Consider the following 72,089-nt stretch of genomic DNA (forward strand, 5'->3'; position numbering starts at 1 on the left):
CTGGAATGCACAATCAATCAAAATGCAATGTAAAGAAAATAATAAAAAGAGGAATCACAACTGCCCGCGCTTCGCAGTTCAGCTTCCTCAGGGCCAACCTGTCTGAATGCCCGAGGGTTTTTTATACCTGTATGTGAATAGTATACTCCAATCATGGCGGTGGATCAGGGCGCGCCTCCGGGAAGACGCCCGGAAGGTCGTTCCTCCTATCAGCCGCTGATTCTCAAGTGTTAGCGTCTGGGTTGTCATAGTTACCCCTTACGCTCTCAGCGTGTCCAGTACGGAAGCCTGATGTGTGCTTCCTCAACTGGTAAGGTCCGTCTGGTATCCATAGTTACCCGCGTCATGCTGACGCTCAAAGGACGGAAGCCTATCTGGTACAGTTAGCAAAAGTCGCATCCGTAACATCAGTCAGAATCGTAGTTACGTACTGTGTGGATTTCATCTTAAAGACAGGGGTGAGCTTGTCAGTTCTTTCCCGGATATAGGTCTGATGCATGGTAACTGACGGGCATATGTCCAGTCCAGGTAATGTGTTAAAAATGAGATCCGCCGGGACCCTCCAGAGAGCAGTGATGCTAGATGTCATGTCTTATCTGTTATCTACACTGGAATCCTTACATGCTACCCATGGATTTTTGGCTCCTAGGATGCTCCCAGCATATCTCCCACCTGTCAGAGGTCTTTAAAGTGGCTGTGACAGTTATGTGGTTGGGATGATTTCACATTTCTCTCGGGGACAGTAGTAGATCCATCTCCTGTGCACTTATAGTGACACCCCGCAATGCACAGATAATGGATGTGTCAGAAATGTTGCGAGAGTAAATGTAGCTGTGTGCAATAATTTTTTTTATATCTGTGCATATTGTAGCGATGTAAAATATATAGCTGGTCCCATCATTGTTGCAAGAAAACCACAAATGCGCCTATAAAAGATCCTCTGTATCCAGAATCAATATCTGGAAAACAGGACAAGCACTAATAATGTGAAAGGTCTGTCAAAGATACAGAAGAGTCCGTGAAGTCGACCTGTCATATGTGACATCTACGACTGAATATCCGTATAGTGTTGGGTTCCTAGTTATAAAGTATTCCTCTTTATGTATTGGTGAGGGGTAACATGAAGCTCATGTCTTGTCCTTAACCCCATGAGGCATATTTTTATGAATAACATACTATTGGGAATTTGTTCCCTAGTGATTCTGTATGTTTTTAAAATATATTACGTGTCTGCATTATCTGACACGCAAGTATACAATATAGTCAGTCTGTGGCGTTTCAGAGAAGCTCAAAGCTCCTTTGTGTGTAGTAACTACCAGTGTAGTGAAGTGTAAAACAATTTATATATAAAAATATAAATTGAACTTATCTTAGCTAACGCAAAGTGAAATAATTATATACGTGATGTCACAAAGAACCATATTTATATAATCTATGAATGATGTGACGTGTTGGGTGCTTAGATGAACGCCCGTGAGGTGTCCTTATATCGTCTCATAGAATACTACAGAGACGCTACAAGAGGAAGTGATGCTTAGACTAATGTCTTATTCGTAGGCTTATATTATAAGTAAGCCATATGTTGGGAGTGAAAAAGATGGCAAGAAAGGGTGGGATCTATTCATAAAGTGACAACTTGGAAAATCAAAACCAAAACACAGTGGGTAAGCAACTTATAAACTTAGAATAGGGTGAGCCCCCCTTAAAAACTGTAGAAGAAAAATTGTGAAGGTGAAGACTGTGTGAATATTGTATACTACATGGACCAATAGCGGAGGATACTGTAGATAGCGGAACAGGTATACATATACTCATCTGCACCTCGGACAGCCCTCTTAGTGAATGGTTGTTTACTGTGGTGGCAGGACCATATATATGAGGAGGTTGTAGGTATAACCCCCCAAAAAAGGAGGAAAGAAGAAGGGGGGGGGGGGGGAAGTAGAGGAACACAGTAAGAATAGATTGATCTTGTAATAAATATTGTATGGACCTTGTTTTATAAAAAAGCAGAATAGCTGTTCTCTTCGTTAAGGCCCTGGTGTCATTGTGTTCATCAGGAAGATGAGACGGGTTTCATGTTTGAGTAGTTCTGTGTCTACATCTCCCCTTCTGATCCCCAAGTCGATCTTGTGCATACCATATGCTTTTAGGCCGGTGGTCTTGCTCTGGTGGTATCTGTAGAAATGTCGGGCGACTGGAGTGAGGATTTTCATTGCTTTTTTATCCTTCTCTGCATTTTTGATGCTGGACAAATGCTCCAGGATCCTTTTTTTGAGTGGTCTGATCGTCTTCCCTATGTAGCTCTTTTTACAGGGGCATTCCAGATGATAGACAACTCCTGTTGTATTACAGTTAATGTAATGGTTGATCTTCCATGTGTGCTGGAATTTATCTGTGTACTCTTGTTTCTGAATCATGACTGTGCAGGCTTTACATGAGCCACATTTATAGGAACCTGTCCTTAATTGAGTGGATTTGTTAATTTTGTCCAGATGGCTCTGTACTAGGATGTCTCTAAGGTTTTTACTCCTGCGCCAACTGAGTTGGATTCAATCATCCAGAATTTTGGCCAGATCTTGATCAGTCTTTAAGATATGCATATGTTTATTCAGGATGCCCTGGATTTGTTTCTATTCCTGGCAGAAGGATCCAATGAAGCGTACAGATTCTTCGTTCTTGTTTGTATCTTTGTAGTTATTGGGTATCAATAATCTGTCCCTCTTGTATACATTGGCTTCATTGTATGCTCATTTTATTCCTCTCTTACTGTAACCTCTATCTTCGAGGCGAGAGCTGAGTTCTTTCGCTCTCTTTTTGTAAGTGATGTCACTGGAACAGTTCCTTTTGGTCCTCAGAAATTCTCCTTTGGGGAGCCCCTTAATCACAGGTGGAAAATGTGAACTGGTATGATGGAGTAAAGAGTTTGTCGCTGTCTCCTTCCTAAAGAGATCAGTGGATATTGAGCCGTCGCCTTCAATTGTAATGTGTAGGTCCAGATAGTTAACCGCCTCTTTGCTGATGTCAAAGGTAAGGCGTAGATTCAGATGGTTCTTGTTGAGAACATCCATCATTTCTATAAATAGATATTTGTCTCCTTCCCAAAGGATAAGGTGATCATCTATATAGCGTACCCAGAGAAGGATGTGATCTGTGTACTTCTCGTTCTCCTCACAGAAGACAACCTCACGCTCCCACCACCCCAGGTACAGGTTAGCATACGTGGGGGCACAAGTGCTCCCCATCGCAGTCCCCCGCACCTGGAGGTAGAAGTTCTCATTGCAAACAAAGTAGTTTTTAGTTAAAACAAAGCGTAACAGTTGAATTATGAGTTCGTGAAAATTGTCTTCTTTGTCCATCTTAAGGAAGTACCTGACTGCTTCGAGGCCATACTGGTGGTAGATGCTAGTATACAAACTCTCCACATCGCAGGTTATAATCCATGTATTCTGATTTACAGTAATGTCCTGGAGCTTGTTGAGCACCTCCATTGTGTCTCTCACATAAGATGGTAGAGTGAAGACATATTCACGGAGGTATGCATCAACAAACTGGCTAGCTTTTTCGGTCAAGCTGCCTATGCCAGATACTATGGGCCGGCTAGGTGGTATCTTGTCATTCTTATGGACCTTAGGGAGAAGATACAAAGGCAAGGCAAGCTAAAATCCGGGAGGATCCTATACATTCCCGGGAGACCGGGAGACAGAATCAAAAAGCGGGATACTCCCACGAAATGCGGGAGGGTCGGCAACCCTGGGGTTATGGCGCGACTAGACAGTGAGGTGTTCATGTGTCAGCAGGTGGGGGAACGTGTACATTCATATAGAAAGTTATTCGGAGGGGACACCGTGTTAGATTATGTGCAAAGGGATATGGCGTGACAGTGAGGTGTTCATGAGTTCACTTGTCAACAGGTGAACCGCTTGAGGGAAGAAACTTTTTAGGCTTCTGGTGGACCTGGTGGGAATAGCCCTGTAGCGTCTGCCTGATGACAGCAGGTTAAACAAGCCATGACAAGGATGTAGTTGGTCCTTTACTATCTTCATTGCCCGCTTTTTTTTGCTCTGGACAGGTACAAGTCCTGGACAGAGGGAAGGTCCATCTCAATGATCTTCTTCACAGTTCTGACTACCTTTTGGAGTCTGCATTTGTCTCTCACACTGGTGGAGCCGTACCGGACCAGTATTGAGGAGCACAGTAGAGACTCCACAATTACGGAGTAAAAGAGGAGCAGAAGATTCTGTAGGATGTTGAACTTCCTCCGTTGCCTAAGGAAGAATAGCCTCTGCTGCGCTTTTCCAACAATAGTATCTGTATTTGGCCCCCATTTAAGGTCCCAGGAGATTGTGGCTCCTAGGAACTTGAAGGAGTCCACTAGCAACACCAGTCAGCAATTGTTAGCGGAGGAACACCAACAGCCTTCTTCCTAAAGTCCACTACCATCTCAACGGTTTTGAGTGGGTTGATCTCTAGATAGCTGCTGCTGCACCACCGGGCCAATCGTTCCACTTCTTGTCTGTAGGCCAATTCGCCCCTGCCCTTGATAAGGCCAATGACGGTAGTCTCATCAGCGAATTTGATTATCTTTACTGATTGCTCCTCAGAGGTGCAGTCAATAGTGTACAGGGAGAAGAGCAGGGGTGAGAGTACACAGCCCTGGGGGAAACCCCCCTGCAGATCAGTTGTTTTATGGGGAGGGGGCTTTGGCAGAGTCAGGTTTTATCATCTCCTGCCGGGCAGTAGCAGCGGCTGCCCCACCTGCAGTGCACATGGTTTTGCCCATTTTCGGGTGATTTTGACAGCTCTCCTGCCGCAGCCACTGGATTTCCGAGGGTAAGTATTACAAAAATGCACCCATTATAAATACGCCACTGAAAATCACCCAAATGTTGGCATAGGGCACGTTTCAATCCCCCTGCAGGATAAGCTCTGTTGTGTGTATTTTAATACAGAAAATGATGTACATGTGTATTTTTTTCTAATACTGATTCTATTTGTAAGAGTATAGGCTAAAGGGAGTATAGGCTAAAGGGAGTAGTCTATGCAAGGAACCAGATGCTGACTGGAGGTGGGCCTGTGCGATTTAAATGCTAGGGCCTATTTTTATTCCCAGTCTGGCCCTACAGTACATAATGGATGGAAACAAACTCATACAAAAACATCCATGCAGTCATAGGCTGGTTTCACACACTCCGGCTCCTGCCGGACGGTGAAATCCCGCACGGCCAGGGAGCCGTGCCGCACACATTAGTTGTGAATGGACACTATTGTGTCCATTCACACGGGACGGCCACGGCGCGGCCGCACGGCTGCAGCCGGATCCCGCCACCGGAAGGGACGGCTGCCGGGCTGTGGCCATCCCCTCCATGATAAACTACTGTGTGCGGCATGGCTTCCTGGCCGTGCGGGATTTCGCCGTCCGGCAGGAACCGGAATGTGTGAAACCGGCCTTAGGCTTTATCTGAGGCCATTTGTTTCTGCTAAACTATAAAATGCTACAGATTTCAATTTACAGAAATAATGCCATTATCCTAGGCATCGGCACCAATCCCAAACTTGTTTCCAAATGTTATCACCGTACATCTTGAAGAGTTGGCATTGAATTGCAGGTGCTGAAATGCTCTTCAGACACAGAAGTTTGACCATGCTTCTGCCAGCCCCACCACCTTACAACAGATGTTGGGACAGTATGACTGATAGGAGGGGAAGTTTAATGGCCGTGAGGGGAAGCAGTGGTCTACCTGCTCTGGCCTGGTGGGAATTCGAAATGAAATAGAGCAGTGGTCGCCAACCCGTCGCTCGCGAGCAACTGGTAGCTCGCGGTAGCGATCCGGGTGGCTCGACCACTCTGCGCCCGCCTGCCCATCCCTCCATCACGCGCCGCCTTCCCCAATCCCCTAAGACAGACGCTAGAGGTAATATCACCTCTAGCGCCTGACAGGGTGCACAGCGCTAGGCGCTCCCAGCACTTCCGGGTAGCGCTGCAGCGCTATGCTCACTATCAGATGCTAGAGGTGAAATATTACCTCTTGCATCTGTCCCCCCCCCCTCAGCCGCCCGTCCAGTCATCTCTGCTCCCGGACACTCCGCTTCCCCACAGCTATTCTGCTCCCCCCACAGGCTACGGTGCCCGGACACTCCGCTCCCCCGCAGCAAGAGGTTTAAAGGTTAAAACAGCCGCTGCCCAGACCAGCAGACAGGCATCAATGACAGCTGCTGGGCATCCTCCCTCTGTCACTGTAAGTGTGTGCACTACATGTTTGGTGTCACATGTGTATGTCTGTGTTTTCTATATATGTGTGTGCATTTATGCATGTATATATGTATGTATTCTATGTGTGTGTATGCATGTGCTGTGTGTGTATATATGTATGTGTGTAGTACCATAAAAGTTAAATACGTTTTGAGGAGCATTTTTTTAATGTTTTTAGAATTTAGATAATGAAAGGTGCAAGGTTGGTGAGGGGGACGGAAAGGTACAGGGGGGACAGAGAGATGCAGGGGGTACAAAGAGGTAAAGGAGTAATGGGGGGACAGAGACATGCAAGGGTTACTAGGGGATGGAGAGGTGATGGAGAAGTGCAGGGGGGGAAAGAGAGGTGCAAGGGGGACGGGGGCTGAAGGGGTGCAGGGGGGACGGAGATGTGCAAGGGTGATGGGGTGACAGTCGTCCAACCTCGACATGCCGTAATCTGATCAATACTGTATCGTGTTGAAAAATGTCTCTATGGTCCATAGAGAAATATTTCAACACAATGAAGTATTGATTTGGTTACACCAGACTCCAGAGATATATATCCCCCATAGTGGAAAATATGGGGGACATGGCCTCGCAGGAGTACCACGGTAGTAGGTCATGCCTCCTAATTTCGGGCAGATGTCCCTTCTCTAACTCCAGTGTTGGGAGGTATGTATGCGGCATATTGGACATTGCAGTGTGTGGCATATTGTGTCGGGGGCATGTGGTATGTGGCATACTGTGTCGGGCATTACAATGGGTGGCATAATGTGTAAAGGGCATATTTTGTTTATTAGGCAGATTTCTTTTATTTATTTTTTTTACTTTAGTAGCTCTTCAGGTGGTTTATGTTGTCTCGAGTAGCTCAGGCCCCAAAAAAGGTTGGAGACCACTGAAATAGAGAACATTACACACATAAGAGGTCTTGTTACCTTACTTTTTGAATCACCCATGTGTGTATTTATACATATATATATATATATATACAGTGGACTCTGATTTCACTAAGGACTATTGTGCTGGGTAGCATTGTTTTATATATATATATATACATATACAAAAGAATAGGAATGGCACTCACCAGGGCTTTTTTATAATCCAATCAGGATATTTATTCCATCACTTCAGTAGAAACATATAGATCAGGTCGACGTTTCGGCCACAGAACGTGGCCTTACTTATGACCACATCACACAAACAAGTCCCTATCCACAGGACCACCTTATTCCCACCTGGGCACCACCCATCAGTCAACCGACCAATCAGGACTCAAAATCTAAATATTCACTGCAATCTCATAGTCACTTAACGACATACAAGTAACTGGTGTGGCATCGCTACCGCGATGTAACTTACAAGCCCACCGCCATATCACATCCACGAGGCCCGGGCGTCTCTTCCGGGTTCCTCGCTTCCTGGATGCGGTCCACGGGGCGGAAACGAGTCATCCTGCGTTCCACCCGCCGGCGCTATCATACACACAGACCTGGCTTGCTCAGCAAGCTCTGGTCATATGACCACGGAAACACACACTTCCTGGAGCACGTCATATGCGCTCCATCTATCGTTGAGGAGGTGTGTCAATGCGTTCCACATAGTTAACAGGACATATTATTCAAAGAATTATTTATCTACATATTGACTGATCGTTCAGGTAACTTTATGGTGGTCTCCCATCGGGGACAAGAGGGGGCTCCTGTTAACATTAAAAACACAAAACATACATATAAAAACCCACAAAAAAGATATATACAGTGTCACCATCGATGGCCAACCGATAGTGCAACCATCGGGGCCGCACTGTAAATCGTACTTAAACCACATACAGAAATAGCCATTAGACCTCCAGCATTTGTATCTCATCTCATCATAGGGACTTAGGGAAAATACAAGCAGTCAAATTCCTTGTAAAAAATATACAAGGATAAAAAATGTGAAAAAGTGAAAAAAAATGCGAATTTTTTTTCCGAAACAATATATATATCTCTTAAGGAAAAACCTTTTGAAAACACGATCCTGAAGATATTAAATTTGTGCGTCCAGCAGCCATCAATGGCACAGTCCACCTGTATTATGCTCAATTTCTTTTCAGAGGAATATGTTAAGATGGTTATATTCGTTCAACCCCTTGGGGGCCACACTGTCCAACATGTGGATCCAGCGGGACTCCTTCTTTAGGAGCAACAGATCCCTGTTGCCCCCTCTTCGTAGTGGGGGGACCCAATCTATAATCATATATTTGAGCATGGAGAGTTGATGTCCTCGAGCAGTAAAATGTGCAGCCACCGGTTTTATCCGTTGTCCCCCTCTCAAAGGCCAACCGGATATCCGAGCGGTGCTGGGTCATCCTCTCGCGGAAAGTCCTTTTAGTCTTCCCTACATATATAAGACTGCAGGGACATTGTAGAATATAGACGACAAAGTCCAATTGGCAGTGAAGTCTGTGTGATGTGGTCATGAGTAAGGCCACGTTCTGTGGCCGAAACGTCGACCTGATCTATATGTTTCTACTGAAGTGATGGAATAAATATCCTGATTGGATTATAAAAAAGCCCTGGTGAGTGCCATTCCTATTCTTTTGTCTGTTTATGTGACCTCCATGTGGGACCACTGAAAGGTGACCCCAGGCACTGGATTGTTTGTAAGTGTGTGCCAACCTGCTCCAAAAAATATATATATATATATATATATATATATATATATATATATATATAGCCGAGTTTGTTTGGCACTCTCGGATAATAAATCACTGTGCCAGGGTGCCTTCACAGAAATGTGGAATGTAGAACGCAACTACCCCAGGTCTCCCTGGGAATAATGAGCGGCACTCTCCAGGCTTATAAGAAATTCTGTAGTGATATTCAGAAAAATCGTTGTCATATTACGTCAACGTTTCAAGGCTAGGTAGCCTTTTCATCAGGACGGACAGATAAAGTGCATCAGTGATTGTGCAGAAAAGAGAAAGCAGAAATGATTTCCGCTTTCTCTTTTCTGCACAATCACTGATGCACTTTATCTGTTCGTCCTACCTACGTAATGGCTACCTACGTAATGTGACAACGATTTTGCATTATATATATATATATATATATATATATATACATACATATATATGGAAAGGGTCCGCACTCAAGGTTAATTGTTGTCACAGGGGGTGCTCCAACAGATGAATAAACATCAAAAAGGTATAGAGGTACATGAAATGAGCACTCACCAAGGTCTTAATTTCAGCAGAGAAATTTTATTGAAGAAACAAGAATACATCCGACGTGACGTTTCGATCTGGTATAGATCGTCATCAGGAATATGAACAACAGAAATAACTGGTATCATGTCCAACAACAGGCAACCTGGTATCCATCCACGGGGGATACTTATTATATAAAGGTCCCGCGACCAAAGCATTAACCCTACCGACCCGTCAGCCTGGCCTGGGGACCTGGGGGAGTGGGGTCCCCCCCTCCAGGACTTACCTGGCCAGGCTGAAGCTTGGTGCTGTCCCCGGTGACCCTGAGCTGTGGTCACCGGGCTGATTAAAGTGTAAAAAAATAGAATAAACTATTGTTTAATACTGTGGAACAATGAATCCCAGCAAGCCCTCAACGCATGCTGGGACTTGGAGAACCACAAGTCCCAGCATGCAGGGCATTAAAAGGCCTGCTGGCACTTGTAGTTCCACACTATTAAAAATAGTAAAATAAACACACTGACACACATTGAAAATAAAACTTTTTTTCATCCAAAGCCCACACATACTGATAAATATCACGGTGGTCCAGGTATTACTTATCTAGTACTTCTCAACCATGGAGACCTGCAACCTGCCATACAGCCAAATAGACGCCCGACAGCCTGTTTCGGTGGGTGCTCCACCTTCCTCAAGGGCATGGGGGGTTGTTTGCGGGCAGACTCGCTCTGGGGAGGGGGGGTGCGGTTTAGACACGCTGCTCACCTCTACCAGTTGGCTGTGGTGTATAATGGTGGATGGTGGACGTGTGCTGTAGCCCTGGCTGGGTGGGGTGTTTTCAAAGGGGGTGGTGTGTATAACGCTGGTCTATCCCTAGGGTGGGCAGGTTTGTGTATAATGCTGGGCGGGGGGGGGGGGTGTCCTAAGGCAGACACTTTGTGTGTATAACGCTGTCAATCACTCTTGTAACCCCGCCCAGCGTTATACACACAGGGTGCACATACATGCAAGCATTGCGTGTAACTCCAGCCGAGGTTGCCCCACTCCCCAGCACTGCAGGACTCCATAATACAAATAGACTTGTACAACATATCGGGGTCCATAACTCCGTTGTCTTTGGTTCCTGACGACGAGGTTATGAGCTCCGAAATGTTGTACAATAAAGTCTAGGTACTTGTTTCCTAGCAGGGCGCCCAGTTTTCTTACGTACGCTATCGTAGCACAACCGCATTGCATCTCATGGGCCATTATAGTGCCATGCGATGCGATTTTTTTATGTAAAATATTCACTGCTCTGTTGGCCCTAGGGGATTGCATTGCATCTCCTGCAAAATCGCATGCGATTTTATAGGGTGCGATGCCATGCCATTAGTTATACATTTGTATGACATACAATGAGGTTTCACTGATTCCCCACTATCCACGCCACCCCAAAGTGTGCCAAGCTCCACGAGTGGCGGCGGAACGCGTCCTCCCGACCTTTTTATACCCCCACGAGTTGATTTTATATAGTGTGGTGAGCGCAGCAAGCCTGAAGCGTGGGGACGCGCAATACATGTAAAGTAATCCGCGTCCCCTCGCGGGGCTCACCACGCTTCAGGCTCGGTGGCTTGCCACACGATATAAAATGAACTCCACGCTGACGTTGAGAGTGGTGGTATGAAAAGGTCGGGAGGACGCGTTCCGCCGCCGCCGCTCGCCATGCTTCGGGGTGGCGTGGATAATGGGGGAGGGGGCAGTGAAACGTCATTGTATGTCATACAAGTGTATGGCCAGGTATACTTGCGTATACTAGGAATTTGTTTTCGGTTTGCCTTGCAGCAGCCAGGAAGGTAACAAGTAAACAGCATACAATATAAACAATATAAACATGTACAGTCATACAGAAAGTTATTTTTGGAGTCTGCATTTGTCTCTCTCACTGGTGGAGCCGTACCAGACCAGTATTGAGGAGCACAGTACAGACTCCACAATTGCGGAGTAAAAGAGGAGCAAAAGCTTCTGTGGGATGTTGAACTTCCTCAGTTGCCTAAGGAAGAATAGCCTCTGCTGCGCTTTTCCAACAGTAGTATCAGTATTTGGCCCCCATTTAAGGTCCCAGGAGATTGTGGCTCCTAGGAACTTGAAGGAGTCCACTAGCGACACCACACTGTCAGCAATTGTTAGGAACACCAACAGCCTTCTTCCTAAAGCCCACTACCATCTCAACGGTTTTGAGTGGGTCGAGCTCTAGATGGTTGCTGCTGCACCACCGGGCCAATCGGTCCACTTCTTGTCTGTAGGCCAATTCGTCCTTGCCCTTGATAAGGCCAATGACGGTAGTGTCATCGGCGAATTTGTTTATCTTTACTGATTGCTCTTCAAAAGGTGCAGTCATTGGTGTACAGGGAGAAGAGCAGGGGTGAGAGTACACAGCCCTGGGGTGCTCCTGTGCCGATGGACCGCACTTGGGATGTGAATTTCCCCTCTTTCACAACTTGTTTTCGATCAGTCAGAAAGTCCACAATTCAAGAACACGTAGCTTCAAGGACTCCTAGGCGGAGTAGTTTGGGGTTGGGGATGATTGTGTTGAAAGCCGAGCTGAAGTCGACAAACAGGACCCTTGCATAGGTACCAGACATATCCAGGTGCTGCGGAATGTAGTGCAAGCCCAGGTTGACAGTGTCCTCAATGCATCGGTTAGATCGGTAGACGAACTGGAGGGGGTCTAGACACTTTTTTTGAGGTTACAGGGACTCCGCAAAAAAATCCAGGCAGGAACTTTAAAACGAAAAAAGCTCCCAACAGGGAAAAAAAAAAGGATAGTGTGATATTTCTTTAACCCCTTGAGTGGTGGGTTTTGCTAGGGCAGGACAAACCTATCAGGGCAGATTTGTCCTGCCCCGGGAAAACCCATCACAGAACATAGGGCCCAATTTCCCTATCGCTCCTCCACCCCTCATCTCCGCTTCGGCGATCGTACACTGGAGCTCCCCTGCCGCCATTCACAGCAGACAGTGACCAGGATCTGGGATGTTCGGGGTGGCTCAGGAGGACTCGGGCGTCCGAGCTCCCAAGCCACGCTAAACATCCCCGAGACCCAAGAGGGGAGCTCTGGTGTACAATCGCCGGAGCGGAGGGGCGACGGGCAGTGACAGGAGTGGAGCGACCACTGTGGGGGGTGCCCAGAGAGGAGATGCGCCAGTGGTGCACAGCTGCAGGTACCACTGGCGCACACCTTCATATTGGTGGTATGCCCGGAACTTTTCCAGGAAAGCCCGCTGCAGCAGTGTTGTCCACAATGGAGGATTTGTTTGAGGATGACCCACGGAAGTGTATCTTTCAGCAGGATGGAGCACCATGCTACACAGTCAAGAGTTCAAAGCCATGGTGGCGTGGGGTGGCCCCATTAGCATATGGGAACGCCCGGGATTCCATGGGCATTTCCATGAGAACGCTGGGCGTTCCCATGCTAACGAGACCCTGACACGGGTGCAGGAAGCGGACATCACCGGATGTCAGCTGCCCGCCCATTTCCTTCCAAGCGCGCACGCATCTGTAAGGTTGCTCAGAGCAACCTTACATATGCGAGCACCTTCCACATCTTTCGATGGTCGTCGACCACCGAAAGATGTGCGTGGATCCTCTGAACTGCGAATGGATGTTTTGGTGTAATATCCATTTGCAGGGCCTGCGTGCGAATCACCCTTGTGTCGGGGTTTGGTGGACTCGCAAAGCTACGAATTTGCAGCCTTACGAATCAACCAGATTAACCCCCTGTGACACAAACCATAATGCCTATTACATATTATATCACATAACGGCCATATAGCATGTTACAGTACATCTGCCCCACCTGCAGTGCAGCATGGTTTTGTCCATTTCCTAACAAAATGTGCCCTGCGATACATGTGCCCTTAATACAGAATTAATTAACATTTCCCATTAGTCTAGTGATTGAAGCATTTGTTTTACAGTTTGTGCAGAAAACATGAACAAAAACAGAGGATTCATTTTTGCTGACGCACAAGTCAGAATACTAACGAACATCAGCTGGATATAAACATGAATAACCATTGTCTGATCACCTTTTATTGAAATGTAATTGTTCGCATACACTGTGCTTAAACAAACAGAAAAAAAAAAACATTCCGAGCAGGTAAGCAGTATCCCAACCATAGGACGTGTGTCACTAATAGATTGTGTTCGTTTTAAGTCTTCTTAACACACAACTGGAATGCACTGGATCACTTTATGCGTTTACTTCAATTTTCATGATTCATGATTGGATCTGCGGTCTAAAGGCCCCCATACATTAGGCCGACTTGTCCGAAGGACAAGTCGGACCTAATCTACTGACAACTCCCCGAGGGGGTCACACACAATTTGGCACTTGATGTGCCAAGTTTTGCATGTGATTCATCACATGCAGTCCCCGGGGAGCTGCTGTCCGAGGGAGCCGGGAGCAGAGCGGGCGGCGGGGGGGCTGCAAGCACAGAGCCAGGACACAAAGAGGTAGTGAGTTTACTTACTGGGCGGCGAGGGGACCAGATTGCCGGGTAGCGTAGGGGAAGCCGGGCAGCAGCGGGCGCACATAGTAAAAAAAGCACACAGAAATGAATGGACAGCCAGTGATTGGCTGAGACACCTCTCAGCCAATCACTGACTGACCATTCATTTCTATGTGCCCCCGCTGCTGTCTGGCTTCCCCCATGCTACAGGGTGCCCATCACTGCGTTCACCGCCCCGGACCACCAGCTTCCTGCTTGCGGCGATCACCGCCCAGGTCAGTGCGCCTCCCCTGCCCGGCTCCTTGCATGAGCCCGGCCCGCTCCCCATACACCGCAACCCCTGCCCGCCTCCAGGCTGCACATAAGATTTACCAAATCGTATGTGCAGCCCGTCCGACCTCCCGACGCAATGCGCACGGGACCGCGCATCGGGTCGGATGGCATATCTGCACATACGATTTGTGTCGATCTTACTCCCGATCCATCCGAATCGGGTGAATTCGGGCCCAAATCTCAGTGTATGGGGGCCTTAAAGGGACCTATAAACCAGCGTAGGCAGTCCTCCAACAGGATGCGCAGATTAGCGGCCATCGATGATTGATGATCCATTAACAAATCAGGAAAATTAGGCATGAAAAAAAAAAGTCCTGACTGCAATCCCCGCCAAGGATTTTTAACGCATGTTTTATATTCCCGATCCGCCTCCGTCGCAACCACCAGGAGATTGGAGGTTTTCCCCAATACACCGCAGGTGTACAAGTCCCTTCACTCACACATGAACACGTTTTCTGCAGGATGCTGCAATCCCTGAGAAACAATAATGCAACAATTATGCAATTACACCACAACCTAAAAACATCTAAAAACAGAGGTATGCACATGTTCATAGAACAGTGGGGCAGATGTATTAAGCCTGGCGAAGAGATAAACTGGAGATAAAGTGGAGAAAAAGTGGAAGGAGATAATGCACCAGCCAATCAGCAGTGTTTGAAATATGACAGTTGGAAGTTGATTGGCTGGTGCATTACCTCCTTCCACTTTTTCTCCACTTTATCTCTTCGCCAGGCTTAATACATCTGCCCCAGTGATCCTAAAACAAATATCTACAAACTGCACAGTAGTTTGGAAATTAAAGGTAAACTAATCCTGTGCAGAGCCATCAACTAGTGGACTTCTGCACATCTCTGGTCCTAGTACTTATCTAGCTTAAATTAGCCTGGTTTCCAGACATCTGAAATGGAAAACATGCCCTTCTCGAACAAAAAAATATTTACAGATTATGAGGACTATGCTTTAACAAGAAAATAATGCTGAATCCGCAATTTGCATAAGGCAACAATAAAAACATTTGGAAGTACATTTAAATACCGTAAGCAGTTGACATAAAACAAGGATGACATTAAACACAAACAAGTCATTTTGATAAAAGGAAAGGCTTGGCTACAAACTTCTCAATAGTTATACCCCTTTCACACCGCACAAATAACCCTCGTCCGACCCGGGATGTTCTGGGTCACTGTGAAAGAAGCTTTTGAAAAATCCTGGGTCCGGCAATGGGTTGGGATCATTTGGTCTACAGCAAGTTGGTCGACATGGTTCTAGGTCAACATGGAACAAGGTCGACATGTGTCTAGGTCAACATGGGTTCAGATCAATAGGTCGAAACAAGCATTAGGTCGACAATGTCTAGGTCAACAGTCAAAAGGTCGACATGGGGTTTTTCAATGTTTTTTTTACCCGAGTGTCGACACAGCCGACATGGACACAGTTTCCAGTGCACTGCATACCCTCACATTGTTCGGGCACACTATTTTTTTCTTCCACCACGCCCTAGTTGATAGTAGGGCATGAAATACCGCCTGTCGGCACAAAACAGTGAAAAACCCATGTCAACCTTTTGACTGTCAACCTAGACACTGTCGACCTAATTCTTGTGTCAACCCAATGACCTGTCTACCTAAACCCATGTCGACCTGACGGTGTCGACCCAATGCTTGTCGACCAACTTGCTGTAGACCCAATGACCTTATCCCCTGGCAACAAGGAAATCTGACCCGGGTCAAAATAAGGGTTTTACCCAGGTTGCTGGGCAGTGTGAATGGGTAACCCCGTTCACACTATATGGAGTAGGCAGGGTCAGCTCTAAGCGCTGCTCCCTTCCCCACCCCCGATGAGGTCAGCAACCCGGCTTATTGCTGGGTCGCTGCGGTGAGCTTCATCTCGCAAACGCCAGGTCGCTCCCGGGATGGACTCGTGTCCACATCCCGGGTGTGACCTGGCATTTGCAATGTGAAAGGTGTATTGGTGCACAAGCTTGAAAGTAATCTGAGATATCTTCATAGGCGGACTTAAAAATAAAAACATTTATGTTATATTTAATTCTACGGTTCAATGGTGAGCCAGTTTAGTCTGAATCACACGTGGTTAATACAGACAAGTTGTCCTTGGAAAGTTCGGTTACAGGAGAGGAAAATTCAGGCAGGTCATCAGTTACTGGTTTTGAACAACCCTTACTAACAAATGATTTTCCATGTGACAAATGCATAGGGGACTTGGTCATGGCCAAAGAGACTTGTGATGATGCATGATGCGGCGACACAAAGCTCTGACCAATAGGTTTGTGTTTTGAGGTATCGATAGCACTCAAAGGAACTTCACATGCCGTATCAGAGTCATCCAGATCTTCACAAGACTCAACTGATGCAACAACAGGCATAACTGGCGTATTTGTGTGAGGCTCCGCCTTCTCTTGTTCTATGGGCTGAATTGGATTTTCCATTGGTGGAGATTCCATTTCTTGATCTTCAGAAGTTGTCAATACATCAGTATCGTCTTCTGTCACTATTAGCTTGTAGTAGGAGTCCAGGTCATTTGCCAGATCTTTAGCAGGACTCATTTTAGCAGACAAATTGGCATCCACCTTTTTCTGCTCAATGGGCTGCTGACCTGCTACAAAATTCTCCACTTGATTAGTGGAGTTCTGGGCTCTGGCAGATGATATTTTAATATCTTTATAGTCTAGATCCGGTACATGGCCAAACAAAGAAGACGGCAAAGACAGAGGAGCACTTTTAAATTTTTGGTTCAGTTTAGTAGTAGCATGGTAAGCGAGATTTGGCTTCGCAGCGGGAGCGGAGGGTGGCTTCGCAGCGGGAGCGGAGGGTGGCTTCGCAGCGGGAGCGGAGGGTGGCTTCGCAGCGGGAGCGGAGGGTGGCTTCGCAGCGGGAGCGGAGGGTGGCTTCGCAGCGGGAGCGGAGGGTGGCTTCGCAGCGGGAGCTGAGGGTGGCTTCGCAGCAGGAGCTGAAGGTGGCTTCGCAGCAGGAGCTGAAGGTGGCTTCGCAGCAGGAGCTGAAGGTGGCTTCGCAGCAGGAGCTGAAGGTGGCTTCGCAGCAGGAGCTGAAGGTGGCTTCGCAGCAGGAGCTGAAGGTGAAATCACAGCACGAGCTGAAGGTGAAATCACAGCAGGAGCAGTATTTACAACAGGTTTGTTTCCTGGTGGTTTTAGGGCAACGATTTGGTCATTGGTCTTCATTTCCTGCAAAGGTATATATTCCAGTTCACTAGCCACTGGGTTCATTAAAATAGAGGTTAACTGGGTAGTAATCAGTTTTGGTTCAGAAGGTGCCTTGGTTTCTGCAGGTTTTTGGACACTGGTCTTTTTATCTTTGTCTTGTGAATGGATGTACCCAGGCTTACTAGCCAATGTAGTATTGGAAACTTTGCTAGGTTCACTGGTACCTTTAGGTGAAGGGCTGGAGGAAGAGGCAGCATTACTCGGGCTGGATGTGACGCTACTCTTCTGAGAGCTGGATCCCATCGGTTTTGTAGGTGCTGCAGTTTCTTTTCCTTTGTTAGCCCCAGAATTACGTGCAACAGTAACTACCTTTTTATTGAACAGCATGTCATATACCTCTTTTTTTGTAGAATTTGGCAATGCCAAATTCTTATTTTTCTCCAATTCTTTCTTTTTCTTCAACTCCTTGACGGTTTTGGAGACTGTATTATCTTGGACAGATTTCACACTGCTAGAGGTCGGTTTGACCGTGGAAACCGGTGGTGAAGATTTTATAGACAAGAAAGTATCGAGAGGAGCCGGCTTGCTTACTGCAACCACGTAGGGAGTTTTTCGTTGGGTAGTAGGGAGATTGGGTCGAACTTTAGATTGCATTGTGATAGTTGTAGAAGTAGTAGTAGTAGTAGTAGATAAACTGGTGGTTGATGTGGAGTTTGTTGAAGTGGTAGACCTAATGGAGGAGGAAGAGGACTGTGTGGAGGAGGTTGAATTTTGAGGGCTACCTTGTGTATTGCTGGGCTTACCCAATAATTTGGGTTCAATTCCCTTTACAGAATGCACCTTAGCATTATCGTCTTTATCCTTGTTCGTAACACACTCTACTTTCGATGTGCTACTAACTGTTTGACTTATACACTCTGGGGTCTTCCAGCGAAACTTCCCGACCGTAGAAGTTTGAACGGGCTCCTTACTAGGAGTAGTATATTGTTTTTTAGCAGACGTGACTGGTGGAAGAGATGATTTGCGTTTGACATTTTTTTCCTCCTCCTTTTCCTCTCTTTTCACCTTCTTAGATTTACTCTCACCAGGGGGCTCATTTTTGTGCTCAGTAACTTTGCGTTTTGTCTCCATCCGATTGCCATGTGCAGCTACAAAGCTCACTCTCTTCCGCTCATAAAGCCACTTTTCGTAACTTCTGTTCAGATGAATGTGTTTCTGGAGAACATAATAAAAATATATATATTTCAATGTAATAAACAGATGGGGAAAAAATGAACGGGGCAAGTTTTATATTTATCAGAAATGAGTTTGTTAGCCTTAATAGCAAACAGTATTTAATAATGTTTGTTGTATGAAGACTTCACAATGCTTAACGCTTTGAGTGCTAAGGGAATTTGTTAAAATAGGTGTGAAAATTGCCAGGCAAACCTTTATTAACCCTTTGAGTATCGCTGTGAGAGATCCTCAAAATATCTGTTAAAAATGCCAGCGTCTCTCACAGCGACTGTTCTTTTTTGTGGCTGCAATATTCAACTAAGCTTCAATGAATTGACTTAGCTGTATTTGTATTTATTTATACTAAAAAAACAGTCGCTGTGAGCGATGCTGGCATTTTTAGTGGATATTTTGAGGATCACTCATGTCGACGTTGGCACTCAATGGGTTCAGGCAAGAACATCTTCAAGCCTGTAGGAATCATCCAAGGTAAACCATTTGGCGTTCAAAAACGGGAAATGGGCAGTAATGCAATTCTATTTGAAAGTACAGAACATCTTTATGTGGGAAGAACCTGAGAGACCTATAAACTGTAAGAGGTAGATCATCACAGCAAAGACATTGACTACATACATACATACCCAGGTGCACCTTAGGCACCTACTTCTCTCAACCTCGACGAAAAAGACTGGAAAGACAAACCTTGTACTTTTCATTGTGTGCATGAGATTTCAGATGCTCTCCAGCAGCACTGTGATCTGGAAACAGTTCTTCACATAGTTTACAGTAGTATCCACAAACCGGGGCCATGAACTCAGGACCTGCAATATGTGACAGTAGCAAAGCAAAGTAATTACAGTCAAAGAAGCCTCTATGACTCCCTATCCAGCCTCAATAAGGAACAAAGGGTCTGATTCTGGTTCACTCGCACAAGCAAATTATTTCTCTAGTGGACAAAACCACATGCACTGCAGGTGGGGCAGATGTAACATGTGCAGAGAGAGCGTTCGATTTGGGTGTTATTTTGTTTCTGTGCAGGGTAAATACTGACTGCATTTTTTTAACACTGCAATATAGAAGTACAAACCCCACCCAAATCTAAATCGCTCATCTAACATCTGCCCCACCTGCAGTGCACATGGTTTTGTTCATAAGAGAGAGCGAGAGAAAAAGAGAACTTGTTTTTGCAAGTGAACCAGAATCATGCCCAAAGTCTCACCTCTCAGGGGAATGTTCACTTTTTTTTCCCGAACATTATTTGAAGCTTTCTTTTTAGCCCAAAGAATTTTCTTCTCTTTCATGTTCTATTTAAAAAGAAAGGGGATACGATATTTCATATTTATGGTCACATGTATATTTATAAGTAGAGGCAATACAATTATTAAACTACTGGTTATAAATAAAGCTAAAGCACCTCCTTCCTTAGTGACAAGTAATAATCAATCATACAATTAATAGATCACCATGTTAAATGCCATACCCGACTGTGACTTTTATCATGCAAATGCAGGAGAAACTCTGGAAGAGTCATGAAGATGGTGATGCAGTCTTCACACCAATGCGATCCACAATCATAATATACCAAGGATTCACTGTGCCATGGTCCTCTCGAATTGGACTTGTCTCGAGACCCTGAACTATGCTCAGTCTTTGAGGAGCAAGATGAGCTCGGCTCCGATTTAGCTTTCAAGTCAGAGCTTGATTTTGGTGGAGTTTTCCTGCGCTTGGTATCTTCTTCTGAGGTCACAGAACTCCTGGATGAGCTCGCAGATGAGTGGACATTGACTGATTTAATGTCAGACTTGGGTTTCGAGCCGCTCTCGGGCTCGTCACACTTAGACACTGGGTCGCTGCTGTTCATCTCCTCTTTGGAGTCACTACTGTCCTTTGACTTACTATCAGAGCCCTGGGCAAGAAAAAAAAAACCATGTCTAAGTAGATAATGGACATGTGAAAGAAAGATGGCAAATGTTTCATCGGAGAACACAATTGGAGCTAATGGTCAAAGTTTCTCCACTTTTGCTACATTTTAATATATTAAATATAAGCTCAACATACACAACTACTGTATTTAACGGTGTCTATAACAATTCGCGGTACTGTTTACCTAGCACGGTGCCCATCGCGTTGATCGCATGTACATCGCATGCCATTATAGTGGCATGTGATGCCTGCGATGTGATGGGTGCGATTGTAGCGATTTTACAGAGAGAACAATGTTGACCACGGGGTGAAGTTAACAATGGGGGGGGGGCGCATTTCACACTTCAGGGTGGTTATTCAATTCAATTTGTGGTCTGGGGGCTATTTAACATTGTTCCCTATGTAAAATCGTGTCCATTGGGTTGATCTGGTTGATTGGAAGGGAATTTAACATTGTTCCCTATGTAAAATCGTGTCCATTGGGTTGATCTGGTTGATTGGAAGGGAATTTAACATTACAAACACATAAGATGCATGCGATGCCTGCGATTTGCGGCAAGATACCCGCGATATAGATCGTGGGTGCCGTTCTAGGTAAACCGTACCCAATTCTCATACGAGACAAGACAAGGAACGATGTGACCTTTGTGAAACGCTCACCATTGATAACACAGGAGAGCTTGGGCTTCTAGAGATTTCGGACACTTCAGATAACTCGTTTGGGCTGGCACCTAGTATCTCTGCCTCCTTAATGAGCTTCTGCTGCTTCTCTTTAGTTTCCACAAGTTCTAGACTCAGTGAGGTCATCTGCTTCCGGGCACTAGACAAAACAGTATTCACTTCCTCTACTAGAGGGTCCTCCTGACCAGCATTCTCCATTTGCTTCTTTTTTAGCAAAAGACCTGGGGGAAAAACAATGGCAATTAACATTAAGGGGTCACCAGGTGCATCACAAGTCGTTATTTCTGGTTATGGGTCAATGGTTTTCAGTTTTCATTTCATATTCACCCAAAAACTCCAATAGTGTGATATTGTGATACAATTAAGATGTTCTGAAAGTAAAATAGGATTGGAATCGTACCCCTCTCTTTTGTCTACTAATATACAGTATGTAGACAATAATCGCTTGTGGGAGGAGGAAATTACCTCTCTGGAGTTCTGTTTATCCCAAACATTCTCCGATATGTAACCTGTGGTGCATTTTGCCTAAGAGAAGGAGAGATAACCCATAATGGAGTAGAACCTTTATAAACCAAATAACAAAAATATACAGTATATGGATAGAGGAGAACCGCCCCTTTATAAAGGTCTACTGATGGAAAATAGATGATAGACTCCCATAAAATATTGCTCTGTATCTGCCGACGACCGTCACCATATAACGTTATAAATTGTCAGATAGTGTAATACAGTATTACAGGTTGAGTATCCCTTATCCGAAATGCTCGGGACCACGAGCATTCCGGATAAGGGAATATTCCGGTTTTTGGAATAATTTTTTTTTAGCAATACTTACCTGCCCCTGGTGGGTCCCCGATGGTCCCTCGGCGTCCATGGAGTCCTTCGGCGTCCACGGCAGGCCACCAGCACCGTCTCCGGCGGTCCCAGGAGTGCTTTGCGCAAGTTCCCAGGCACGCCGGTGACGTCACTGGCGCGCGCGCGCACTCGCGCAAAGCACTCCTGGGACCGCTGGAGACGATGCTGAAGGCCTGCCGTGGACGCCGGAGGACTTGGTAAGTATTAAAAGAGGGTTTTGAATTTTGAATTATTCCAAAAAACCACGGTTTTTGGAATAATTCGGATACGGGATGCCCGACCTGTATTTAAAACTGCGATAAACAGTAAAAGGTATTAGAGGACTCTCCCCAAATGGAGGGGTCTACATAAAAAAATGCAGACTTCTAAAGCAGGAGATCTGAGTCATAGGCATTCCTGGAAGCTTCAGCATACACCACAGGATCCTGTCCACAAATAAAGGTCTCTCAGCCAAGGCTTTTGGAACGTGTGTCTTATCAAGCAATAAGAGAGAATATTTCTACCCCTTATATCCTTTGTTTCAGTAAAACCTATTTCCAGACATAGATCATCTAATTCTAATCAAACCAGGGGAGATATACAGCAACATTTAATGGGAGCAATTCTCTCCCTCTCCATCAGTAGTCCTTTATAAAGGGTACAGTTCCATTCTATCCATATACGCATTTGTTATTTGGTTTATAAAAAGGTAGTAAAGGAGTAGTTTGAGATAAATGCACTACAGAACTCGAGAGGTCATTTCCTCCACCCACATTTATTGTCTACATACAATAGTAAACAAAAAGGAGGGGGGTTCGATTCCAAACCTATATTATTTTCATAACATCTTTATTGTATAACAATATCACACTATGATGCCCCTTTCCCACCGCAGCTAAAAAACGGTAAATTGCAGATTTTCAGCGCAATTTACCGTTTTAAGGCTGCAGTGGGAAAGTGCCAGAGTTGAAATACCGTTTAAAGCTAAATGGTATTTCAACCCGTTTTTAAAGCAGAGTCCTACACGGCTAAATAACGTTTAAGAGGCAGTGGGAATGCCTTTTAAACGTTATTTAGCCTCCAGTGCCTGATGAGACCTAGTAGTTCTCACTTTGTATATGTGTAATGAGTGCACGTGCATAATAAAGAGCCGCTCATTACATATGCGCATATGTAATGAGTGGCTCATTATTATGCATGTGCACTCATTACATATGCGCAAAGTGAGAACTACTAGTTCTCATCAGGCACTGGGACTGCCTGTACCCCGCATGGACCCCCGCTGCCTCCCCACTGCCCTGCATCCCCGTGCAGGTAAGTACAAGGGGAGGGGAGGTGGGGGCACAGGGCACTCTTTACAGGGGGGGGGGGGATTAGGCACTCTTTACACTGGGGGTGGGGGTTAGGCACTGTACATTTTACACGGTTCACTGCAATGGGAATGGTACTTAAATGGTATTTAAAATGGTAATCTGCTGCAGTGTAAATGCTAATACCGTTTTAAATACCATTTAAGATTACCAGTACTTTAAACTGGTCTGCAGTGGGAAAGCAGCATTAGTGTTTTCTTTTTATATTTTGGGTTTTTCTGAAATGAAAAACGTAAAACATTGACCCATAACAAGAAATGCCGAATTGTGAAGCACCCGATGACCCCTTCATATTCTCATGTATGGTGAAATATTTAATGGTGGTCTACTTTGGTGTTTTAAGCGCACTGCACTTATTCCTTCATCTATTGTTCAAAGCCAATTATCAGCCAGATGGTTGGGTGTGTTATGGTAATGAGAGATGTGGAAGTATGTACTACCAACCTCCTTACATAGGCATTCCTGTCCAACTAAATGGTATAATGGACAGTTTAAGGTAACACTCACCATAATGGATACTTAGCTGCTCCACCTTTGCACTCAGTGTCTTCAGGTTTTCAGTCTTAGCTTCATGATCTTTCTTGAGTTCATTCAACTCCCCCATGACCTTCAACAAAATAAAGGGTTTTTTTCCCCCTTTCTCATTTCAAATTTGCATGCGTACATATCATATACCTATCTAGAGCCCCGTACCCGGTGTTCGGACCAACACTGGACATCTCCAAAGCTTACCTAGAACGTGGCATGACAGCTCGGGATGCAACATCTTCAGTGAGACATCACTGGAATGTAGCACTAACCAAACATGGTCTAGGTCAGTGGTCAGGGAACTCGGTCCTCATTACCCCACACAGTGCATGTTTTGCTGGTAAGCCAGCAGGTGCACAGGTGTACTAATTACTCACAGACACATTTTATAAGGTCCGCAGGTGGAGTTAATTATTTCACTTGTGATTCTGTGAGGAGACCTGCAAAACATGCACTGCGTGGGGTAATGAGGACCGAGTTCCCTGACCACTGGTCTAGGTGGTTTAAAACCAAATCTAAACAGTCAGGAAAATCACATGATGATCAGAAACACAGAGACTGTCGTTGGGGGTTTAACAATGACCTGAACTTATAAATCAATACCCAACAATTTATGGTAAACTTCAGTGACCCTAATAGTAGTAAGAAACCGTTGGAAAACACAAAAACAAAATGGTGCAATTTTATTGTCCTTGGCAGAGCCTTTGGAACAGTCTGTAGAGGCATTAGAGTGATTTTTTAAGCATATTTTCCCTTCAACTCTCCCTTATAGGTGAAAAAGAAATAAGCGTGGTTTCCTTATCGAAACAAACGATAATGTACAGGGACTGGATACCCCATTAAAGTTGCTTAATCTGAGTCTCTTCTGCAGAATTTGAGATTCCTTTATTCTACCCACTAAACCCTTTATGACCCATTACTTGTTTAATGTGACTCATTGATGGCATCCGTAAAGTAGAAAATTGAGGCCCTAAACAACCCAATAAAACATGGTTTGGCCATTTTTGGATTTAGTACATAACGCAGAGGTTCCCAAACTCGGTCCTCAAGGCACCCCAACGGTCTTTGTTTTAAGAATAGCCATGCTTGGGCACAGGTGCCCGAATTTGTATCTCAGCCAATTTGATTTAGCCATCTGTGCAGCTTTAAAACCTTGACTGTTTGGGGGGTGCTTTGAGTTCTGTATTTTGGATCCGTTTACAGAAAGCATTGTATCTAGTAGACAAAAACCATTGAAGATGCTAGAGTATCAATATATGCAACAAATCACACAGTATTTACGTACATTTAAATGGACATTGGGATTTGAATGTCAACTGTCACCAGAATTTATTCTATGCAATTCATTTTTTGAATACAGTCCATTTAAATGGACAAGGGGTAAATAAGGACATGAACAGGGAGAGGGTTGACGCAAAGTTTGTCCATAAAAAAAAAAAAAATACAGACTGGCAAAGAAAAGGTGTAAATAGCCTTATCGGGAAAATATACTGGTAGGTTAATTAACCCTAGAATGAATGTGTGTGCGTTTACATGTGCTAGGGAATATAGATTGGAAGCTCCACTGGGGCAGGGACTGATGTGAGTGTTCAACTATTCTCTGTAAAGCGCTGCAGAATATGTGTGTACTATGTAAGAAACTGGTAATAAATAATAATTATAATGATGCAACACTGAAAATGCTTCAGTGTGTAACAGGGTAAAGTCATATCACAGTATCACCAATGGAATGTCAGTATTGACCATTTTATAGAAGAATTATATATTTTTTTTTTTTTTTAAATACCTTGGTTTATTCTCCTTAATAAACGGACATCAAGAAATTACATGTGGGAGATTAGGGTTTGTGATCTATCACTTTGCATTTAGAAATGTGCTCCTCTAGTGCAGCATGGATGAAAGTAATGTGTCCTAGATTCTGAGGCCTGTCTGTCCCTGTGCTCCCCCTGGTCCATCTCTGAAGTAGAAGCGGCCATTGATGCCTAGCCGTGTGATAAAGCCCCTGGCTTTGATGGCTTCCTTTCTAATTTCTATAAATGTTTCAAGACAGATCTAGCTCCTATATTACTGAGTTTTTAATGAAGCCACAGAATCCAAACGCTTCCCGAGAGAAATGCTTGAAGCCCGGATTGCGGCGATTCCTAAACCGGGCAAGCCCCCTACATCAGTACAGAATTTTCGCCCCATAGTCTTACTGAACAATGACCTTAAACTCTACGCACAGCTAATCTCAAACCGTTTATCCCCTCTGCTTCCTTCACTTGAAGCGTCTGACCAGGTGGGATTTGTCCTGGGAAGACAGGCCCCAGATAATACATGTAGGGTGTTAATATTTTAGATAGCTGTGATTTGAACCGGGAACTCCTATTGCTGCTTTATCTAGATGTCGAGAAAGCATTTGATAGATTGCACTGGGGAAACCTCAAATCTGTACTATTACATTTTGGTTTGGGGGGGGGGGGGAGATTTCTGGACTCTATTTTTGCCTTAGTCATATCCATCTGCAAAGGTGTTTGTAAATGGTTGCCTCTCCTCAAGCTTTAATATATCTAACGGTACTAGGCAGGGTTGCCCCCTGTCCCCGCTCATCTTCGTGTTGGCAATAGAACCTCTGGCTGAAAAAAAATTAGATCAACCAGTGGGATTAATGGGCCAGTTATTGGAGGGATATCTCATAAAATATGTCTGTAATCAGACGACATACTCTTAAGCATCCTGAACCCTGAAAATTCTCTTTCCGCACTACATACTGTACTAGAGGAGTATTCATACATCTCCTTCTATAAACTGAATACATCTAAGACAGAGGCCCTGCCCTTAAACGTCCCCCCAAAGGTTGTTGTGCTACTAAAAGACAAATACGTTATGCCTGGCAAACTAGGTTAAATACTTGGGGGTGATTTTGACTAGGGACGGTAATATATCCGATTGTAACTTTATAGCATTACTCAACTCTTTTGAAAAACTTATTTCAGAGTGGTCTCTCCCAGAGATCTCCTGGATGGGTCGGATTGCGGCCTCTAAAATGGTCCTGTTGCCCAAACTCATGTATATTTTCTGAGCTATCCCTAGGAACCCTCCCAAATTTATTATCTTTAAATTGAACAACCTGTTCCATAAATACATAAATTCCATCTCACCGACCTTTTTTGGATCCCTTCACATTCGTCCCCAACTTTACCTGGCCCAGGTACGGCTATCAGAGCTACAATCTCTGTCTGGCAAAGAACTATCTTAGATGATGATGATGAGGATGTCTCCCTACCGGGCCCCGATTTACCACTAAAATCCATTGCCAGGCTCATCCCTAATCTGCAGTTGGACTACTGGGTTACTGTTGGCCTTACATCCCTGAAACAGCTGTTGCCTGAAGGTAGTTTCGGTACTTGTGTAATAGCACGGTGCCCGTTACGTACTTAGCGTAGCGCCCCTGTCAGAATCAGCATAGTGTTCGTGCGGCCAGCATAGTTAGCGTAGTCAGAAGTAGCGTAGTGTTCCCGCTAGTGTAGTCAGCATCCCTTTCAGAAGTAGGCTTGCGCCCAGTCTTAGTGATGTAAAAGATATATATGCAAAATTTCAAGTAGATTGGATAATATTTAGAGGATGCACACTGATCAATTTTGTAAAAGTAGGTAAAAAATAAGGGTACTCTTTACTTAGATGGGCGCCCGTCGCGGCCATCGCGGGTACATTTATGTCTGCCCGCGACGCGACCGACGCCCGCGATTTCCCATTGAAACCCATGTTAAACATGGAAATCGTGTCGGTCGCGTCGCGGACGGCCATAAATGTACCCGCGACGCGATGCTCCCGATTTGCCATAGGAATCAATGTTAAATGGGCCACAGAGCCCAATTAAGCACAATTAACCCTTAAATGTCCCCCCCAATTTTTAACGCCACCCCACGATCCACGCCAACCCGAAGCGTGGCGAGCGCAGCGAGCCCGCGAGGGGCGGCGGTACGCGTCCTCCGACCTTTTCATGCCCTACTATCCACTAGGGCGTGGAGTGAGAATAGAATAGTGTGGCGAGCGCAGCGAGCCACCGAGCCCGAAGCGTGGCGAGCGCAGCGAGCCCCGCGAGGGGACGCGGATACCTTCACAGTTATACGCGTCCCCTCGCGGGCTTCACAGGTGTCCGTGGCGACGCGGACACCTGTGAAGCCCGCGAGGGGACGCGTCTACCTGTGAAGGTATCCGCGTGCGCTCGCCACGCTTCGGGCTCGGTGCGCTCGCCACACTATTCTATTCTCACTCCACGCCCTAGTGGATAGTAGGGCATGAAAAGGTCGGAGGACGCGTACCGCCGCCGCTCGCCACGCTTCGGGTTGGCGTGGATCGTGGGGTGGCGTTAAAAATGTGGGGGGACATTTAAGGGTTAATTGTGCCTATTTGTTTAACATTGATTCCTATGGCCAAATCGCGGGCATTGAGGCATTTTACATTAAAATCGCGCTCAATCAGCCTTTTTAACATTGTTCCCTATGGGAAAATCGCGGTCATCGCGGGTAGCAGATTTTTATGTACCCGCGATGCCCGCGATTTTTACCCCCGACGCCCGCGATTTCAATCGCGGGCGCCCATCTAGGTAAAGAGTACCAAAATAAGATTTTCCTATGTCAAATTACTTTTATTGGGAAAACTAGAAAAAAAAAAAAAAAAAAATTCTAAAAACTAGACACGAAGATTAATAGATAGTATGATAGGCAAAAAATGTGTTATATTAATCAACTTTGAACGATGCAATCCCTTCTGTTGTTCGCTTGGTGATGCTCGACTACTATCAACAAGAATTGTTTTTGTGGTTCGTCCCTGACCAATTCGGTAAATTTTAATTAACGCAATTCCTCATTCTGCGGCATCATTGACCACCTTAAGAGTGTTCACATGGCTTCTTAAGAGAATCACTGCAGTATTCTGTCATGTCGTGGATCCCAAACAATTCAAAGAAGGTCTTTGTTTTATTAGTAAGGAAATGGCTCAGGTCTTTTCCTTCAAAAACTAGAAGCGAAATTTAGTAGGGTCCGTTTTTTTTTTTTTTTTTGCAATTTTTTTTCGCAAAAACGGCTGTGTTCAGACATTTTCCGAAAACCGTATATTTTATAGGGTGCGATTTTCGGGGAAATTTTTTTTAACTTTTTTCCCGCTATTTCACACATTTTAAAGGTGCGATTTTTAGGTAAACTAAAAATCGCATCCAGGTGTTTTCCCATTAAAAAGTATACAAACTGTCTATTTAATGGGATGCGATTTTTAGTAAAGGTTACTAAAAAAAAAAAAAAATTATAGCAAAATAAATAGACCAGGTTCTGACTGGCGAATTTGTCAGAAACATGCACAGATCATTGAGATCTGTGCATGGTTCTGGTGTAAAAAAAAAAAAAAGAGATAAGAAAAAAGTAAAAAAAAAACTGCGTGGGATCCTCCCTCCAGAGCATAACCAGCCCCGGGCTCAAAGAGCCGGTGCTGGTTTCATAAAATCACAGGGACAAACAAGTTGGGGATCCCCGGATTTTATAAAACCAGCACCAGGCTCAAGGGCCGGTCCTGGTTCCCAAAATACAGGGGACAAAATGACTAGGAGTCCCCCCGTATTTCAAGAACCAGCACCAGGCCCAACCAGCCAGCAGGGTAATGCCACAGCCGGGGGAGACTTTTTATACAAGTCACCCCAGCCAAAGCATTCATCCCCCTGACAGGTCAGCATGAACTTACCTGCCCATGCTGAAGGGATGGTTATGCTCTGGAGGGGGGACCCCACGCAGTTTTTTTCCCGTTTTTTTTTTTTTTTTTAAACACAAAATCGCATGTTTTAAAATGTGCACATTTTCAGGACTAAAAATCAGCCGAAATCGCACTTTTGACGCAAATTCGCATTTCATTAAATATGCGAATTCGCAGCAAAAAATGCGACTTTTTAAAAGGTGCGATTTGGTGCAAGCAAAAAAAAAAAATCACACCCTATAATCATTTAGTTTCCTTTTTCTTTGCAGGTTTGGATTGGTTTTTGACAGATACCAAAAAGGTGTCACTTGGCAACGGTGAGAGCACTGTTTTTGACGCCTGCATCTATGTAAGTGCTCAGAAGCTGTAGCACATCCAAATCATTCTTTGGAGCCCATCGACTTACAATTGCCTTGTGCCAAAAAGCAAACATATAGGAGGCTGACAAAAATGTTCAACCCGTTTCACTCCTTTCAATTTTTGTTGAGGAATATTCAAGTGCATATATTGCCTTTGCAATCCATCTTGCTTGATGCATAGCCCCTGGGATCCTGAAACTGAAGTCGTTTTTCAGACCAACCTCCTAGGTAGGTTGTAATAACTCTTTGTAGTCTTCTTTTGGATGACTTCTGTCTTTTAGGACATTTTGGAGGTAGTTAACCATTTCCACTCGTTCTTCTAGAAAGCCTTGAACGGGACTTTCTTCATCCAGCATGGTCGTACATGACTTCTAATCAAGTGAGGTACAAAGCACTTCAATATTAGAATCTTCACTAGTTTGAGATCAAAGTGATCAATGTGTGCATCCCATAATATTATCCAATCTTCTTGAAACTCCTGATTTAATGTACAAAACCATGCTTCACTGCAGGTGGGGCAGATGTAACATGTGCAGAGAGAGCTAGATATGGGTGGGGTCTGTTCAAACTGAAATCTAAATGGCAGTGTAAGAATAAAGCAGCCAGTGTTTACTCCGCAGAAAAACAAAATAACTCACCAAAATGTAACTCTCTCTGCACATGTTACATCTGCCCCACCTGCAGTGCATGTTTTTAAACCATTACTTCATTGAACTGAGACTTAAATTTAAGCGTGAACCCTTATCACCAACTCCCATACCCCTTTCCCTGCCCATTAAAGACCGCTGCAGTCATCTGCAGGGAACATGGGTCCCAGGTGAGGGTCCCATGCACAAAAGAGGTCCCTAAGGGGTACTCTTACTCCCCCATAAGGGTCCCTGAGAGTGATACCGCGCAGTTCTTCCTGTGAATTATTCCAGGTACATTTACACACCAATTCTGGTTAATTGTCATTTCCATTCATTGCACACCATCCTGATATGCACCAGCACACTTATTAAACATAATTATTACATTTACGATGAGCACTGTATATAAAATTATCAACCACTGAAATAAGACATTAAGTAGCTGAAAGGCTCTGTGCAAACTGCAGATTGTATGCACTGGAACAGTAAGTATAACTAAATGCTAGGCTTTAGTGGTTAAGTTTGCGGTCTGTACTAGATCTCCTTTGTACACATCCTCAACCAGCTGAGGCAGGGACTATAGTAGTTTGAAATCATCGTCGTAAAACCTGAATAACATATCAATTGGGACATACATGGTTATAGATAAAGGACCTTTAGTATTCAGGATGAGACTTACTTTGATCTTCTCAGTTTCACTTCTGCGATCTGCTTCCTCTTGGGACAATATCTCATCCTCTACAGCAACGGGTGGTCTGACATCATCTTTGATAATCTCTTCAGTGGTTTCAATGACTCGTAAGTTACGGTGTGGAACGGCAACCATAGGGGCAGGCCTATGGACAGGTGGATACATTGGCCAGATTAATGTGGTATACGTCGGATTGGGTGGGTAGGGATTATAGTTTGGTGGCGGCATTGAATATCCAGGTACTATTGGTGCGGGATTGTACGTAGGATACATGGGAATTTGGGCAGCGGGAGATATGGGCTCCGGCACAGGGCTAATTGTGGGTGGCTGCATGGGTATTTCTACTTTGGGTGAGGGAATAGCCTGCTCTTTGGGAACAGGCTCCTTTATTGGTGGAGGCTTTTCCTCTTTGGTGGTAGGTTCTGTGGGCTGAGGAACTGGTGGCGTCTGCTCTTTAACCGGATGAACTAGTTTTGCGGCTTGCTCTATTTTTGCTGGTGTTTCAACTAGATCTATTTCCATCTTCTCTGTTTTAGCAGGGGCTGGAGGGTGCCCTTTTGGAGCCTGCAGCATCTTCGGTACTAGTTTCTCTCCATGAAGTTGTTCTATAGGTTTGCCAGCGAGCTCTCCGATTGCTGTTACTCCAATGTCCAAACCGATGGACTTCAACAGATCATGGATCTTTTCAAACTCCAGATTGTTAGAAGCCCCAACGGGTGCAGGTACAGAGGGTGTTTGGCTAGAGGACACCTTCTCAGAATCCATGTTATTATCCTTATCGCCATACAAGAATCTTTCCTCAGCTTCAATTTCCAAGGTTCTTCTTTGATTCTGATCCAGAGTTTTGCTAGAGAGATTTACTTCTGGCGAGAGAGGGGATGATTTATCATTATCTTTTTCCTGTTCATATGGTACCAGGAAGTCTCCCATAGAGACATTTGTTGTACTCAAACTGGTCTCCAGATGATTGTTTTGAAGTGTGCTACTCTGGTTTGTTGTGGCCAAGATTCTGCCCATTAGTGTTACTGGAGATGGGTTACTGTCAGTTACAGATGAAGAGTTACTTTTCATGCTAGATAAAAGAAGGTTGGTTGTGGTTTGTGGCAAGTTCTCAGCACTTTCAGATCCTACGTCACTGCTTCTCACTGGAGCTAGGGAGGACGTCAAATCTTTTAGATATTTGGTAATTGAATCAACCTGTTTTTGGAAGACAAAAAAATATATATATATTCATCTGTGAACATAACCACGTAGGACCATGTGCAATATCACCCTTCCTGGTGTCAAGGATTTCTCAGGAAAGTGCTAAAGATACTTCTACAGCAAGAAATGGAGGGGTTTTCCAACATGGTACAAAATCTACATTTGCTAACTTAATGTACTATTCAAAGAATTTCACACATTTGGAGTCTAATCCAGTTCTAGTGACATGCGAGGAAAGAAGCACCTACTAGTGAGAGGATGGCGGTATAATAACAAAATAATCTCTATCAGGTTAGGAATAATTCAGTTATTAGAAGTAAATTGTGCACAGATCAGTAGCTTATTTAGAACATGACTGTCTGTTGTTACCCAGTTTGTCTTATCACTGTCTACTATTGTAAAGCGCAACGGAATCTGCTGCGCTATATAAGAAACTGTAAATAAATAACATGAGCAGTGGGGTCCAGTTATAGAGGAAGAAGCATGAGACTCAGGACCTACCAGAGGAGACTGGTCACTGAGCGCGGCCTCCGGTTCAGTACGTTTCTTCAAAATTGACTTTTTTGGCATGGGTAGCGGATCATCTGGTCTCCTATCCTGGAGGCTTGGAACGGAATAGGCGTACACAGAGATGGGGCGAGAGTCACTAGAACTCTTGTAGGTACTTGATACTAAGTCATGGCCAGATGCAGATCTGAAAAAATAAAATAAGGATAACTCCAACAAGTACATAGTAACGGTACCAGGCAACCTAACCATGTCTAGGACTGAGCTGATAACGTTTTCTCCTTCTCCCTTGATTTCACTATTCATCAACAACCTCACAATGGGCCTTATTCGAGTTCACTCTTTCAGATAAAATCCTTCTTAGATGGACAAAACCATGTGCACTGCAGGGGGGCAGATGTAACTTGTGCAGATCTAATTAGATTTGGGTGGGGTTTTACTTCAAAGTGAGATCTATAGTGCAGTGTTAAAATAAAGCAGCCAGTATTTACCCTGCAAAGAATCACCAGAAAATCACCAAATCTATTTCTATCTGCACATGTTACATCTGCCCCCCTGCAGTGCACATGGTTTTGTCCATCTAAGAAGGATTTTGTCAGAAAGAGTGAACTGGAATAAGGCCCTATGTCATCCATCCAGCAAGGCCACAGTCTTCTTCAACATCCCACTTTTCAAAACACACATTGAGCCCCTCTACCAGTCTTTTTTTTTTTCTACCTTTGTAATTTATCCAGGATCAGACTCATCCTGAAGGCAAGTAAGAACCTCATCACTTACTGGTCTCTATACATCTCTAGACTGGGCTACTGCAGCCGCCTCTTATCTCCGCCCCTCCAATTTGTCCTTCGTGCTTCTGATCTGCTCATACTCAAAAACATACTGCCTGTCTCACCTCTCCGTCAGACCCTTTAATGGCTCCCCTTTCCCTTCAAGATCCAATTTATTATCATCATCAGCCATGCAATTTTGTTGTGAGAGCAACAACTCAAATATGAAAAAACCCGTTTTGATGGTTCAGGTGTCATTTGATAATATCTGTGACGTAGACTTGCAATAAAATCGCAGAATTTTGATAAGGGGTCGGGTTGCTGGTGAATGACGCATGATTATTTTCCCATAGAAAAAGCATTGACTGGGGAACGCAAGCTGTTTTCATTTGGGTTGAAAACTGCAGAAAATCGTTGCCATTTTTCTATCTACATTTATTTGATGTTCTAATACTTCCGGTATACAGAACACTTTAGATGAATGCATTGTATAACACAGTTTTATCTTTTTTTTTGTGTGCATTATAGATGAATAGTATTAAGACACTACACATCTAAGAAAATCAACAAAGGGGTACAATTACGAAGATGGGAGTTTATGTATTATTTACAGTTTATTATATAGGGCAGCATATTCCGTTGCGCTTTACTATTGGACGTTGTTGGAAAGTGGGAGTTCTAGTTAAGATTGGATGTTCCCATAGCAATCAATCAGATTCTATTAACATCTAGAAGTTTCTAAATAAACCCATCTTCAATAGAAGGCCCATCTTAGTAAATGTACACCAACCTGTCCCTGGATTATATTTTACAGTGGTGAACAAGGCTTGGAGATTGTTCGCGAGGGAGAAACAGAGCATACTGGGAGCAACACTTTACTGTATAAAACTTCAGTCCAGGAGGCTGCTGCTGATCTCCACCAGTCAGAGGAGCAAATTATGAGCATCAGAGCTCAGCATATGCTCCTCTAAACCCTCAGCAGAGTCTCATGGGAATTATTTCCGTGTAGGGCATTGTCTCAGTATCAAAAACCCTCTCGTCACCTGCAGCCATCATCGGGAGCGCCTTGATGAACTGGCAAGCAGGAACACTGCAACCTGCCTTCTGATTAAGCAACCAGCACTGTCACCTTAGGTTCCACCAATAGGAGTGCGTGGCACATAACATTGGTGCTCACCCAGGCCAAGCTTGGTGTGGTTTTTAACTTCCTTTAGAACAGTGAAGTGTCTACAATTTACGTTGGTTTAGAGCAGTGGTTCACAACCTGAGGTTCTTGTACCCCTGGAGGTATTCTGCAGACTGGTTGGGGGTACTTGAAAATAATAATAATATTATTATTATTATTATTATAATTTTATTTATAAGGCGCCACAAGTGTTTCGCAGCGCCGTACAAAGGAACAATACAGGGAGACAAAACTTGGCATAACATTGAATAAATAACAAAAATACAGTACAAATAAAGAGCACCACAGTTCAATACACATTACAGCTTAAATGTAAGTAGTGAGGACCCATTCAACATACAACTAGAGGCTTGAGGCCAATGATGGAGATGAGTATGCAGACGAAGATGGTCACTGAGTGTTGGAGTAAAGGAGAGCTGTGAGTGAAATGTGAAGAGAAGTGGGCTTTGACAACAGGAGGGAAGAGGGCCCTACTCGGAGGAGTTTACAATCTAGTAGGAAGGGGAGACAGACAGATTACAAGAGGTGCAAGCGAGGGGGTGGTGGTTAGATAGCAGGATGTAAAAGGCAAGGGGTCGGAGAACCAGCTGGTTTATGCAGTGGAAGGGTACGCTTTGATGAATAGGTGAGTTTTCAGTGCCCGTTTGAAGCTTTGCAAGGTCGGGGAGAGTCTAATGGAGCGAGGGAGTGCGTTCCACTGAAGGGGTGCAGCACAGGCAAAGTCCTGTACTCTAGCATGGGAAGCAGTGATCAGGGTGGAGGAGAGACGACAGTCGTCAGCTGACCGTAGAGGGCGGGAGGGTGTATGAATGGAGATTAGGTTAGAGATATATGGAGCAATGGAATTAGAGATGGCCCTGTATGTGAGTGTGAGGTGTTTGAAGAGGATTCTGTAGGGGAATGGAAGCCAGTGCAGATTTTGTTGAAGGGGAGTAGCAGAATTAGAGCGGCGGGAGAGGAAGATAAGCCTGGCTGCAGCATTGAGGACAGATTAGAGAGGAGCTAGTTGGGATTGAGCGAGGCCAGTGAGAAGAGCATTACAGTAGTCAAGCCGTGAGATGACTAATGAGTGGATGATCAGCTTAGTTGCACTCTGTGAGAGAAAGGGCCTGATGCGAGCAATGTTGTGTAACTGGAACCGGCAAGAATGGGCCAGGGCTTGGATGTGGGGTGCAAAGGAGAGGGAGGAGTCAAGAGTGACACCCAGGCAGCGGAGTTGGGGAACAGGGGAGATGATGGTGTTGTTAATAGTGATAGAGATATTAGTAGGGGGCATAGCTCTGGGTGGGGGAAAGATAATAAGTTTGGTTTTGTCCATATTCAGCTTCAGAAATCGCTCAGACATCCAGGTAGAGACGGCAGCGAGGCAGTTGGAAACTTGAGAGAAAACAGTGAGGGACAGATCAGGAGAGGAGAGGTAGATTTGGGTGTCATCTGCATAGAGGTGATATTGGAAGCCAAAGGAGTTAATGAGTGCACCCAGAGAGGAGGTGTACAGAGAGAACAGAATGGGGCCAAGGACGGAACCCTGAGGGACCCCGACAGGAAGGATAGAAGGTGGTGAGGTAGAGCCAGAGGTAGAGACTGAGAAGGAACGGTTGAAGAGGTAAGAGGAAAACCAGTTGAAGACTGTGCCAGAGAGGCCAATGTTTTGGAGTTTGTGGAGGAGTAGAGGGTGATCCACAGTGTCAAAGGCAGCAGATAGGTCCAAAAGGATAAGCAGGGAGAAGTGACCCTTGGATTTGGCTGACAGCAGGTCATTGGTGACTTTCACTAGGGCAGTCTCAGTGGAATGAAGTGGGCGAAAGCCAGATTGAAGGGGATCTAGGATGGAGTGGTCAGACAGGTAGCTGGTGAGACGCCTGTAAACCAGCCGTTCTAGTATTTTAGAGGCAAATGGGAGAAGAGAGATAGGGCGGTAGCTTGTGGGAGATAAAGGGTCCAGGTTAGGTTTTTTAAGAATAGGTGAGACCAGAGCGTGTTTGAAGGGTGAGGGAAAGATGCCAGTAGAAAGAGATAGGTTAAAGAGGTGAGCAAGGTGGGAGCAGCCAGTGGGGGAGAGGGAACTGAGGAGACGGGAGGGGAGAGGGTCCAAGGGACAGGTAGAGGGGGTAGAGGATGAGATGAGGGAGTGGACTTCCTCAGCTGTAGTAGGGCAGAAGGATGACAGAGTGGGGTAGTTGGTAGGGGAGGATGATTGGGGTGGGTAAGCAGCAGAGGGGGTATGGAAGGAGATATCATGTCGGATTACCTCAATTTTAGAGAGGAAGAAGGAGGCAAAGTCAGTGGCAGTGAGAGATGAAGGGAGGAGGGGTGGTGCAGGGCGAAGTAGAGTGTTGAAAGTTTCAAAGAGACGTCGGGGATTGGAGGAATGGGAAGAGATGAGAGATTTGAAGAAAGATTGTTTGGTATAGGAGAGAGCAGCGCTGTAGGAGGAGAGAATAAACTTGAAATGGAGGAAGTCTTCCAGAGAGTGAGATTTCCTCCAGAGGCGTTCAGCAGAGCGTGCACATATTTGCAAGAATAGTGTTATGTTGTTGTGCCAGGGTTGTGGTTTAGAGCGTCGAAGGGGAACAGTGTGGAGGGGGGCTACAGAGTCGAGAGCAGAGGTGAGAGAAGAGTAATAGAAAGAGGCAGCCTGGTTGGGGCAAGTCATGGTTGAGAGAGGAGAGAGGAAAGTCTCCAGGGAAGACAGGACAGTGGGGTCAAGAGACCCGAGGTTACGTCTGGTGACTGTGGGTCTGGGCAATGAGGGGAGAGGGGAGGAATGAGAGGGTGAAAGAGAGCAGATTGTGGTCAGAGAGTGGGAAGGAAGAATTAGAGAAATCAGAGAGATTACAATGGTGGGTGAAGACTAGGTCAAGGGAGTGTCTGAGATTATGAGTGGGGGTGGAGGTCCATTGAGAAAGACCAAAGGAGGTGGTAAGGTCAAGAAGGTTAGAGGAGGCAGCATTATTGATGTCAATAGGAATGTTAAAGTCACCGAGGATGATAGAGGGGAGGTCAGAGGCAAGAAAGTGTGGAAGCCACGCAGCAAAGTTATCAAGGAAAGGGGAGCAAGGGCCAGGGGGGCGGTAGATTACAGCCACAAGGAGGTGAATAGGGTAGAAGAGGCGGATAGTGTGTACCTCAAAGGTGGAGAATGTGAGGGAGGGCTCAGGTGGGATGGCGCGGAAGGTGCAGTTGGGGGAGAGGAGGATGCCCACTCCTCCACCCTGGCGGCCATCCGGTCTGACCGAGTGTGTGAAGGAGAGGCCTCCATAAGAGAGGGCAGCAGGGGAGGTAGTGTCAGATGCGGACAGCCAGGTTTCAGTGATGGCAAGAAGGTTAAAAAAGTGGGAGATAAAGAGGTCGTGGATAGTTGGGAGCTTGTTGCAGACTGATCTAGCATTCCAGAGAGCACAGGAGAAAGGAAGGGAGGGGACAGGTGAGATAGTAATTAGGTTGTGTGGGTTGTGGGTGCGTGTGAAAGGTGTGGAAGTTGAGAGGGGGTGAGACCTGACAGCAAGGACTGGTATGGGACTGGATCTAAGAGCCATATTTCTGTGTAAAGTTGATCAGAGTAGTGATATAGAATGAGGTTGGAGCTGCCTAGAATGAGTAGTGAGAAGGTGATGTACTGGAAGCGTGGAGAGCCTACAGGAAGTATCGGTAATGTATAAGGGAGACAGAAGCAGTGTGTGACAGCATTTAGTTAAGCATGGAGATCAGTGTCCAGGTTGTGCAGACTGTAGGTGATGATAATATTGGTAATGGTGGAAGAAGTCTCCCAACGGCGGAAGAAGTCTGCCATTGCCATGAAGCCGAACCACATTGCGTCATTTCAGGGTCAGTCTGTAGCATCGTTACCGTATCCTCATGCTTTTTCCCGACCAGCAATCCACCGGGAGCTACCCATGCTGCCCTCAAACATCAACGATCATTTTGCCCCATGCTGACACAGGTGAAGGAAGCAGCGGCATTAATCCTACATGCGTTAGCAGGAACCCAGAGACAGTACACAGTAAGCGGCCAGACACCGAGGGACCAGATTCCTGACCGCACATTACTCCTCCGCTACCGGAGACAGCACACAGCAAGCGGCCAGACACAGAGGGGCCAGATTCCTGACAGCACACTACTCCTCCGCTACCGGAGACAGCACAGAGCCAGCGGCCAGACACAGAGGGACCTGATTCCTGACCGCACACTACTCCTCCGCTACCGGAGACAGTACACAGTAAGCGGCCAGACACCGAGGGACCAGATTCCTGACCGCACATTACTCCTCCGCTACCGGAGACAGCACACAGCAAGCGGCCAGACACAGAGGGGCCAGATTCCTGACCGCACACTACTCCTCCGCTACCGGAGACAGCACAGAGCCAGCGGCCAGACACAGAGGGACCTGATTCCTGACCGCACACTACTCCTCCGCTACCGGAGACAGTACACAGCCAGCGGCCAGACACAGAGGGACCCGATTCCTGACCGCACACTACTCCTCCGCTACCAGAGACAGTACACAGCCAGCGGTCAGACACAGAGGGACCCGATTCCTGACCTCACACTACTCCTCCGCTACCAGAGACAGTACACAGCCAGCGGCCAGACACAGATGGACCAATTCCTGACCGCACACTACTCCTCCGCTACCAGAGACAGTACACAGCTAGTGGCCAGACACAGAGGGACCCGATTCCTGACCGCACACTACTCCTCCGCTACCAGAGACAGTACACAGCCAGCGGCCAGACACAGAGGGACCCGATTCCTGACCGCACACTACTCCTCCGCTACCAGAGACAGTACACAGCTAGTGGCCAGACACAGAGGGACCCGATTCCTGACCGCACACTACTCCTCCGCTACCGGAGACAGTACACAGCCAGCGGCCAGACACAGAGGGACCCGATTCCTGACCGCACACTACTCCTCCGCTACCGGAGACAGTACACAGCGGGACCCGATTCCTGACCGCACACTACTCCTCCGCTACCGGACAGTACACAGCTAGCGGCCAGACACAGAGGGACCCGATTCCTGACCGCACACTACTCCTCCGCTACCGGAGACAGTACACAGCGGGACCCGATTCCTGACCGCACACTACTCCTCCGCTACCGGACAGTACACAGCCAGCGGCCAGACACAGATGGACCAATTCCTGACCGCACACTACTCCTCCGCTACCAGAGACAGTACACAGCTAGTGGCCAGACACAGAGGGACCCGATTCCTGACCGCACACTACTCCTCCGCTACCAGAGACAGTACACAGCCAGCGGCCAGACACAGAGGGACCCGATTCCTGACCGCACACTACTCCTCCGCTACCAGAGACAGTACACAGCTAGTGGCCAGACACAGAGGGACCCGATTCCTGACCTCCTGCTACTCCTCTGCTAAATGAGACAGTACACAGCCAGTGGCCAGACACAGAGGGACCCGATTCCTGACCGCACACTACTGCGCCTTAATACTGCTTACTTACACTGTGGATATTTAAAATTGAGGGGGTTCTCACAAAAATAAAAAAAATAAATCATAATCAAGGAGTACAAGAGAGAGAGAGAGAGAGAGAAAAAAAAAAAGGTGAGATAGTAATTAGGTTGTGTGGGTTGTGGGTGCGTGTGAAAGGTGTGGAAGTTGAGAGGGGGTGAGACCTGACAGCAAGGACTGGTATGGGACTGGATCTAAGAGCCATATTTCTGTGTAAAGTTGATCAGAGTAGTGATATAGAATGAGGTTGGAGCTGCCTAGAATGAGTAGTGAGAAGGTGATGTACTGGAAGCGTGGAGAGCCTACAGGAAGTATCGGTAATGTATAAGGGAGACAGAAGCAGTGTGTGACAGCATTTAGTTAAGCATGGAGATCAGTGTCCAGGTTGTGCAGACTGTAGGTGATGATAATATTGGTAATGGTGGAAGAAGTCTCCCAACGGCGGAAGAAGTCTGCCATTGCCATGAAGCCGAACCACATTGCGTCATTTCAGGGTCAGTCTGTAGCATCGTTACCGTATCCTCATGCTTTTTCCCGACCAGCAATCCACCGGGAGCTACCCATGCTGCCCTCAAACATCAACGATCATTTTGCCCCATGCTGACACAGGTGAAGGAAGCAGCGGCATTAATCCTACATGCGTTAGCAGGAACCCAGAGACAGTACACAGTAAGCGGCCAGACACCGAGGGACCAGATTCCTGACCGCACACTACTCCTCCGCTACCGGAGACAGCACACAGCAAGCGGCCAGACACAGAGGGGCCAGATTCCTGACAGCACACTACTTCTCCGCTACCGGAGACAGCACAGAGCCAGCGGCCAGACACAGAGGGACCTGATTCCTGACCGCACACTACTCCTCCGCTACCGGAGACAGTACACAGTAAGCGGCCAGACACCGAGGGACCAGATTCCTGACCGCACATTACTCCTCCGCTACCGGAGACAGCACACAGCAAGCGGCCAGACACAGAGGGGCCAGATTCCTGACCGCACACTACTCCTCCGCTACCGGAGACAGCACAGAGCCAGCGGCCAGACACAGAGGGACCTGATTCCTGACCGCACACTACTCCTCCGCTACCGGAGACAGTACACAGCCAGCGGCCAGACACAGAGGGACCCGATTCCTGACCGCACACTACTCCTCCGCTACCAGAGACAGTACACAGCCAGCGGTCAGACACAGAGGGACCCGATTCCTGACCTCACACTACTCCTCCGCTACCAGAGACAGTACACAGCCAGCGGCCAGACACAGATGGACCAATTCCTGACCGCACACTACTCCTCCGCTACTGGAGACAGTACACAGCCAGCGGCCAGACACAGAGGAACCCGATTCCTGACCGCACACTACTCCTCTGCTACCGGAGACAGTACACAGCCAGCGGCCAGATACAGAGGGACCCGATTCCTGACCGCACACTACTCCTCTGCTACCGGAGACAGTACACAGCCAGCGGGCAGACACAGAGGGACCCGATTCCTGACCTCCTGCTACTCCTCTGCTAAATGAGACAGTACACAGCCAGTGGCCAGACACAGAGGGACCCGATTCCTGACCGCACACTACTGCGCCTTAATACTGCTTACTTACACTGTGGATATTTAAAATTGAGGGGGTTCTCACAAAAATAAAAAAAATAAATCATAATCAAGGGGTACAAGAGAGAGAGAGAGAGAGAGAGAGAAAAAAAAAAAGGTTGGGAACCGCTTGTTTAGAGAACGAACGTAGAATTGTGATGGATGTAAGCGACACCTACCTTATGTAGCATTGTGTCAACCCATTTGAAAAAGGCTAATTTCACTTTTAATAAGAAGGGTTTGAGAACAGTTACAGAATGTGCATTTCCTGGACGAGGCCAGGTGCTATCATGTGACCAGTGCTCAAAGCTACAATCTTCCCTGTTGGGTGTTTCAAAAATCGAGAAAATAGAACTGAGCATCTTACGGATGTTATGATTTCAGACTGTCTGGAACACAACACAGTCTACCCGCTTTCAGGGGAAAACGCAAACTTCTTAAAAGACAAAAACAGCAATATTTCCAGATGATCACTTCAAAAACAATAACAATTCCCAAGAGCCATGAATTTCCTGCTTTCATAATTGCAACATACACAACAAAAATCATTGTTAGTGTTCATTCTAGCACCCGCAGTTCCTGTTCCCTGCCTGGGGTGTCGCTGTCTGCTGTGGTGCTTCTAGCACAGTTTCGTCTGTATATCAGCACTGATATGCAAACTAGACCTGTGCTAGAAACACCACAGCAGACAGCAACACCCCAGGCAGGGAAGAGGAACTGCATGGGTTTTCAAAGATAGCGGGTGCTAGAATGAACACTAATTGTGAAGAGGTTTTCCTTCTCGCGAAATTCATTGGAACAGGATGTCCAATAAATTGTATGGTGTGTACACTCAAGTTGGATATGCACACAATTAAGTGGTAATTCCTGAAAAAAAGTTTACACATGCTTGCAATGTGAAGCGGCGTCCCGCTATTTGTAATCCTTTATGATTAGAAATGCTTCCTAAAAAGGAAATGATGATACCTGTGCGCGCGGTGTTCGGGAGCGTTTTTTTCTAAGTCGAGGTTGCTGGGGATCCCCAAGGTCCCGGACTGGGTGTGCTACGTCTGTGTACTGTAGAGCACCGGCAGCTCTGTGTGTAACACGGCTGACCGGGCTTCAGTAAATGCAGACGCTGCTCCCTGTCTTGGCGGGATGCAGTTAAAAATCCCGGCGGTCGGGATCCCGGCGTTCAGAATTCCAACGCCGAAATCCCGACACATTCTCCCTCCGTGGGTGTCCACGACACCCCTGGAGGGAGAATAAATTAGTGTGCCGAGCGTAGCGAGCCCGCAAGGGGGGGCGATCCACGTCCCCCCTTGTCGGCATTTCGGCTGTCGGGATTCTGAACGCCGGGATTCAGTACTGAATCAGTCTGGCGAGGTGTCGCGGCTCACCGTTTCAGGATGTGGAGTCCTTCGCGTGACCGCTTACCTCTTGGACAGGACCCTGCTGGCTCGCCCTGCTCCCCCTCCTGTTTGATACTCACCACTGCCGGTTCACTTGCTCCGTGTCAGTCTCTCTCCGTCTTCCTCCTGGGAGGGTACATACCAATGACCACTGACACTTCAAGCCGACCAAGAGACCAACACCTGTGAGAACCCCACAAGTAGGTGACCGGCGGGTGCACACGCCGCCACGTAACGGAAGACGGAGAGAGACTGAGAGTGGTGAGTATCAAACAGGAGGGGGAGCAGGGCGAGCCAGCAGGGTCCTGTCCAAGAGGTAATGGTCACCGCGAAGGACTCCACATCCTGAAACTGTGAGCCGCGACACCTCGCCAAGACGGATTCAGTACTGAATCCCGGCGGTCGGGATCCCGGCATTCAGAATCCCGACGCCGGAATCCCGACAGCCGAAATACCGACAAGGGGAGACGTGGATCGCCCCCGTTGCGGGCTCGCTGCGCTCGGCACACTAATTTATTCTCCCTCCAGGGGTGTCGTGGACACCCACGGAGGGAGAATGTGTCGGCATTTCGGCGGTCGGGATTCCGGCGTCGGGATTCTGAACGCCGGGATCCCGACCGCCGGGATTTTAACTGCATCCCGCCGAGACACTGAAGCCCGGTCAGCCGTGTTACACACGGAGCTGCCGGTGCTCTACAGTACACAGACGTAGCACACCCAGTCCGGGACCCGGGGATCCCCAGCAACCTCGACTTAGAAAAAAACGCTCCCGAACACGAAGCACCGCGCGCACAGGTATCATCATTTCCTTTTTAGGAAGCATTTCTAAATCATAAAGGATTACAAATAGCGGGAACGCCGCTACACATTGCAAGACTGTGTAAACTTTTTTTCAGGAATTACCACTTAATTGTGTGCATATCCAACTTGAGTGTACACACCATACAATTTATTGGACATCCAATCCATGACCCAATTTATTTAATTCTTCAACATTTTTTCTATTTTCAATTTTTTTTCGTTTAATTGTATTCTGCTATTCAGGCACAACATTCATGTACCACTTTGTAAATCATATCTATTGACCTTGAAGGAATGCACTCTTTCAGCCCGATTGACTGAACAGTGTATTGAAAAGGCCAATTGCTCTATGTATAAAAGCTACATTTGTAAAACAAATAAAGAACATCATTTTATCAAACATCTGTAGAATTTCAGTGACAGAGCGCGGCACCACCACGCATTCCAGTATCTTGTACAAACGGACACAGTCATCCGTTCAAAGTGCAGCTGCTAGTCAAAGAAAACACAAATAGATTCAGTGCGCAGGTACAAAAATTTCTTCTATACATCCAACTAGTTGGTTAGTTGGACTGAAAATCTGGTACTGTATGGGGGCAAATGCCAATAAGCAATTTGCTCACAAACTCAGGAGAATGGACAAAAACATTTAGTTAAATTGTTTAAATCAAATAGGTTCAACTACAGTACATTTTCTGAGTGACAGTTGTCCATTTTCAGATTTGGGAAACAAAGGACTTAATTACAAACTACATTTGCTCCCATTCAGTACCAGGTTTTTATTCCATCCAACCAACTAGTTGGATGGTTGGAGGAAAGTTTGTCTGATGTGTGGCCAGCATTAGTGGGAGCACCCTTGCATCACAGAAAAAGACGTTGGTAATCGCCTTTATTAAAATTGAATAGGTATGCATTAAAATGGAGGATGAATCATCTGGATGGAGGATGAGTCATCTGGATGGAGGATGTAGATAGTTTTTCTTTCTCTCTCTGCCTCCCTTGGCACTAAACAATTCTATTGTCAATCTCAGTAGTGCACCACTGACAGTCGAATACACAGGACCCCACAAAATTAAGCAATTACAGGGGTGACCTGTGACATATGCCTACATAGTAGGCCCATGTCAGTTATCACAGGAATTCTATATCAAAATATCCTATCGGTACTATACCGCTAACCAGTGCGGTATTACTCTCAGCAACCCCCTATTCCCCTTCCCCATAAACGTACTTAGGTATATATGTTATGTGTAAGGTAAAGCCGCTAACTCAAAACAGGTGGACTGTGCACCCTTCCTGAAACGGATATATTAACAGCCTTCCACCAGTAGCGCCAACCATTCAGAGCAGCGACACCAACTGGTACTGATCTGTAGTAAGCATTCTTAAATATGTTAAAAATACAAAATGATCACAAAAGTTGAAAATGTTGTGTTTGTTTTTTTTATTGACAGGTTTACATAGAGAAAACCAATACACAGAGTCACAAGATCACATTCATTTTGTGGTAGCACAAAGAAAGAAATGTGTACAAAAACCATTTGTTAAATTAAACATACTGCTCAAATGTTATTTGTGTGAATAGCCCAAACATTAAATACATTTCAGCTTTAAAAAAGGTATATAACTTCTAACCAGCGCTTTTATCAGCCAACATTTTGACTTCATCGTCACACTAAAGGCCCGTACACACTGGGCGACTGAGCTGAAAGTTGCTCAAAACAGCAGGTTTGAGCGGTTTTCTTCTCAAAGCCGCCCAGTGTGTATGGCCCAGCGATGAGCGGTGAGTGCTGCTGCGCGCTCCCGCAACATCGCCGGGAAAGCCGTGCATTCAGGACGGCTTTCCATAGAGCCAAAGCTTCCACAACTTCTCAAAACTTGTAGACCAATTCTACCCCATACCCAATCCAAACTTAATTAACAAAAAACCCAGCTCATAGATATACACACACACACACACACACACTACTGTGCAAAGGTTTTAGACACTTACTGCGGATGCCGAGCGAAAGCCCTGAAACTGCGATCAGAGTCTAACGGCTGCTGACAGATTGTTACGGAGGCGACGCACCAGCGTTTTGTGGGCACAGTACAGACAATGCAGGCGTTCAGACCGTGAGGTTGGGGGGGGAGCTGCGACGGCTGTGTGACACCACACGCAGCTGCTGCACCTCTAAACATGGTGACCTGGCACCTGTCTTTGTAGATAAGCTGCGCATTTTAGCAGTGGTGGTAGGACCCGACTTGCAGGTGGCCTTGCCCTGTGCAGCCCGCCTCCCCATTCTACAGCCGGGAATTATAGGTCATACTGAATTAGGACCTTAGGCTGTTGCGTAAACAAAATGCGGCAAAGTAAGAATGCTTTAAGAAAAATAGTAGTTTTAATAGTTTATTTTCATCAATTATTTTTTTATTTACAGGTTTCTTATATAGCGCAACAGATTCTGTTGCGCCTTACAATTAACAAAATGCTAAGTGAATGAACAGATGAGGAATCTAAATCAAATCAATACTAGGCGTAACCACCCTTTGCCTACACAACAGCATCGATTCTACCAGCTACATAACATCAAGTCAGGGATTTTGTAGGTTTAAAATACAGATAATTTCTAATGATGAATTTTTATTAAAAGTTAAAAAAAAAATTGTAGTATTTTCACAGTTAAAAAAACATACAGACACAATCCAGGACTTTCTCGCTGGTTCCTATTAAAATAACTGGACTCAAAACTCAACTTGGAGGATCATTGGTATCTGCCTCCAAATATCACAATTCAAAAGTATAGAAGACTTAATAGTCGACGTTGGAGGATAAGAATGACAAGCCATAAAGATCAAGGTAATTGTTCCTCACCAGAGGTACAGTGTATGGTTGTAGATCCAGAGAGACCAAGGACCCCCAAAATATGCCCTTTCTTAGTTATGGTCCAGAACTGGTTCCAGCAAGCATTAATGTCATTATCTGTAGACATGGTGGGAGAGTAACATACAGTTGACGTGTTTCACTGCACTCCTCTGCAGCTTCATCAAGCTACTATCTCACCATATCCACGTCACAGGTTGCTATGGGTTACAGAATCTTTTTGTATAGTCGCTAGAATACCAGATTCATAAAGACTTCTATACAGTTTAAAGGATAACAATGCTTATCTTAGCATTACCTAATTAAAATCACTGTCTTCTACTAAGAGGACCTTTGCCTGACATTTCCTGTAATGCTTCCAACCGACCACTATGCTGGGAATAGCTGACCTCCCCTGACATGCACCAAAAGCTTTTATTTTTCATTGGGTGTAGGGAATTGTACCTGTCAGCACTGGGATTGGCCAGAGGGTGATCGGAGGAGCGGTGGTCGCTGGATGCACGGTAACTGGGTGAGTAGTGGCGCTGTGGAGGAAAAAGTCAGTTAATAACCGATGATACAGAAACAAAACAAGTGGCTCTCGGGCAAATCACTATAGCAATTTATGTGGGGTTTAAATGGAGTAGGTCCATTTAATGGACAGGCAGTACACACCTCAAATAGGTTCTAATTAAAGGAACTGTACTCAAACTGAAGGACAGATTAAGGAGATCTAGGACTATGGGAAAGGGCGGGTGACGATACAAGTCTGATTACAAGTTGGAGTTGTGATGGAGGGCAGCCTTTTATATATAGGACAGGGAGTTGATGAGACATAGGGTGAAATTTACTAAGATGTGAAATACACTTCATGTTGCTATGGGTAACCAATCACATCCTGTCTACTATCTAGAGCAGGGCTGGGCAATTGCGGCCCTCCAGATGTTGATGAACTACACATCCCAGCATGCCTTGCATCAGTTTCAGCATGGCCACATAGCAAAACTAATGCAAAGCATCCTGAGAAGTGTAGTTCATCAACATCTGGAGGGCCGCAATTGCCCAGCCCTGATCTAGAGGGTGGTAAATAAATAAGAAGTAGCTTCTGATTGGTTGCCCATAGCAACATGAAGTGTATTTCACATCTTAGTAAATTTCACCCATACCCTCTATATTGGCGATGGTCACTGTTATTAAGTGAGTGAATGGGCGGACAAGAGATGTTGGGGGTGGGTACAGGACTGGTAGTGGTTATTGAGCCACAGAAGATAAAAAAGATAAGCACGTGACTATAGCAGGGGTCAGGCATCATGGTGGGCACATGACAACGGGAAGTGGGACATGATGGGAATGGTCTCACCTGGGTAACAGGGTTGTAGACATGACTGGGGCACAGTGAGGACCAAATTTATGAGAGGAGAAAAGCAACGAGACAGGACCACAATTATAGGATGGGCACATGGCTGGGGAAGTGGGTAAACAACAGAAGTGATGAGGGATCAGGGGCTGGCAGGCAACTTTTAGCCTTAGGGCAAATGCAATCAAGTGGCCCAGCTTTTCTACCAGCGCAAGGGCTAAATGGATGCAGCAAAATTCTGCAAACTATGATCCAGTATGAAAGTCTGGGGGCACATAGTGTGGCCAGTAAATCTATTTTTTATTTAGCGGGTAGGCAGATTGTACAGTGTAAAAACCTTCAATAGGTACAATGGAGCCTTTCTTTTGTATCGCTTATCCTCGTGGCTGGTAGGGGGTGTCCCCTTTATTCCCCTGCCCATTACACATATACAGGTCCACAGTAGAAGGGCTCCTTACACCTACATCAATGTACACGGCAGGAGAGCTGCTTACACCTATAGCAATGTCCACGCTAGTAACGGCACTTGCACATACATGCAGGCAGGGTCACAGACACATACATACAGGGACTGTCATAGAGGGAGGCAGGACCCAGTCATACAGACTGAGGCACCTGCTGGGTGGGCAGCTCTCTAATCTTCCATGGCCAGCCAGTCAGGATGGAAGAATATGTCTTTGTAGCCCCACCCCTCATTTGGGTCAGAGACGTATGTTCTGTGCTACACCAATCCAGGCACAGCTCCTGTGACTCCACTATCCCTGACCAAGTAGGGATGGCCATCGGTGCAGATGCCATCGATGGCGATTCTGCACCAAGCCATCGATAGTAGTAAACTATTTGATGGATCTATTATGACTGAATGGCCCGTGGGTCAATCAGAACTCGGGGCAGGACTTCCGGGTGTCAGAGCTATGCTCCGTGTCCTGGCACCTTGAAAAAAAAAAGGAAACATTGGTTCTCTTTTGCCATTGATGTAGGGAAACCATCTGGTTCGCCCACATCGATGGCAAAGGTATTGGACATCGGCCATAAACCGATCGATGGTTGATGGTGATCCCTAGCCAAGATATAAAAGCAGCAGAGTCAGGAGAGAGCCTATCCAGCCAGATGCTTCCCTTAATTGCGGACACACGACACTGGATCTGATCAAAGCAGCTTGTGCCCCATCCAACCGCTCCGCCACCAGCAAACACACCTTATTTTTGCATGGCCTCACAGCAGCAACCTTCTGTTCCACAGTGGTTTTAGTATTATAATATTACATGCGCACTTGAGGTTGTGAGGGAGAACTCAGGGATGAGGAGCTACACACTGCAGCCTCCTATTGTATTGCAGCACAGACTGAGCGGCCTGTGAATAACTGCCCTCACCGACTGCTCCCCAAAGCCAGCCCTTTATGTGTTTGTGGCCCTGGAAGGCTGAAAATGTAGTTAACCAGGGGCACCCTGCCTCTGTGTGGTAGGACCACAACTGGGAGAGTGGACTGGTGAGAGGATTGGCAAACATTACCAAAGCAGAGGGAGATTGTGACGTGGTGGGTAGAGAGGTATGTAGCAAATAGGAGGAAGGTCATGGCCTGGGGTGTACAGTTAAAGGAAGAAGGAAAAATGCTTCAACAAGAGTAGGCGTGGCATCACAGTACCGCGGGGGCGTGGCAGGCACTCACCTGCTCTGCGCTCTTGCCCTCATACGGCCTAGAATTCGATGGAGAGCGGCTGCGGTCCGAATAATAGGGTGACGGGGAACGATCAGGAGATATAGAGTGGTCGCAAGAGGATGAACTGCGTGAGGTAGTCGGTCGATGGCTTGGAGAAGGGGAGCGGGAACGCCGGTGCCAGTCTGCGTGTCTGGAGCGGGAGAAGCCGTAGGATCTGGAGCGGGAGCGCCGGCCAGGGGAGCGGGAGCGCCGGCCAGGGGAGCGGGAGCGCCGGCCAGGGGAGCGGGAGCGCCGGCCAGGGGAGCGGGAGCGCCGGCCAGGGGAGCGGGAGCGTCGGCCAGGGGAGCGGGAGCGCCGGCCAGGGGAGCGATCCCAGGAACGTGAGCGGCGGCGTCTGGCCGGAGAGCGGTAAGGTCTGGTTGGCGTTGGTGAGCGTCCCCGGGACCAGTTTCGCGATCTGCTGCCGGTTCTGTCACGGCTCAGCAGAGGCGGTATGTCCGGGGACAACCCGCGCCGCATCCGGTACATAGCGAACACCGAGTCACAACAAACCGCCTCGGAAACCGGACCACGAGCACAACTCTAATGTTGCAGCGCGCGCATCTGACGCTGCAACGTCGTGACGTCATTGAGGCTGCGCCCGCCATTTTACTACACCTAACCCGGCAGCTTTACGTCTCAGTGCAGCGCCATCTTACTACACCCGTCTCTTTCCTTCCTATTATATCTGTGCCTGGGACAGCCAATACCATAAGTGTTTCCTAGGAAAACCCGAGACGTTGTACATAACTGAATACTCATAAATATATGATATATAGACTTAAGGCCCCCATCCACTATTGTGACTATCCAAGTGGCCTTGGGAATGAATGAGTGACTCGAGACTCTTGCGCGTCCATGTCCCGGCAAATGGCGCACAGGGTCGGGTCACCCCAGTGCAGCGGTGGAGGCTCCATCTGTGTTTTTGATGATAAAGCCTTAACAATGTATTTTTATCTATAAATTTAGAGTATTATTACTAATAGCGTGCTGTTCCTGACCTGATCATTTATTTATTTAGTTACTTATATATAGCACACACATATTCCACAGCGCTTTACAGAGAATACACATCCGTCCCTGCCCCAGTGGAGCTTACAATCTATATTCCCTATCGCATGTACACGCACTCAGACCACGGTTGCCGACTTTCAAAAAATCCTCTCCGGGAGAAGCCCGGAGAGGAATCTTGCATTACGAGTTTGGGGGCGGGACTTAACTGTGACGTCATTAAGCCCCCCCCCCCCCCCCCCCCCATTACGGCAAATAGCTGAAATAACTGATATCCGTGGAGGGGGCGGGGCTAAAATGACACGTTTGTGGCATTTTAGCCCCGCCCCCTCCCCTGAGACCCGCGGATTGCGGCATATAAATGCCGCGATTGCGGGGGCTCAGTGGGGGTCCCCCTGATTCCGGGAGGGTTGCCCACCCTTCCGGGGGCCGGGAGGAAGGACCCGATTTTCGGGAGACTCACGCAAATTCCGGGAGGGTCGACAACCCTGACTCAGACATTCTAGGGCTAATTTTCTTGGATGCCGATTAACCAACCAGTATATCTCTGGATTGTGGAAGGAAACCCACGCAAGTATGGGGAGATACAAACTCCGCACATTTACAGCTGTCAGGCAGTAACGCTAACCACTATACAGTCTGTGCTGCCTAGGGTTGCCACCTCTCCCGTTTTTCCGGGAATCTCCCGATTTTGGTGGTAACCCTCCAGGAGACTTTTTCAGTCTCCCGTATAACGGGATTCTCCCGAAATTCGGTTGTCTGAAAAAGCCTCCTGCCCTATTTGCCTCCTCTCCGCAGCCCCTTCCATTGCGTTAACATACAGCGCCTGCCAGGACTGCCTCCGCAGCCTGACAGACACACTTGCGAGATGATGTCATCATCTCGCGAGTATTAGCCTGCAAGTCCGCCGGCGCCGCCGGCTACCTCCTGCTGAGGTGTCATGCACCTGCCCTGCCTGCTGCCTCCACCCCTCCGCTCTCTGCTAGTTGCGGGACGGATTGACAGTGCGCTGCTGCTGCAGCAGCTGGTGGACCTGACACATGCTGGCATGTAAGACTACCAGTGCCAATGGGTGAGTTGAATGTGGACTTCCTCCCTGCCAGCTGCCACTCCCCCCCCCCCCCCGGCCTGCCTGCGCTGCCCACTCACCCCTCCGGCATGCAAGCGCTGCCCACCCCTCCTGTCCGGCCTGCCAGCGCTGCCTGCCCACAGCCCACCCCTCTAGCCTGCCAGCGCTACCCACGCCTCCGACTTGCCAGTGTCAGCGCTGCCCATCCCTCTGGCCTGCATGCTCCCCCCCCCCTCTGCCTGCCACCTGCCCTCCCCCTCTGCCTGCCCTGCCCCCCCCCCCCCTGCCAGTGCTGCCCACCCCCGGCCAGCCAGCCCCCACCCCCCTCTGCCTGCCACCTTTCCTCCCTCTCTGCCTGCCACCTGCCCTACCTCCCCCTGCCAGCGCTGCCCACCCCCTGCCCTGCCACCTGTGTTTTCTGGCACTGTGGGGGCATATGTGTTATCTGGCACTGTGGGAGCATTTGTGTTATCTTATGGGGGCATATGTGTTATCTGGCACTGTGGGGGCATATGTGTTATCTGGCACTGTGGGAGCATTTGTGTTATCTTATGGGGGCATATGTGTTATCTGGCTCTGTGGGGGCATATGTGTTATCAGGTAAAACGATCCATCAATAATGACATACATGAATATAATAAATGTAACAATAGGCATTTTTATACATGTCTGTATTAAACACCACGCCCACTTTTGAATAGACAACGGCCTCTTTTGAATCGGCCACACCCACTTTTTAATAGACCACACACCCTTTCCCAGAGTGTAGGCATCTCCAGGAATTGATGAAGAGTGAGGTGGCAATCCTAGTGCTGCCCCATGTTGACAACTATTCTATCTTCCATTTTCTAGCCGCTCTAATAAAGAGCCCTTCATGTCGATTGCTATACCCCAGAGCCCCCTTATGCCCCTAAATTTGTCTCAGAGCCCCCTAACATGTTAACTTATAGCCCTCTCATGCCCCTTTATATGCCTCAAAGCCCTTCTTCCTCCATCCCCCTGCATTTTTCGGCTCCTGATTCCCTGCTACTGCTGGTCTGCTGTGTTTTTCCTCCTTGGTTATGGTACCTACTTGTGTGCCAAGGTCTTATCCCATCCAGGTCATGTCCAGCCAAGTCCACACGTTGGTCTCTCCACTGCGCACCATTGTGTGTGGCACCCGTGCCTGCACCATATCTCAGAGAGTGAACTGCATACTCTCTCAGGTTCGGTCTGGTATAGGGAAAGCTGTGTGGCTCGCCCTGATTGGTGCTGCTATTAGCATTGGCCAGAGTCTTGCGAAACTTGCAACAGCTGCTGCCATCTGCCAAAGTGCCTGGCCAGTGTCATAGTTTTGATGTATGGACATATACTCTAAGGGTGACCTATACAAATAAAGAATGACCCCATAAAAGGGGTATGGGTTACGGGTGCCGGACGGGATCCCGACAGTCGTGGCGAACGCAGCGAGCCCGCAAGGGGCTTTTTTGCGCTCGCCATGCTGTCTGACTCCAGGCAGTCGGTATCCCGACGTCAGGATAATAACTGTCAGGATCCCGACTGTCGGAGTCCCGTACCACTACCTGGCTTACAGGGTCGGCAGCACAAGGTTGACACACCTGAAGGTCGACATGGGATTAAGCCAACAGGTCATTAGGTCGACACTTGCATTAGGTCAACAGTCAAAAGGTTGACATGGTGGTTTTTACATTTTTATCCCAAATGTACAGACAGTCAACATGGACACGTAAAAAAGTGTGGATGGTAGGGCATGATGATAGGCACATGTCTTCTAAATAAAATGTGAAAAACCACGTCAACCTTTTGACTGTCGACTTAGCCCATTTCAACCTACGGCATGTCAACCTAATGGCCCTGTCGACCTTGATGCATGTCGACCTTAATAATACAGGCAGGGGGACTCCATCTAATATATAGTGTGTACACATGGTAAGATATGGCTTCCGATGTCCCCGATATAGTGAACATTGGAAGCCATATCGCATGCTTTTTTAGGGCTTGCGAGCCCGATGCGCGCTCCCGTGTGAGTGCAAATCGGCAGCCAGATAGAGGGCAGGCAAGACTATATAGTGCAGATGTGCACTATATAGTGTAAATTGTGCCCCTCTAGCATGCCGTGAGACTCGCATCTCACGGCATATCCTGCCGTGTGTACACACTTTTAGACCATACTTGCCAACCTGAGCCTCTCCATGCGGGAGAAAATGCTCTGTTCCTGGACTTCCCTGGTAATGTGTGATTGCCATCACCTGTGGGGAGCTGGGTAAAGGTGTTTCACCACAGGTGCTGGCAATCATACATTACCAGGGAAGTCCAGGAACAGAGCATTTTCTCCCTCATGGAGAAGCTCAGGTAGGCAAGTATGCTTAGACTTATCCCAATTTACCCTCTATCAGTCATACTGCTTATTTTTCCTCATGGCTGCAGTGCTCCAGTTTCACCACTAGATGGTAATAGTCGGTCTGATGTTGCCAAATGACCAAAACATCTCAATGTTGACAGATTTACAAAAATCCCTGATGTATTTCCAGAGCCGGACATAGGCATACTAGACAATTGCCTAAGGTGACGGCCTATGCCTAGGGCGGCAGCCTCCTATGCCCAGTGCCACCGAGAGGAGGGGTAAGCGAGTACAGTTTCTGTCAGGGGGGCCTGGGCTCACCTCCCTCCTCCCCGGATCCCGGGTTTCGCGGTGGTGCGGACGCCACAGTATCCCTTTTGCAGCTTCAATTACTGACACTGTACGTAGCAGAGGAACCCGGTAAGCCAGAGAAGTAGGAACAGTATCATCATGGGAATTGTAGTTTATCTTTTACTGGGTCATACTTTAAGCAGTTAAGGATAAACTACAAATCCCATGAGACCATTGATCCCTTCTGATGCAGGGAGAAAGGGAGAGCAGCGCTGACATCCTGCATGTGTATTGTGTACACTGTGGATCCGCGCTGGCATGTTTGCACTCTGTGATAAGGCTGTCATTCAGGAGGGAGTCAGCTCTGCGGTTCTCTGCCCCCCCCCCCCCCCCCCCCCCCCTGCCTCCTCTGTGTTTATAAAAGCATCAGGTCAGCAGCGTCAGTATATGGACTCCGTGTGCACAAATATGTGCTTCATCACTGACAGGGTCAAGATCCTTTTTATCGAATTGAACTACATTTATTTAATTGCAGGGTTGCCGACCCTCCCGGAATGGCCGGGAGGATCCCGAAAATCGGGTCCTCCTCCCGGCCCCCCTGGAAACATGGGCAACCCTCCCGGATTCCGGGGGACCCCCACGCCACCCCCCGATTGCGGCGTCTTTCCAAATACCTTCGGATTTAAATGCGGTAATCCGCGGGTCTCAGAGGAGGGGGCAGAGCTAAAATGTCCACAATCGCCTCATTTTAGCCCCACCCCTCCACGGAGATCCGTGAATTGGGGGTTTTAACATCCTTGGGGCGGGGCTTAATGATGTAAAGCTCAAGCCCCGCCCCCCCGAACTGCACCTCGAAGTCTCCTCTCCGGGCTTCTCCCAGAGAGGAGACAGAAGAAGTCGGCAACCCTGTTTAATTGCCAGCTATTTATATCAGAGTATACTGTATACATATATATATTTTTGAGAGTATGACCACTCCCACCAGCTGCATAATTAGACTTTTTTTTGGGTGCCCAATACATTATATATTTTCAGGCTTACATATGCTCGTTGCCTGGGGTTACTTGCTCATTGCCAGAGGTTGCTGCTCATAGTGCACTAGCAAGCCATATGAATATGGATCATTACGGGCTGTGTAATGTGACTATGGGTCACTACGGGCTGTGTAATGTGACTCTGGGTCACTACGGGCTGTGTAATGTGACTCTTGGTCACTACGGGCTGTGTAATGTGACCACGGATCACTACGGGCTGTGTAATGTGACCACGGATCACTAAGCGCTGTGTAATGTGACCCTGGGTCACTTAGCGCTGTGTAATGTGACTCTGGGTCACTACGCGCTGTGTAATGTGACTCTGGGTCACTAAGCGCTGTGTAATGTGACTCTGGGTCACTAAGCGCTGTGTAATGTGACTCTGGGTCACTAAGCGCTGTGTAATGTGACTATGGGTCACTACGGGCTGTGTAATGTGACTATGGGTCACTACGCGCTGTGTAATGTGCCTCTGGGTCACTACGTGCTGTGTAATGTGACTTTGGGTAACTACGTGCTGTGTAATGTGACTATGGATCACTACGTGCTGTGTAATGTGACTCTGCGTCACTAAGTGCTGTGTAATGTGACTATGGGTCACTACGGGCTGTGTAATGTGACTATGGGTCACTACAGGCTGTGTAATGTGACTTTGGGTCACTACAGGCTGTGTAATGTGACTATAGGTCACTACGTGCTGTGTAATGTGACTCTGGGTCACTAAGGGCTGTGTAATGTGACTATGGGTAACTACGTGCTGTGTAATGTGACTTTGGGTCACTACAGGCTGTGTAATGTGACTATGGATCACTACGTGCTGTGTAATGTGACTCTGCGTCACTAAGCGCTGTGTAATGTAACTATGGGTCACTACGGGCTGTGTAATGTGACTCTGGGTCACTACGGGCTGTGTAATGTGACTTTGGGTCACTACGGGCTGTGTAATGTGACTCTGGGTCACTACGGGCTGTGTAATGTGACTCTGGGTCACTACGGGCTGTGTAATGTGACTCTGGGTCACTACGGGCTGTGTAATGTGACTATGGATCACTACGGGCTGTGTAATGTGACTTTGGGTAACTACGTGCTGTGTAATGTGACTTTGGGTCACTACAGGCTGTGTAATGTGACTTTGGGTCACTACAGGCTGTGTAATGTGACTCTGCATCACTAAGTGCTGTGTAATGTGACTATGGGTCACTACGGGCTGTGTAATGTGACTATGGGTCACTACGTGCTGTGTAATGTGACTCTGGGTCACTACGGGCTGTGTAATGTGACTCTGGGTTACTACGGGCTGTGTAATGTGACTCTGGGTCACTACGGGCTGTGTAATGTGACTCTGGGTCACTAAGCGCTGTGTAATGTGACCCTGGGTCACTAAGCGCTGTGTAATGTGACTATGGGTCACTACGGGCTGTGTAATGTGACTATGGGTCACTACGGGCTGTGTAATGTGACTATGGGTCACTACGCGCTGTGTAATGTGACTATGGGTCACTAAGCGCTGTGTAATGTGACTATGGGTCACTACGGGCTGTGTAATGTGACTATGGGTCACTACGCGCTGTGTAATGTGACTCTGGGTCACTACGCGCTGTGTAATGTGACTTTGGGTAACTACGTGCTGTGTAATGTGACTATGGATCACTACGTGCTGTGTAATGTGACTATGGATCACTACGTGCTGTGTAATGTGACTCTGCGTCACTAAGCGCTGTGTAATGTGACTATGGGTCACTACGGGCTGTGTAATGTGACTTTGGGTCACTACGGGCTGTGTAATGTGACTCTGCGTCACTAAGGGCTGTGTAATGTGACTATGGGTCACTACGGGCTGTGTAATGTGACTATGGGTCACTACGTGCTGTGTAATGTGACTCTGGGTCACTACGGGCTGTGTAATGTGACTCTGGGTTACTACGGGCTGTGTAATGTGACTCTGGGTCACTACGTGCTGTGTAATGTGACTCTGGGTCACTACGGGCTGTGTAATGTGACTCTGGGTTACTACGGGCTGTGTAATGTGACTCTGGGTCACTACGGGCTGTGTAATGTGACTATGGGTCACTACGCGCTGTGTAATGTGACTCTGGGTCACTAAGCGCTGTGTAATGTGACTATGGGTCACTAAGCGCTGTGTAATGTGACTATGGGTCACTACGGGCTGTGTAATGTGACTATGGGTCACTACGCGCTGTGTAATGTGACTCTGGGTCACTACGCGCTGTGTAATGTGACTTTGGGTAACTACGTGCTGTGTAATGTGACTATGGATCACTACGTGCTGTGTAATGTGACTATGGATCACTACGTGCTGTGTAATGTGACTCTGCGTCACTAAGCGATGTGTAATGTGACTATGGGTCACTACGGGCTGTGTAATGTGACTTTGGGTCACTACAGGATGTGTAATGTGACTTTGGGTCACTACAGGCTGTGTAATGTGACTCTGCATCACTAAGCGCTGTGTAATGTGACTATGGGTCACTACGGGCTGTGTAATGTGACTATGGGTCACTACGTGCTGTGTAATGTGACTCTGGGTCACTACGGGCTGTGTAATGTGACTCTGGGTCACTACGGGCTGTGTAATGTGACTCTGGGTCACTACGGGCTGTGTAATGTGACTCTGGGTCACTAAGGGCTGTGTAATGTGACCATGGATCACTACGGGCTGTGTAATGTGACTCTGGGTCACTAAGCGCTGTGTAATGTGACTATAGGTCACTACGTGCTGTGTAATGTGACTATAGGTCACTACGTGCTGTGTAATGTGACTATAGATCACTACGTGCTGTGTAATGTGACTATGGATCACTACGTGCTGTGTAATGTGACTTTGGGTCACTACAGGCTGTGTAATGTGACTTTGGGTCACTACAGGCTGTGTAATGTGACTTTGGGTCACTACAGGCTGTGTAATGTGACTATAGGTCACTACGTGCTGTGTAATGTGACTATGGATCACTACGTGCTGTGTAATGTGACTATGGATCACTACGTGCTGTGTAATGTGACTATGGATCACTACGTGCTGTGTAATGTGACTATGGATCACTACGTGCTGTGTAATGTGACTGTGGGTCACCATGGGCTATGTAATGTGTGTGTAATGGGATATGTAATGTGGCACGAGAATGTGGAGAGGTAAGTATGAAAATATGAGTGCAGTGTGTGCCCATCTGGGCTCAGGGGCCTGCGTGTAAGGCACACATTTCACCCATAATAGAAACGCCCACGGACTTACTCTAACTACATAGTGTTCTATTACTGTAAAATGGTAGGCAGTTAGGTATATTTGACGGTATCCAAGATACAAGTCCTTGTCACTAGCTACCAGGTTCTGTAAACATGCAATTTAGATGGGTAATGATATGGCGCTGCTCTGTAATCCCTGGGCTTGGCACAAAAATAACACCAGTCACAACAATCTACTCGCTGCATCTCTGGAGCAGGAAAACACTTATGCTTCTCATACATATAGTCACGGCTCCTTCTCCCTTTTCTCCAAATGGGGGGCAGGAACAGTGGCATTTCAAGAGAGAGGACACTCGTGCAGCTTTTCCTGAGGGCCCCTTCCTATCTGAGTGCAGGTCTGCAAGAACATGGCACCAGTGCCTTCTTCTAGGGGACATACAGTGTGTATGCGCAAATCACACAGAAACGGCTGCGGCAGCCATTTTTCAAGTGATTTGAGTCACCAGTGCCGAGATGCCACCGCAGAATTCCGGAGCCCATGTGCACCGCGCACATTGCACCCATTAAAGAAATGCTTATGGTTCTCTCATATGATCTTTACTGATGAAACTGCACTGCTTTATTTGCAGAATTTGTTGTATATTCCACTTGCAGGTTACTCACTGCTGGGCTCCTTAATATTAGCATGTCCTCCAACAGCTCCCAGGTAAAAACCGGTACAGGGGGTGTAGCCATGGGTAGACATAGTGTGTTCATTGATAAAGGGGATGGGACCAAGGGTTAAGGAAGCGGAACCAAAGTCGGTGCTGAATCATCTATGGACCCGTGGGCCGCCTGCGCTGTCAGAGAAGGACAGAAAGCGTTACGCCTGTAACCCAGCAGCACTGTGGGAGAGTCAAGTGTCCTTACAGCAAGGTGGCTTGAAAAGACAAAACATACTGAAGGAGTCAAAGGGACCTGCAAAACCAGACCTAGGTAGGGATCCTGTTTCTAGCTTAATGAACACCAGGGTTCCATCTTTTCTATTTTGCTGTAAAGAAGCCCAGAAGCCTATACCTTTGAATGGGATGCGGTCATCTATTAGAATGAACTTAGGTCTACAGTCATTAGGTCGACCCCACTAGGTCGACTGGCAGGAAGGTCGACCTGACTTAAGGTCGACATGGGCCAAGGTCGACATGACTTAAGGTCGAATTTGCATAAAGGTCGACATGAGGAAGGTCGACTGGTCATAAGGTCGACATGGGTTTTTCACTGTTTTTTGAGCCGACATGTGCCGACAGGCGGTATTTCATGCCCTACCATCCACTAGGGCGTGGTGGGAGAATAAAATAGTGTACCGAGCGCAGCGAGGCACCGTGCCCGAAGCATTGCGAGCGATGCAGGGGTCCGATTCTCATTGCCAACTGTGTCCATGTCGACTGTGTCGACATTCGGATCAAAAAACAGTGAAAAACCCATGTTGACCTTATGACCAGTCGACCTTCCTCATGTCGACCTTTATGCAAATTCGACCTTAAGTCATGTCGACCTTGGCCCATGTCGACCTTATGTCAGGTCGACCTTCCTGCCAGTCGACCTAGTGGGGTCGACCTAATGACTGTAGATCTAAATGCAGTCTGACGAATGATCCCATTCCCTTTGAATTTGGTACAAGGTTACACTCATTTTCAAAATTTACCTTTATGTGTGTATTTGTGCAATTTCATACTGCACCATGGGAGTATTTTCCACTTTTGTTTCATCATACACCTATTCCAATAAGGGGATTTTTGTAAGAACTTACTGTTCGAACCCCTTTCTCTGAATCCATCCAGGTGACACAGCTAAACTTGGGATGTAGGAGGGTCCGCATGAGCCAAGGCGCCTATGCTGAAAGCTTTCCTCTGGATGCAGGCTCCTCCCTCCTGCATCCTAGCATGCTTCAGTTCAACTTGAAAAGCACACTAGGATACACAACTCAGTACAATGCCCGACATCTTATATGCACAATCATACAACCATAACATGACACACATGAACGGTATGACTTACTGAGCGTAAGAGAGGAATCGCTGTGTCACTGGGATGGATTCAGAGAAAGGGGTTTGAACGGTAAGTTCTTATCCAGTTGAAACAGCTAACCTTTGGGAGGTTCACGAGCCGGTACGCTCAGACCGCCAGTTCTCATAACTGCCCATCCGAATGAAGCAAACTCATGGAACCTGTAAAATTTGGTAAAGGTGTGAACAGAGGACCAAGTGGCAGCCCTGCACAACTGCTCCGCTGTAGCCCCATGACGCACAGCCCAAGAGGAAGCAACTGACTTGGTGGTATGTGCATTAATTCGAGAAGGAACAGGTCTACCTACATTGGTGTAAGCAAAGGCAATTACTGACCTTAACCATCTGGCAATAGTCTGCTTGGAAGCAGGCCATCCTCTCTTATGCACATCATACAAGACCAACAACAGATCTGTTTTGTGGATGTCCTTTGCCCTTTCCACGTAAATTCGCAAGGCGCAAACTACGTCCAACTTCCTTAATTTGTCCCTATTTTTCACCCCTTTTGGAGGGGAAAACACCGGGAGCACAATCTCCTGGTTTAAATGAAAGAAAAAAAACACTTTTGGTAAAAACGTAGGTACTGTTCGAAGCACAGCCCTATTTTCATGAAAAATTAAATGTGGAGATTTACGATCAACTCAGTGACCAGGAAGTTTCCAATCTACAGATAAATGAAGTTTGGCACCCTTATGAAGTGACTAAAATCCAACAGATTTATATGCCATCTGGGCTGAAATCATTTACCCAATTAAAAACAGAATTTAATCTGCCTCAAACGCACTTCTATCGTTATTTGCAGCTGAGAGGTACCATACAGTCATATTTTGCCAGGGACTCCCCGACATTTGGGGAATCACTGACAAAAACAATATTAAAGTCAAGTAATAAAAAAAAAATTGTTTCTAGGGTATATAAGACCGTGGGGAAAGAAATGTTTAAAGATGGATTGAAACACCTGCGGGAAAAATGGGTACAAGACATAGGCGAACTGAGTGATGAAGAATGGTCAACGGCAATAAAATCCATAAATAACGCCACTAATTCCCTTCGGGTCCAACTAACGCAATTATATATATTTTATAGATCATACCTCTCAGTTAAAACATTAAGCAAATTCCCAGGTAGAACAGCGGTAGATTGCCCCAGGTGTGGTGATCCCTCCGGCACCTTCCTGCATTCGTTGTGGGAGTGCCGGGGGGTCGCCAAATTCTGGGAAGAAGTTAAAAATGTAATAGTAGACACTGGGTCTAACAAGGAGATACTATCCATTAAGTGCTGCCTGTTAGGCATTATGGGTGATAACACGAGTGGCTACGATAAAATTTATATCAACAACTTAGTGTCTTTGGCGAAAGTCATAATCGGGAGAAACTGGATGGCAAAAGCACCACCTGAGATGAAAAGCTGGGTAGCATTAGTAAATTACACCATCAGACAGGAGCAATTCGTTTACATGAATCGTAATTCAGTAATAAAATTTAAGTTAATATGGCACAATTGGATAAATTCCTCTTATTATCAAATGTAATTTATATAAATATGTCACAAGGATAGAGTCATAACGGATAGTAAGGGGAGAAGGGGTGGGGGGATGGAAAGGGTTAAACACTTTCACAATAAGTATTATTGCAGATATTGCTAGTGAAATCACGAGATAATTTGTAGTGAACTATTGTACATGATTAAAGTTTGTTTGTTATATTAAAAACACGTGACGGGAAGTGTAAGGGGTACTATAACACGTGATGGGAAGTGTAGAGGTTATCTAGTAGAAAGCAGTCTCTTTCATACTTTCCATCGCTATATATTCTCTTTATTGTAAAATATGTAAGTTTATTTTTGGAGCATACGCACTTAATTTCACTTAATTCAAGTAATCACTGGTTTATATGGTAAAATTATCCTGCCTGAAACTAATATACTTCTTTATAAATATACTTAAATCTTACATCCAGGGGTCACTACCTTGACCCGAAACCATCGAAGGTCTAGAAATGACCAGCATTATAGGCTGACCCCGGGCCACCCAGCCTCCAACCAGGTCAACACCCATATAACTACCTGGGCAGCAATGAATAGCTAAATTTATCTTAAACCCTTAGAAGGGACCAGGGTAGCATATGGGTGAATAACCTCATGTAAAGAGGGGATAGACCCGATAATATCTGTCATGCTGGATGAGACTTTCTCTTTTTTTCCTTTTTCCTTTGTTTTATATGTGTTAGGGTAGCAAGGAGTTGGCGCAATGTGACATAAATGTATTTTATTTTGCTAAAGCAACAAAAATGCATTGAATTGTAACTATACATACGTGCTTGTATGTTGTAATGTTATTTTTTTTACCTGTTTTTATATGTATGATAAATTGAGAAAAGCAATAAAGATTTGAAATAAAAAAAAAAATGTGGAGATTTACAGGACAAAGCTCCCAACTCCGAAACACGTCTAGCCGAAGCAATGGCTAACAAAAAGGTCAATTTCCAAGAAACATATTTAAGGTCCGCCGACCTTAACGGTTCAAAAGGAGAATTCTGCAACACTGACAGAACCAACGATAAATCCCAAGGCGCCACCAGCTGCCTATATGGAGGCTTTAACCTGGTAATGCCCTATAAAAAGGTTTGAACCTCAGGAAAAAACGCTATCCTTTTTTGGAAGAAAATATACGGAGCAGAAAGCTGAATTTTAGAGACTGTAATCCCAAACCAGTTAAGAAACCATCCTGGAGACTTCCGGTTCCGGCGGGCATGTGAGAAGCCGCAAGGAGACACAGCTCCGTGGAGTGGTGAATCGGGCGGCACCCCAGCACCACCGCTGAGCGGTCTCATCCACGGGGAAGCTCCCCCACAGCCTCCGGACCACCGCCCGCTGCATGGAGAGATTCCTCTCTCCAATGCCAGGACGCCAGCAGACACGCTGCACGAGTCAGCAAAAATCCAAGATGGCGGCCGCAAGTGCAAAGCCTCCCAGACCTGGGAAAACAGACCCAGCCAGCCCACAGACGCCAGCACAATACTTGCAGACACCTGAGCCCTGCACCCATAGCCTCTCTACCGCTGAATCGCCTCAGGAGGAGAGAGGAGACACAACAAGCTGGGCTGCTGATCCAGCTACATACCAGGACATGGTAAGAGCTATCAAAGACACTATCACTCCCTTGTTTCAGCAGCAGGCAGACACATTTAAAGCCTCCATTGAGGAGCTTAAGGGACACTTAACACAACTCACTCATCGTGTCTCCCAGAATAAATCACAAATTGGGGCTATGTTCCATGAGGTGCAGGAGCTGAAAACACATAATACAGCCCTCCAGAAAACCTGCCACATGATGTCTAACAAAATAGACGACCTGGAAAATAGGTCTAGAAGGAATAACTTAAGGCTGGTGGGGCTGCCTGAATCAGTAAGAGGACAGGCGCTGCAGCATTTTATAAGGAATACCCTGCCCGATCTCTTAGATGTAGCCGTTGATTGCACGGACATGGTAGTGGAAAGAGCCCACCGTCTGGGTCCAGAAAAGGAGGGAACCAATGCCAGGCCCAGGGTGGTCATATTTAGAACACTCAACTACCTCCATAAGGAGCTACTCTGGGCGGCATCACGCAAGATTAAAGGCCTAGTGTGGGACACCCATAAGCTGCATTTGTTCCAGGATTATTCAGCGGAGGTCACTAGGGCCAGGAGAGAATTCTCAGTGATATGCTCCCAACTGATAAAAGATAATAAAAAATTTGCACTAATATACCCGGCCAGACTGCGCCTGTTTGAGGATGGGTCGACTAAAGTTTTCTCTACACCGGGTGATGCCCAGGCATATTTGGATGAAGGAGTAAACCGCAGCCCTTCGAGGGAGTAATAACAAGGGGACTTAACCGTGGGAATCCACAATTTATTACCATACAAGTTTAAGACAAAAGGACTCATGACTGTCTGATAAGTATACCCCCCATTCACAACGTGCCTCCTTACGGGGTAGGTCTGCTACACTTCACCGCAGGACACACCAATTGGAGGGGAAGTCAGAGTGCTGGACTTTGGGACTATGGTGGGGCCGCAGGATTTATGCAGGGCCCTTCCTGCTCAATAAAGGACAATTGAACTGGCGGATCCCTCTAAACAGGTTTAATATATGAGTCCTGTCATAATATATTCTATTTTTAGGAGTTGAAAGATTTCAGAGTATATAATGGGGTGCCGGCCCGTATTGCTACTCCGGGAGGATCAGCGCGAGAGAGATGAGCCCTGAGAGGGGCCTTTACCTCCGGAGGTCTAGTATTAGGCAAATTGTTGCCGAGGAGAAAGACTTTCTCCTGTTTGGTTGTTCACGTTATGACCTGGATCTCATCGAGGTCCCGGTTTGTTTAATGTTTAATGTTAATTTTGTTTGTGGGGAAGGGAGGGGGAGGGGGGAGGTACGGGCGGGTAGATTTGCAGGTCCTGGGTCAATGGTACAGACAAATGTTAGAAATGTTATAAGATGTTAGTCTTAAGGTTGTGCTCATGGAAATTGGGTGGAGTGAACTCTCCTATAAAACGTAAGAAGATTATTATCTACCTTAAAAAACAGAAGGCGGACATCGCCCTGTTACAAGAGACTCACCTCACTGACACGGAACATGCCAAACTTGGGTCAATGGGATATGTTGTGGCAGCTTCGGCTTCCTTTGGGTCAAAGGCCAGAGGGGTGGCTGTCCTTGTGAAGGCCTCCCTGAACGCCAAACTTACTCCAATTTACACTGACACGGAAGGCAGGGTGCTCATTCTTAAAATACAGGTCCACAATAAGGAGTATACTATATGTAACATATATGCCCCCAATTCCTCCTCTAGACAGTTTTATCGTAAACTTATGTCCAAGTTGTACCCCTACTCGGATACTCCTTTGATCATAGGAGGAGACTTTAACATGGTGGCCAACCAGGTACTGGACCGCTCGTCATGCCCCAGAAGACTACCCTCTCCACCAAAAATAGATATTAAATACATTACAGAACAGTTACATCTGGTGGATTGTTGGAGACTACTATACCCGACAGATAATGACTACACTTGCTTATCAGCCGCACATGGTACCATGTCCCGTATCGATTATGTGCTCACTGCTTCCTCCATGCTGTCTCACATCTTGGACGCGGGCATTGAGCCGGTCTGTATATCGGATCACTCGCTGATATGGTGTGACATAGCCACCTCGGTAGACACTGGGACTCATCGCCAATGGCGCTTCCCGGCATATCTGTCTTCCTCCACCAGGTTTCGCAATATGCTCGAGGCAAAATGGGGGGAGTTTTACCATAATAACAATGGTCAAGACTTAGACCCATTGGTACTGTGGCAGGCTGCGAAGGCAGTACTTCGGGGGGAAATTATGTCATATGTAGGTAAACACCGCAGGGACAGGGCTGCCCTGGTCCTAAAAGCCCAGGAAGAATTGACATCTTCCTTTGCCCAATTTAAAAGATCCCATTCAGACGTTGATAAACAGAAATATATACAAGCTAGATCCCAATTTGATTCAATCCTAGCGGCAGAAGCCACTAAAAATATTTCCAATTCCAACTTCCAGTTCTATAATAATGGCAACAAAACGGGGCGGTACCTGGCCAACCTGCTTAGGGGATCCAGACCATCAGCGGTAGTCACCTCCCTTAGGTCCCCCGAAAATAAACTGACGCACAAAGGCAGTGAAATTTTAGAAATATTCAACAAATTCTATACTAAACTGTACAACCAAGATAATATTGATCAGGCCAAAAAGGAGGGATTCTGGGGTTCAGTGGACATACCCGAGATCTCGGACTTACATAGGGAACGTATTAGCGCCCCTATCACTGAAGAAGAAGTCAAGCAAGCCATCGGCATGCTAAAGCCCCTAAAGGCGCCAGGCCCAGAAGGGTTTTCGGGGGAATTCTATAAGATCCTAGCCCCAAAGGTGGGGGAGACATTAACCAAAGTGTTCAATGCTATCATCTCCGGTGCGCGGGTGCCATTATACTTTAATTCGGCAGTGGTTAAAGTGCTACCCAAACCGGGTAGGGATATGGAAGACCCGGGATCATATAGACCGATATCCCTACTTAACGTAGACTACAAACTATTGACCAAAATCATGGCGGAAAGGCTAAAATACATCTTGCCAACGGTGATTGACCCGGACCAAACGGGATTTATATGCGGCAGGCACTCCACAGTAAATGTCCGCAAGGTATTAGCAGTGATTCAGGGTGTACAGGGAGGGGAGAAACCAGGTGACCAGGCAATTATATCTATGGATGCTGAAAAAGCGTTTGATATGGTCACCTGGGATCATCTATTCGAAACACTTAACCGTTTTGGGTTTCCATCACCTTTTATAGACCTCCTTAAAAACTTGTACTGGCACCCGCGCACCCAGATAGCTTGCAATGGATATCTTTCCACCCCTTTTGAAATACAGAGGGGGACTAGACAGGGATGCCCCCTGTCACCCCTCTTGTTTGCTCTGGCACTAGAGCCATTGGCTATTGCATTACGAAAATGCCGGGAGTACAAGGGAATAGGAGTAGGCGCCACGGAGGCAAAGATTTGTCTTTTTGCTGACGACATGCTCCTATTTGCCTCTGACCTAGAAACATCCATGCCAGCGATAATCAATGTAATCGAATCCTTCGGATCATTTGCGGGATATACAGTCAATGTAGGTAAGTCCGAGATCTTGTGGATAGGGAAGTGGGGAACACCTCAGGGGATGCCCTCGACCCTCAGCCAATTCAGGGTCACTACAGAATCAATTAAATACCTAGGAATCCAGATACCGGGAGACCTGTCTAAACTATACCAGTTAAATTTCACCCCCATTGTCGACAAAATTATAAATACACTAGGCAATTGGAATAATGTACCCCTATCTATGATGGGCAGGGCGGCTGCCCTACAGTCCATAATGTTTCCAAAAATTTCTTATTGCATCCAGATGCTACCTATAAAACTAACGGGGAAGGACATGGTTAGATTAAATAAAAGTTTCTTTCAATTTCTGTGGCAGGGAAAGAAGCCACGTATGGCAAGACATAAGACATTTATCAGAAAGTCGGAGGGGGGGTTGGGGGTTCCAAATATTGTGGCATTCACCCAGTCAGTATTCCTACGCTATATCCTGGACTGGCTGTTGAACAGTCAGCTGTATACCAACAGGGCTCTGGAGGGAGAGTTGGTAGCCCCGAATGCTCTAGCAGCACTGCTCCATATGCCAAAGAATATACTTCCTTCAGGGGTCTTGATACCTTTAGGGTATGGGTAGATATCAATAAAAAATTAAGACGAAATCACACTGTCACCAAATTCGCTCCATTGTTGGGCAACCCAGTCTTCCCTGCAGGAACTGCTTCGGCAGGTTATCGTAGATGGGCAGAAAAAGGAATAATATCTATCAAGGATGTATTTGATCCCGGGGGAAAAGTAATGTCTTTCCAAGACCTTAAAGATAAATACATGATACCCAACAGTGATATGTTTATGTATTTCCAAGTACGCCACTATGCGCAATCGCTACCACCCCCCATGTTAAATCCCGAACTTCCAGATATTCTACACTCGATATTTGTACTCAGCACAACTGGACCGTTCAGATTGAAATATATGTATAGTGACCTTCTGCCGGCAATGCCGGATAAAATTTGGACTGATGCAGTCACAGCATGGCAAAAAGATATACCGAGTATTATAGAAGCTAAGACCTTTATGAAACCGATGGAAAAGACCTTAAAAATACTCAAATCTGCCCAACTGCAAGAGGTTCACATTAAGACCCTGCACAGGGCCTATATATCCCAGGCACAGAGGAAACACTTTGTGCCAGGAGAATCGGGAAGGTGTCTGAAATGTAAGGGCATGGGGGCGGACTTCTTTCACAGTATGTGGGATTGTGGACGCATCAGAAAATTTTGGGATAAGGTAATGGGATTTATAAATGGAATATGTCATTTACACCTGACCAAGGACCCTCTGGCAATGTTATGCACAGATTTCACAAACTGGAACCTGCAGGGCAGGAAAACCGAACTTAGGCCCTTTCTCACTCTGGTGGTGACGGTGGCACGGAAAACGATACTAAGGAGCTGGACGGTGCCCTCTCCACCATTTCTGCATTCAGTAAAGCAAGGTTTATTAGATATCCTTCATCTAGACAGGCGATCCACAATCCCACATATAGAACAGGGGGTCAAAGGTTTTGTACATAAATGGGGGGTATACATAGACTCACTGGATGAGGAAACACAACAACGTATTTACTCGTTATACGAAGGCACAACATGGTACTTGACCAGATCTCTTAGTAGAGAATAAGTTGCACTCAGGACCTGATGTAAGGGGGGGGGGAGGTAAGAGAGTAGGGAGTTCGAGTTGGGTAATTTAATTAAGGGCATGTTGTTATTAGGACATATACTTGTATGCCACGATATGTTTTATGTTTTATGAGAAGAACACAGAAGACACCAAACAACATATCTTGTTAAACCGTCATGTTTTATTTTATGTTTATCATACTCTTGTGTGAAGAGACAGTATATTGGGCCAGTCTGGTGCAATCAGAATGGCCTGACTTCACTCTGCTCAACACCCTCGGTATCATTGGGAACGGAGGAAAAATGTAGACCAGGTGAAAGTGCCACGGAACAGTCATGGCATCCACCACCCAAGCGGTTGGGTCCCTGGTTCTGGAACAGAATTTCAGAACCTGACAATTGTTCCTGGATGCCATTATATCCACTTCTGGGAGCCCCCCAGCGACTCACAATCTCCTGTAATACCTCCGGATGTAATGACCATTCCCCTTCCAGCAGGTCTTCCCTGCTGAGGAAATCCGCCTCCACATTCCTGATCCCCAAAATAAAGACAGCAGACAGAACCGGAATGTTGATCTCGGTACTCCTGTAGTTTTACAGCGCCACGCTATTTAAAATCAACTCCATGCCAACATGGATAGTGGGGGTATGAACTATCCATGTTGACATGGAGTTAAGTAACTTTTTTTTGACATATTTCGTGGCGAGCGTAGAACCCGGAAGTAGCACGGCGCCATGCTGGCGCCGTGAAACTACAGAAGTACCTTGATCTCTTCCCAGCTGAAGATCCGCAAGACTTCCTGCATCACCATCCTGCTGTGAGTTCTGCCCTGATTATTCAGGTAAGCCACTGCCGTGGCGTAGTCCGACTGCACTCGGCCTGTTGGAGAGTCTTCCAAACTGCTCGAAGTTCCAATATATTTATTGGTAGTCTGGATTCCTGTTTGGACCACAGGCCCTGCAACCGATGATGAAGGGCAACCGCCCCCCAACCCCTGAGACTGGTGTCGGTTGTTATCACCACCCCGTCCCAAGAGCGAAGTGACCGCCCCAGTTGCAACATCTCTATGTCCATCCACAAGAGTAAGGACTCATTTGTCTCCTGAGAGAGAAGTAATCTTTCTTGTTTCATGGTTTTTGCATTTCCTGACCAACAGGAAAGGATGTTCCATTGAAATGTTCTTGAATGAAACCTGGCAAACTGAAGAGTCTCGAAACTCTCCACCATTTTGCCTAGGAGCTTCACCCCTTGCCAAACTGTAGGCCTTGATGTCTGTGAGGGAATTAATGGGACTTGGGCAGATTGAGCACCCATCTCATGTCCTGCAAGAACTGTGTTGCCACTGATAGATGTTCCTGTAAATTTTTCTCTGACTCTGCTTTGAATAACAGATCGTTCAAGTAGGGGATACTCACTATTCCCCTCTGCCTGATTGACGCTGCCATGACAGCCATCACCTTTGTGAATACAGAAAAAAAGGGGAGATGGTACCCGCACCAGTCTTTTAGTGATGAGACTTTCTTGTCTCCTCCAATACTGGTATTTTTAGGGATAATGTTCCCACACAATCTGACAGTTGGAGGTGCTACCTACTACTTAATGTACAGACACACAACATAAACAAGAAAAAGAAGTATAATGTAGGTGCACTGAAAGTCAATTATTCATACATAAAATTTAACCTTTAATATATATATTTTTTTAATAAGATCGGTGAAATATTAAAATATAATAGAAAGAAATAAAGAGCTGAAATAAGATTTAAAACAAAAATGACCACAGCTCAACTCTGTCCTGTATTTGCAGGGTTAAATTATCCCTGTATGTTCTCACTAGTGTCCTAAATGGATACTTTGTCTCTGATTGTTTTCTTAGAGACAACAGTTATTTTGCTATTTGTTGCAATAAATAAAGTGATAATATCTTTTATTCTACGATTATTATCACTTGGACAAATTAGCCTTCCATTAGGTTTTCATATAAAGCTTTTATGTGTTAAAGCTCAATGTGCTTCTAAATAATTTAGGTCACAGTAATGTATCATGCATGAATGATTTTTACATGACAGTAAGGCAGAGGGGCGTCTATTACCACATATGGATGTTGTGTTATCCGTTAATTGTACAGTGTGTACAGATAACATCAATCATCCAATATCTACTTTTTTTAAATTGCAGTTTTTATTATGCGCTCAGTCCTGGATTTCAATAATCAAGACACAAAGATCCTATTTCACATGTGATTATACTATTAAGCCGCGGGATATGTGATTTAATAGCTGCTTTCTATTTACCGGTTATTATCCCTGCTTCAACAGTGTCACTTGCCGCTGATAGCATATACTGCTATCTGTCCGTTAATATGGAGCTGCCTTTGCTATCTGCTCTGATAGCTATGCTATGCGGCTGTGAATTGTGCCGTTTCCACTCGGGGAATGCAGCGTGCCTGCACCCCGGGCACCAGCCGGCTGTGAGTCAGATGAGTACAGGTAGTACTAACGCTGTACCTCTGCTAACTGCCTGCATGAATTGTACCTATCTTATACCAAACACATTGTTTTAACACGATT

The 72,089-nt window shown here is 46.4% G+C and overlaps 1 protein-coding gene across 1 annotated transcript; it reads right to left on the reverse strand.

Annotated features, from left to right (window-relative positions):
* Positions 1-10,340: 10,340 nt before the first annotated feature.
* LOC146063192 (uncharacterized) lies at positions 10,341-50,767 on the reverse strand. The gene is made up of 10 exons (XM_083175345.1): positions 50,174-50,767; positions 47,613-47,692; positions 33,085-33,277; positions 31,369-32,577; positions 23,957-24,056; positions 21,225-21,466; positions 20,122-20,547; positions 19,861-19,945; positions 19,344-19,462; positions 10,341-18,641 (listed from the first exon to the last, which is right to left on the reverse strand). The coding sequence occupies exons 1-10, from the start codon at positions 50,690-50,692 to the stop codon at positions 16,317-16,319; spliced, it is 5,298 nt and encodes a 1,765-aa protein (XP_083031471.1). The 5' UTR covers positions 50,693-50,767; the 3' UTR covers positions 10,341-16,316.
* Between the last annotated feature and the right edge of the window lie 21,322 nt (positions 50,768-72,089).

The sequence above is a fragment of the Crinia signifera genome, chromosome 3 (assembly GCF_055691185.1).
Source record: "Crinia signifera chromosome 3, ASM5569118v1, whole genome shotgun sequence".
Classification (NCBI taxonomy): Eukaryota; Metazoa; Chordata; class Amphibia; order Anura; family Myobatrachidae; genus Crinia; species Crinia signifera.

Coding starts and splice junctions, on each gene's coding strand:
- LOC146063192 (XM_083175345.1), bottom strand. CDS start 50,692: ATGTACCGGATGCGGCGCGGGTTGTCCCCGGACATACCGCCTCTGCTG. Junction 47,693..50,173: donor AGGGCAAGAGCGCAGAGCAG/GTGAGTGCCTGC, acceptor TTTCCTCCACAG/CGCCACTACTCACCCAGTTA. Junction 20,548..21,224: donor GCTCTCCTGTGTTATCAATG/GTGAGCGTTTCA, acceptor TTTCTTGCCCAG/GGCTCTGATAGTAAGTCAAA.